Below are 72,089 nucleotides of genomic sequence, written 5' to 3'. Positions count from 1 at the left end.
ATTGCTTATGAGTATATGTTACCATCCCCTTCATGAATTGTGAGACCCCTTTATATATTAGGGAAACCTACTTTTAAGGTATTATTATATTATTTCATAAAAGGTCTAAAGGTCGTTGATTTGTTGACCGTTGGTCCCTTTTTTGGTATGTTCTATGATTTTCGCCGTAATGCTCGGTTAGTTACGGGAATTTCGGACCCCTGTCGGATAAGCTGATAATATATTCCTTGAAACCGTTATGACCGGGACCGGTTATGACCTCGATAAGCTCGAGGGCAAGTCTGGTGGTTCCGATGGCTAATTCGGTCAGGCAGGAACCGATCTTCGAAATTTTATCACCATCTTTCGATCCCAAATTGTCGTGTTGGATGCTCGGTCAAATCCTGAGTTCGATTTTACCCGTATACAAAAGCTCAAATAAATTTGTTAAGCGCCATCTAGGAAAAATAACTCTTTAGATTGGAAGTGCTTCTTATAAATGACAAGTTTGTAAAATAATAGATTATAAAATAAACATGATCACATGATTTTTAAGAGCAGATAAGTATGGTAGCTTTGTGTGTGAATGCGGGATGTGTGTATCGGACTGCTTTTTCTTAGTAAGTATGGTAGCATAGAGGTGAGCGAGGTTGATTGACAGACGATAGGTGTAGACTACAATTTCAAGGACCTACGCCATAACAGTAGCTGCAACTGGATAAGAACTCTTTGAATAGACGAAATCTAGAGATTGAAACTAATAATGTACTATAGAGGAATCAGAAGACATAATCTAAGTTAGGCGACAAATGATAACAAGGGAGGAGCAACCAACTATTCTTATAGAAGAGATAATCATCATCATCATCATCATAATAATAATAATTAAAAGAAATGCATTGCTGAATTGGGGGACGTCACAAAGGATAAAAAGAAACGTTTAAAAAAAATTCATAATTGTGTTTTCATTTAAACTTAGATTTGTTTATATAGCTATTCAGTTTTTCTTTTTATGATTTTCTCTTATCTATATCTATATCTATATCTATATATCTATCTATATATATATATATATATATATATATATATATATATATATATATATATATATATATATATATATAATAAAGAAATAAAGTTACCATATATAATTGGCATTGTGGTTAAGTCAAGTGGCAAGCTAATAAATGTCAATAGTATATGGTAACTTTATTCTATATTTGACTATGTTTGTGTGTGTGTGTGTTATATATATATATATATATATATATATATATATATATATATATATATATATATATATATATATATATATATATATATATATATTAAAAATAATTTATTTTGCAATAAAAGTATGAGTTTTAATAGAAATTGTCCACATAAAAACTTTATTTATATTAAAGTAAATTTTAAATTAAGGATAATATCTTCACCTGCATCATTATAAAGATAATCATTATTGAAATATATATAATGTTTTAGAAATTAAAATTTCAAAATATAAATTTTTTTTTAAACATAATAGCATACCAAATAAGAATTCAAGTCGTGGTAACAGAGTCACGTCGTAACCAAAGAATCGTCATATTGTGCCAACCTCTGTGCTTTGCCATAGCTCATAAATAGAGTTATTATTTCGCTTTGTGACTATTTTTAGGTTTCAATGACACAAATAAGAATGGTGCAAAAATATAATTATCACTACGAGATTTGAGAAAATGTTAGTCTTTTTTCATGTAATGTTTCTTTATTAATATATAATGATTATCTATAATTATCTAGAAGGTTTAAATTTTAAGGTTATTTACATATAATTCAAATAACTCAGATATTTAACATGGTTAATGTCAAATATCAAAATGGAGTCATACTAGAAAAAAATCATTGGCTAGAAGAGTCCTTCATAGTCTCAACCTTTGATTGTTTTGCCATAAATATGAGTTATTATTTTGCTCCATGACTATTTTTTGGATCCAATGACACCGACGAGAATGGTATCAAAAAAGAAAAATAGAATTATAACTAGAAGATTTGAGAAATGTTTAATCATTTTTATGTAGTATTTCTTAATTAATATCCAATGATTATCTATATTTATCGAGAATATTTAAACTTTAAAATTATTTACATATAATCCAAATAACTCAAATATTTAACATGGTTAGTGTCCGTGCGTCCGCGCAGGTACTAATACTAGTTTAGATAATAGGCATTTTGTTAGTATTTTGTTTGTCTCTAAAATGAAACAACGTAGCAAAGAAAGTTTTAGTTTTATTTCTTTCCTTTAAACCAATAGAATTTTGCCAACTCACTCTAATAGCTTGTTTGACCAAGTTTCTTTTGAGACAAAAGCATTTTTTTTGCCAAAAGTATTTTTTCCTGAAATTAAGGTTTTTGGCCAAGTTTTTGAAAGGAAAAAAAGTACTTTTGAAGAGAAGGAGAAACAGTTTTGGAGAATTAGAAAAAAACAGTTTCTCTCCAAAAGTATTTTTAAAGAAAAATACATTTAGAAAAAGTTTTTTAAAGCTTGGCCAAATACTAATTGTTGCTCAGAAGTACTTTTCAAATTAATTAGTCAAACACACACTAAAAAGTACTTTTGAGAAGGAAAAAAATTCAGAATTTTTTTCCTCAAAATAAGATGATTTTTTGAAGTTTGGCCAAACGGGCTATAAATAGACGAGAATAGTAGTAACATGTTCTTTTGTTCATTCTGGCATTTTGGCACAATTACATAATTTTATCAAATTAACTCACACAGGGAACACTTTCCATAAAATTTCCTTAGGCATAGGTCCCACAATTTTTCTCTCTCCAAGATATCATCTTGATATATTGAGAACATTAGACTTATAGTAACAAAAAACAGAGAAGGGAGGGATAGAGTAGAAGGGGAGATAGGCACAGTGAGGAGACAGACGGATACAAAACAAAAATCAGAGGAAACCTCTGCTCCTAAACCCCAAAAATCAGCCGAAAACACAGCTCTAAACAGCCATCTCTTTTAAGTTTTAATCATCTGCTTCATCTTTTTTTTAAACCACTGTTTTCAGCCATCTCTTGGTGTTAGTTGTAGAGTTTATAGTGTGTTTGTTAATGTTGAGTTACTGAAGTAATTTCTTTTGTTTAGTTGTTAATGCTTGGAATTTAATTGTAATTTAGATTGTTAAGCAAATATTAGGCCAAGAAATACAAGGCGTTGTTTCTGATGAATTGATTTTGAAAATTAAGTCAACGGGAGTAGATTAAAAGAAGCAAACAATGGTCTGGGATTAGTTCAATGAAAGAGAAATTAGGCTTACATGTTTATTGCCTTATTTATTTTGTTTTGACCGTTAGGATCATGCTTAGGCCGACGACACAGGTAGGCAAACATTAGTTCTTGTTTCTTTTATTTTCTTTGAGGTGAGAGGTTGTTCCCGTTGGTTGATTATTCTATAGGGGGAATGCCCCGAAGAGCTTTTTGTAAATATTATTTTATTTAGGGGAATGCCCTGCAGTATATGTAAATAGAAGCAAAGGAGGACATCATCGAGGAAGCTTTGGTATAGGCTAGTACAGAATTATAGTATAATTTTTTTTATATTTTCTTCTTTTATTTAGGTGGGGACAACCTTGAACCTTTTGTGTTTGTTTACTTCTTATTTGTTTTACCTCAATTCGAGTATTCTCTAAAGTCAACTAGATCAGGTATGCAACTGTACCAGTTACGAGACTCGAGGAATGCCTAACACCTTCTTCCCGAGTCAAATGAATTCCTTACTTGGAATTTCTGGTGCAGACTATGTTTTAGATTCAAGCGTATTTCAAAAGTAAAAAATATTTTCAAACGGTGACTTGATACACCTAAACCAAATGTCAAGTGGTGATTCTGAAAAATCCTTTGAAACACAATCTCTTGTCACTTTTAATTGAAAACCCTTTGAGCTTAAAAATCACTTTTCTCTCTTAAAAGGGGTTAGGGTAAAAAACAATGGGTGTGACATCGGCTAGATCTATTCAGATTTCCGGCGACTGTGCTTCAGATTTCCTTCTTCTCCGACGATTCTGCTTCATATTTCCAAAAGCTCATTCCGTAGCCATGGCCGGATCTGTTATCCTACTCCCTCTTCGCTTCCACCATCGCGAGTCTGCCATCTCCATCACGCCTACGACTCTTACCTCGATGGAGAGAATAGATCTGAAACTTTTAGACATGGATGAATTTTCATCTTCCTAGTAGGCTATCGGCTCAACGGAAGGTGTTGGTGTACTCCACTTGCTCTGGAATTGCCTATTTGGTCAGTATGATTTGGGCATGTATTGATTGGTATGACGGGGCCCTGTCCCGACCTTTATGACGTTTATGTACTCTTAGAGACTTGTAGACAGATGTCATGTATATTGTTGATACCCAATTTTGCCCTCATATTTTTGCAAATAAGTGTATATGCTTTCAAAATATTAACTTGCATCATTATTTAATTTACAAGATTTATGCAAGCATCTTCTATAATTTTCCATAATTTTTATAGCTTTTAAATTGATTTTTTATATTTAAATTGCTTGAATAATTATTAATTATTCCTTCAAATTATTTTGTGATGACTCAATTACCTAAATCTTTATTTTGTATCTATAATATTTGCTTTAGGTATTTTACTCTATTTTTTATAATTACATTAGTATTTTCAGGCTATTTGCACAATCTCACAATAATAGCCTATATTTAACAATTCTATTGTATTTGTCATTTTATTCAGGGTCAAAATAATATCTTACATTTTTATAATCTTATACTATTATTTTAAGGTATTAATATACATAAACAACATTTTTATAATTTATTTAATTATTTTATTAAAATATGTTTTCCCTTAATTTATTATTTAAAGGCTGGCCCAAATTTTGAGCCAATTTTTCGACCAAACAAGCCCTAAATCTCTGGCCCAACCCCCCAAAGCCCAATCCAATCGACCCCTGAAATTAACTCGGTTGCGACCCGCTTAATAACCTGCCCCGTTCAATCTTGATCGTTGATCTTAAATGATCAACGACCCATAATTAACCTACCATTTTCTTATATCCACAATACCCCAAACCCTAGAGACAAATACCCACCCCACCGCCTATGTATCCTCACACGCTCTAATCTCTCAAACCTAAACCCTAGCCGTCCTCACTCAAATCTCAGTCCCAATCCGACATTACATGAAAACCATCCATGATTCCTTTTCGTTTTTGCATACGCGGAGTTACTTACCATATTTTGAATGCTACAAGTACTGGTTACTTGATTATATATGGAAGCTCAGTTGTTGTGTTCATTTGTTTCTGATTCTATATCATATTCATATTTCTGACCTGATATATTAACTATCAGACTCCTTGACTTCGATTCAGCGAGATTTTGGCCATTTTTTGTTCCTCATCTAAATGAGGGTTTACCCATTTTCTCTCCTAAATTGATCTGAATCGATTTTGCATGTTTTCTTTCCTTCTATTAGGTTTTATTTACTTTATTTCCTTGTTTATTCGTCTAATTTTGCTACTATATAAACCCATTTCTATTCCCCTTTGAAAAAATAATTGATATAATCTAACTAAAAATTTGAAGCTTTGCTCTGTTAATTCCTTCATTATCTTGTTCTGTGTTTTGTGTTGGCCGGCTGAAAGCCAAGGCCACTGAGAGTCTGATGCTCGAACTTTCTCTTGGTGCGAGCATTGCCCGGGGTTCTTTCGAAACTCTTGGGAAATTTGACGCATCGAGGTTTCTGGGTTTTTATGGATCTTTTGTTCTTTATTGTTGTCCGTTTAACTGGTAAGCCTCTTGACTTTTGCAATTTCATCCCTATGTGTCTTTGATTTACATGTGTTCTCACCTCTGGAATCCATGGCTTAAAATATTTTCTGGATTCCTTTTGTGCACGATTCTGTTAATTCTACTTTGTTCTAAGTCTCTTTAGCATTTGACTTCCTTCTAATGCTGCTAGTCCTGAGATTGCCTAAGTCTAACTTGGATAATCTGACCCTCTTAAGTTTCATTTAGCCAGTATATTAGTGCCTGAATGTTCCCTAAAACATGCTTATTTGCTTTGTCCGTAATCTATATAATGAATGCTTCACACTTGTGCTAGAACTTCCTATGTTAATTGTGACATGTTCCCCTGCTATTGTGTCACTCAGCATGATCCTCATACCCCATTAGTGATTGATTGAGATCTTAACAGCTACCTCAACTTGTTTTCTCTGCCCTGTTTGAACCATTTTATTTTATGGCATAACTTAGATATTCTTTAGTTAATTAGTCTATTGTGTCAATCCCAGAATCCCTACATGTGTTATTTGGTATGAACTTTATACCTCACACTGCTCTGAATCTCTGCAATATTTGTCTTGCATGTACAATGTGTTTCAATTTGTATTAAGACCATTCTCTATGATCTTGCTTCTGTGCCAATATGTTCCCCAGCATGTCTATGGTTCATCTGATATCTTGTTCTTTCAGTGATTATTTGGCTTGTCACAATGTGCATCCCCCATCGTGTCTAAATACTGATTAGCATGACACTAGGATGCATGTTTAGCATAATCTCTTAGGTTTTAACTTGTCTGTATTGTGCATTTGTGACTGCAAACTTGTTTCTCCCCTAACCCTTCCCACATATGATTTTTCCATAATGTGTACTCCCTATCATGTCTCAATGCACTCCTATTTCCTGATGAGAATTAATACGTATATCTTATTGATGCTAAGATGTATACTTAACCTAAATTGGACTTCTTAGGTCTAAACCTGTTTGTGTTAACTTTTTTCAAACTTTACAAACATGTTCCTCCTGCTAATTTCTCCAATATGTGTTTGTTATGTGCTACTTTGCTAAATGTTGAAGTTCTACTGAACAAAGTCTTGTGATCTGCTTGATTAGTTGTTTTGTATGCTCAACTTGGCTATGTCTATTTTAAGTATAAGTGTATTACCTAACTTCTGTCCCTCCATCACTATCCACCTTCCTTACTTGCTACTTATGCTATTCTGAATCCTTCATTCTTATTAGGCTAAAAGCCAAGGCTATCTAGGTTCTATTGTTGTCCTCCCTAGTGTGAGCACTATTCGGGGTCTAATTTTGGCCCTTGTGAACTCTGACACACTAGGGCTTGGTCCTTAGACATTCCCTTAATCTCAAAACTGTTCCTATTCACTCCATTTCCCCTGTTATGTGTTGTGTACCTGAATTGATTGCTTCAAGTAATGCAACACTTGGTGCTATGGTTAAGTAAACTGATTTTGGACTCCTCTATGGATCCCTGAGTCGTATAATGAATGTGGCTCTTTGTTAAAGGCCTGGATACGTCGTGTAAGAGTTATTAAAGGTCTAGGCAATGCTGGATATTTATTGTTTGGGCTTGCTATGGGTCTATTATCACTGTTATGTAACATTTATTACTTTTACTCATTATTAGGCATGTAATAACCTTTGTACAAACAATTGGGGTATTAGTAAAAAGGGAATAGGTAGAGTTTAATATCTGCATACAACAGGTAGATAACATGCCTATAAGACTTAATAATGTGTTTGCTATATGCGTTGTTCGATTACATGAGCACTATAGAAATCATGATATTAGGAGAAGCACACACACACTACTTGTTTACCATTAATCATGAGTTCAAATATTATGTCTACTGCTACGCATTTATAAACAACATGCCTATAGGAAGTAAACACTCCTTCAATCTGCATGACTACTTTCAAATACATTAGAAACCTACCTATAGAAACAAATGTCAATTAATTTTCCTTCAATTCGCTTCAGTTATTCACTAGAAGTTATGCCTATAGGATTAAGGTATGACGATAAAATCAGCTCTAAGTGCTGAATGTTAGAGATCCTGCCTATAGGATATAATTACTTGCCATAATTTGTTAATGTTAAATCGCTCAAACATTGTTTCGTGTATGCTATTGTTAGAAAGCATGAATAATTCTGGGCTTTCCTCCAATAGGTTTCATTGTCACTTAGTGATTCACACCTAGACACAATATTTATAAGTTAAATAACTGGAAACCTTCAAATCTCAAATCAGCATGCCACAATCGTATAATTTGGAGATAAGCAACGCTTGGCCTCTGAAAACTACTTGCATTCCTTGATGCCTTGTCACATAGAAATCATGTCTATAGGGATTTAAGTTTCTTAATTCTGAATTGCTTAACCTGAAATTTGTCTTGCGTGCATTTGTTGCTTAAGTACGGAGGCAAACTTGAGCCCTTAACTGCCATATTTGAAGTCCAATATGTGTTTTGTATGTCGCCTAGTTTTATTATTTTGAGCAGCCTAAGTAAAGTCTAGAACCACCCTAAATAGAGGTCCAATGCCTCTCGGACCATAGGTATGGGACGGGTAATGCACGCACAGGGTACGACTTAGAATTGAATTAGAATGCTTTTATGTAAAAACTTTAACATAGTAATCGGGTAGCAGGAGATGATAGTCTGTGCCTGCTGAATAATATGAGTAACTACCTATTCTAAGGGAGTTACAGAGTATTATTTATATTGCACGGGATGATTCTTTAGGCTAAAAAACTTAGGACCCCCTATTAGAACGGAAAAATAGTTGCACCTCCCTATTCAAGATTTCTTTGTAATAAAATTCTTAGATTTTGTACTCTCTTTGCTTACTTGATCATATAGACTAATCCATATAATTTAAGTTCGGCCAGGACCCATAGTTATGGACCTCGAGGAGTGCCTAACACCTTCTCTTTGAGGTAACTTGAGCCCTTACCCGATCTTTGGTGGCGTTGACTAGTTAAAATAGAGTTATTTGCATAATAGGTGCCCTAACGCACCTTAAAAATCGTTAGGTGGCGACTCTCCTCTTTTAATACCTCCTTAAAAGAGTTGTCACGTGTCGAAACCCGATTTCGCGAAGAAAAAGGTGGCGCGACAGCATGGCTACTCTGCTAGGGGATTTACGCTTAGGCTCTTACCATAGCGAATTTGGCTTATATGGATTAGTCTTCTTTGATAAAATGTGCTTCCCTCTTCCTTTTTATTTTGCTGCTACATGCACATCTGTTCCCTATTCTCCCTTTATTTGAATTCGTTGTAATATGCAAATCCCTTCCATTCTCCACCCTTCCTTGCTTAAATTGGTTATAACATGCGTATCCCTTTTCCTATTCATATTTATTTTCTCTAAAAATTCTTTTCATTGGTTTAAAAATTGCTACGTCATGTCTCTCCCACCCCTGTTCCCTTGCTTACTTTATTATATTCCCTATATTCCACGACCTAACTTCTTCTTTTGTCTTTCTTTTTATGTCCTTTATGTTTTACCTTAATACTGCGTTTATTGCTTTCACATATTTATCATGCAAATACTTGGCAATGTGTTATTATCTTTGCATAAAGCATGCTCTACATCATATTCCACCAGTGTCCAACTAATACCATAGCGGCACTTGATGAGTATCCGTGCTCTTCCAAAATTACCCTTTGAATTGGAAAGGCTTATTTGCCGTAAACTAGTCGATTAGCGGTGCAGTCGACTATTCCATGCCTTTCCCTCTCAAGTTGTCCACTTGAGAGTACCAGTCTAGACCCTTCTAGAAACCTAGCTCCAATATCAACTGTGCATGCATCATGTCGAACCTAGTATGGGTTAGAACGTTGTCCGCGTGATAATCCACTAAGATAAGCCTTGTCCAAAGTCCGACGGAATTTTCATAATCCCAATGGACACCATCACGTTATTTGCATTACTTAGAGAAAACATGCTGGTATGTTGATCATTAATATGTAAATAGTCAGACCCAGAGGGGAAAAGGGCTAACTCTATTTGTTTTGCAGAAAATAAGGCACGAAGTCCCCAGGTTCGGCATGGTTCAAAACATCCCACCTTTGCTGCTTGATTGGTGGAAAAACCTCTCACCTAATGAAAAGAATCATGTGAAAAGGGTCCTCGGAAATTTACCTTCCTTATTGGACATTTGGCCAAATAACGCATTGATTGAGGCCACCACTATGTTTTGGGATGAGAAAAGAGCTGTCTTTCGCTTTGGTGATGTAGAAATGACTCCTCTCTTAGAGGAAATAGGAGGCTTCGCTAGGCTGCCATGGGATAGTTCGGGTTTATTAGTACCAGAAAATCGCACTCCCTGCAGTTTTTTGAAAATGACGGGTTTCAAGAAAAATGCTGAGTTATTCTGTCTGAAGAAGTCATACATACCATTTGAATTCCTTTATGAACGTTATGGGCATAACAAGTCATATCGCCTTCACCATGATGAACTTGCCATTACTTCTTTGGGTTGGACACACCACCGAGTGTTTGTGTTCATTGTGTGTTTCTTGGGGTTACTGATATTTCCGATGAAAGGGGGGAGGATCCCCACCCGCTTAGCCATGGTCGCTAGGACTGTAATGGAAGGAATTGATGGACAAACTTACACTATCATCCCCATGATCTTGGCCGAAATGTACCGAGCTCTAGATCGATGCAAGCAGGGGTATGGACACTTCGAGGGCTGTAATCTGTTGTTGCAGGTTTGGTTATTAGAACATTTCCAGAGACGTGAATATCGCCAGGAGCTTCTGCGATGACCATTGAATGACTACATAACCTACCATCATCCAAAAAGAATGACATTTTTTCCAAATAGGTTCGTGCAACCTGGAAGTGCTGTGCTGGGTGCGCTTCTTCAGTAATTTGACTGACGAAAAGGTACATTGGATGTTCGAATGGTTCCCTAGCAGCAAATTCATCATCAGGTCAAGAGAAACCACTCATTTAGTGTTGATCGGGTTAAGAGAAATCTATCCTTATACTCCAATAAGGGTAATGAGGCAAGCGGGAAGAAAGCAGGTTATACCTCGAGTTTCCAACATGGTCCAATACAGAGCAGACTTTAAAGGGAACATCATTCCGTTCAAGTTCGAGGCACAACATATGTGGAATCAAAAGGTTATTGTAGAGAAAGACACTATCGAGCCAGACAGGTACCATGCCGGCCATGTATACTTCTACCCATCATGGTTGGTAGATGATATAGCGGAAAATGTCAAGCCAGGGATTAATCTGAAAAATAGGGTTATAGATAACGCTGCTGAAGCACAAGTCAAGTATAGGATGCTACGCAAGAGGGTTTTTGAGTATGAAGCTAGGCATTTGGAACAACACAAAGTGGATATGGAAGCAATCAATTAATGGAAAGAAATTGCTACTAAATCAACATAAAGATTGGAATATTTGGAGCAAGGGTTAATGGAACTTGAGGGGAAGATGAGGAAGAGGCTCTCGGATTGTCAGAATACGGAAGGCAATGAAGGAGGGCATCTAGCAAGGGCTTACCTACTATTGGACATGCGCGACCTGGGGAACTTGATTGATGGATCCAAGAAGGCCAAGCATGGAGAAGGTCCCTCTGGGCTAAGTAGATTAGGAAACGATGTCTTTACTGCTTTCTAGATACGATTTAGATTTTGATTGTAATAAGGCACATGCCATTAGTGACTTTTCTCATTATTGTCATTTTAGTAAAGATTTGACTCGTTTTCACACTAATGAAATGATGCAATTATTGGTATAAACTTTCTCCAAGTTTATGTGTCGCCTAGGCCTACCTCGGGCACAATGAGGTCCCTCAAATTACGACGCGAATTTATTACTTGATTTTGCAACACATATTAAATATCGCAAACACTCTTTTAATACTCCTTACTGACTTTGTTACCTTTTTGTTTTTTTTCTTTTGTTTATTCTCATTCCCCAAAGGTTGGTTCGTGCATACTGGCATCGTCAGCATAACACACTAGATCCAGAGGTCCTCCACCTCCTCCTCCACCAAGTGATCCTAAAGAAAAAAAGCAAAGGGAAAGGAAAAATGGACAATTTAAGCGGTATCAGAAAGGACAATGCAGAGAACGTTAAAACTTCGGACAATCGAAATACTCCAGCACAGAGTGAATTTGTCCTACGTCTGGAACAGAAAATATTGGAGCTACAAGGGGAACTTGAGCAGGTCCAGAACTTGGCAAACCTTTCTCTCACCCTAAATGTCCCCGACATTAACCAACAAAACACAAATGCCAAAAAATCGGTACCTCCCCAAAACACACAAAATCAAAATCCGCAAAATTCTCCTGCACCACATCAATACGTCACACCTCCTCAGAACCACAACCTTCCACCGGTACCTACTCCTCAACAACACTATCATCACCCAACTCAATACCCACAAACAACCACATACCATACCCCTCAGAATGCACCACAGCCTACTTCTGACCCGCAAAACTCAACCATAGACCACCATTATGCCCAGATTCCCAGAGTCCACCAAAGCAATCCCATATATGTGGAACCTTTACTCCACATCCCACAACAGACCCTATACATACCCGAATCCGCCGAGAAGGACCTGCTCATCAAGAATATGGCGGAAGAACTCAAGAAACATACTAGCAGAATTCAAAGTGCCCAAGGGGACAAATGCATTGAGGATTTGAATTATGAAGATTTGTGTATTCAGCCAGATATAGAACTGCCAGAAGGTTACAAACCTCCTAAGTTAGAAATGTTCGACGGGACTGGTGATCCGAAGGTGCACTTGAGAACGTATTGTGCCAAGCTTGTAGGAATTGGCAAGGATGAAAGAATCCACATGAAGCTGTTCATGAGGAGCCTCACCGGAGACGCCCTGTCTTGGTACATCAGTCAGAACCCAAAGAAATGGGTTAATTGGGTGAGCATGGCATCAGATTTCATGGATCGGTTCAGGTTTAACACAGAAAATGCACCAGACGTTTTCTACATTCAGAATCCCAAGAATAAGCCAACGAAAACTTTTCGCGAGTATGCTATTCGGCGGAGGTCTGAAGCTGCAAAAGTAAGGCCAACACTGGAAGAAGAACATATGAATAAGTTCTTCGATAGAGCTCAGGATCCGCAATACTACGAAAGACTGATGGTTATTGAAAACCATAAATTTTCTGACATCATCAAATTGGGAGAAAGTATAGAAGAAGGGATAAAAAGCGGAATGTTGACAAATTTTGAAGCACTCCAAGCCACAAATAAAGCCTTACAGTCAGGAGGTATCTCCAAGAAGAAAGAAGTAGGTGCGGTGATGGTAGCCCAAGGTCCAAAGTCTCCTCTTACATACCAAACACCCCCACCCATATATCAGACTTCACCTCCCAGATATCAACAACCTACCGACACTTACCATACTTATAACACCCAACCAGCATACTACCACTCACCACTAGCCAGCCAAAACTACCAAAAACCTAGACCAAATTTCGACCGTAGACCACCCTGACAATACACCCCAATTGCTGAACCCATAGACCAATTGTACGAGAGACTGAAGGTTGCCGGTTATGTCACTCCCATTCCTGCTGTTGATATGGAAACTCCTCCCAGTAGATTAATCCAAATAAAATATGTGCCTATCACTCGGGAATGAAGGGTCATACTATTGATGAGTGTCATACTTTGATAGATAAGATTCAGACATTAATTGACACCAAAGTCATACAAGCAAAGGAGGCTGCACCCAATGTCCGTAACAATCCTCTCCTGGATCCCAGGGGTAAAGGGGTAAACGTGACAGAGACCGATGAAGAATGGGACTCAGAGGGGTCAATTGGACTCATTCAAGAAGGGGATAATCCTGAAACATCTCCAGTCACTCTCACACCTATCGTGCTATAAACTCAGGCACCGATTGAAGTTGAGGTTGCCGCATCAACTCCGTTTGAGGTTGAGGTAACAACACCCTTCACCGTGATGGTGGCACCTACACCATCTTTTAAGTCTAATGCTATACCTTAGGATTATGTTGCGGAGGCAAGAAGAAAAGGAAAGGCAAAAATGGAAGAAACAGGTGCAGCGCAAGGCATGACCAGAACTGGTAGGGTTTATACACCTGAGCATTTGGGAGGAACAAGCAAAGAAGCCGCCTCTAAGCCTTCTATCATTGAGACTGGCCCAGATGATCTTTGGAGATAGGTGCAGGCGAGAGAGTATTCTATGGTTAATCATCTGAACAAAACCCCTGCTCAAATATCCATTTTATCACTGCTGCAAAACTCTGAGGTGCATAGGAATGCCTTGATGAAGGTATTGAATGAAGTTTATGAACCCAATAACATCACCAGTGGAGAGATGGCCAACATGGTAGGGCAAGTGTTGGAAAGCCACAAGATCACTTTTCATGAAAGATGAGCTATCACCAGAAGGACTAAGTCACAACAGGGGACTACATATCACAGTGCAGTTTGAGGACAAATTCATTGCCAGGGTCCTAATAGATGGGGGTTCGAGTCTCAACATTTTTCCACTAAATACTTTGAAAAGTTTGGGTAAAGGTCTGCACGAGATATGAGCGGGGAGTATGAATGTGAAAGCATTTGATGGGTCTCAATGAGCCATAATTGGGGAGACCAACCTCAGCCTACAGATAGGCCCGTCCTGGTTCGATGTTGAGTTTCACGTATTGGATATATCTGCTACATTCAATCTGTTATTGGGGAGACTGTGGATACATGCCGCTGGGGCCATGGCTTCTACTCTATATCAGGCCGTGAAGTTTGAGTGGAACCACCAGGAAGTGATCATCCATGGGGATGAAAGTAATACCATTTACGCCAATCAAACCATTCCGGTCATCGAGAATAGAAGGAAGTTGGGTAGAGAAACATACCATCGCGTCGAGCGCGGCAACGTAATTGAAAAATATAAATGGTAGAGCAGTAAGATAGAAGGCATATTGGCATGGACAGTGTGTGAACCTGGCAAGGGTCTCGGTAAGAATCTCCAGGGGATCACCAAACCGATACAACTAAAGCGTCACGGCAAAACTTTTGGGCTTGGGTATGAATATACCTGGCACGAGTATCAGAATTGGTCGCCACCATGGCGTGGTCCTTATTACCCTCTAGAGTAGCCAATACCACTTTTGAGCCAGGTGTTTCATCAACATGACATGATGTGGGGGTCCGAAGAAGATGAAGTTCTAGCTAGCATAAGGAATTTGTTTCTGGATGACAAAGACATGGACTGCAGTGCTATAGTTAAGGAGGATGAGGGGGAAGACCTTATTATTCAGACAATGGAGAAGGGAGCTGTTCTCAAGAATTGGACTGCTGCATCATCAAGGGCCCGTCGAGTTCCTGGGTAGCCTGGGAATTAGCATCATTTATTTTTAAAAGCAATTTTATGGGCATTTAAGACATTTTCAGTATTTTGTTTTTTTAACGTTTTTGTTTTGAAATAATTGCTCGAATCATTGAACTGCATTTGTTTGACGTTTTTAAATATTTATCAATGGATTGCTATTTTAGTATTTATTATTATCCTTCACATTTTCTCTCTACAGCGTTATTATTATTTATCCTGATGAACCTACGACTGTGACATGTAACGAGACAGCGCAACATAAGGATAGTGATTTAGAGGATTTAGAAGAGGATATAATACCCGAGGAAATTGTCAGAGAAATGGAAAATTTTGAAAACAAGCCTAAGTCCAATTTGGATGAGACTGAAACCGTTAATTTGGGAGACTCTGAAACAGTCAAGGAAACTTGTGTAAGCATTCACCTATCGCCGTCAGAGAAAAAAGAATACATCTGGTTCTTGAAGGAGTATGAGGATATTTTTGCATGGTCCTATAATGATATGAACTTTTTGAGCATGTCCATAGTGGCTCACAAACTACCTACCACCCCTATGTGTCCGCCTGTAAAGCAGAAGCTCAGAAAGTTCAAACCAGATATGAGTCTGAAAATAAAGGAGGAAGTCACAAAGCAGATCAAAGCCAAGGTTCTTAGAGTGGTTGAATATCCGACCTGGTTGGCTAACATTGTACCGGTTCCAAAGAAAGATGGGAAGGTCATAGTGTTTGTCGACTATCGGGATTTAAACAGAGCAAGTCCCAAAGACTATTTCCCTTTGCCCAATATATACATACTAATTGACATCTGTGCCAAGCATGAACTTCAATCTTTTGTGGATTGCTTCGCGGGATATCATTAGATCTGGATGGATGAAGAGGATTCCGAAAAGACAGCCGTTATTACACCATGGGGAGTATATTGTTACAAAATGATGTCATCTGGCCTAAAGAATGCTGGAGCCACTTATATGAGGGCCATGACAACCATTTTCCAAGGAGATAGAGGTGTACGTGGATGACGTCATCATCAAATCCAATAGAAGCACAGATCATATAGCAGATTTGAGGAAATTCTTTGATCGACTTCGAAGGTACAACCTGAAACTGAATCCCGCAAAATGTGCCTTCGAAGTCCCTACTGGAAAGCTGTTAGGGTTCATCGTTAGCTGCCGAGGAATTGAGCTAGACCCGTCAAAGGTCAAGGCTATCCAAGATTTTCCACCTCTGAAGAACAAGAAAGATGTGATGAGTTTCTTAGGGCGTCTCAATTACATCAGCCATTTCATAGAACAATTAACTATGATCCATGAAATGATTTTCAAAATGTTGAAGAAAGACGTTGCAACAAGTTGGACTGAAGAGTGCCAGAAAGCCTTTGACAAGATCAAGGAATATTTATCCAAACCACCTATTCTGGTCCCACCGGAACCTGGGAGACCTCTGCTACTCTATTTATCTGTACTAGATGGGGCTTTCGGCTGTGTCTTGGGACAACACGACGAGACGGGAAGAAAGGAACAAGCCATATACTATCTGAGTAAGAAGTTCAAACCCTACGAAGCACGGTATTCTTTGTCGGAATGCACCTGCTATGCTTTGACATGGATAGCTCAAAAGTTGAGGCACTACTTTTGTGCCTACACCACATATCTCATATCAAGGATGGATCCGTTAAAATACATCTTCCAGAAACCCATGCCCAAGGGGAAGTTAGCAAAATGGAAGATATTACTAAATGATTTCAAAATCATCTATGTAACTCAGAAGGCTATCAAGGGGCAAGCGTTGGCAGATCATCTGGCAGAAAATCCTATAGACGGAGAGTACGAACCACTGAAAATGTATTTTCCTAACGAAGAGGTATCATTCGTAGGAGAAGATATCATCGAAACTTATGATGGTTGGAGAATGTTCTTCGATGGATCTGCAAATTTCAAAGGAGTGAATATTGGAGCAGTTTTAGTATCAGAGATAGGTCAACACTATCCAGTATCCGCAAAGCTCAGTTTTCCATATACCAACAATATGGCAGAATATGAGGCTTGCATCTTGGGACTCAAGTTGGCCATTGACATGAACGTTCAGGAATTGCTGGTAATTAGTGACTCAGGCCTTTTGGTATATCAGGTTCTAGGAGAATGAGCTATAAAGAATACCAAAATACTGCCGTATTTGTACTATGTACAAGAATTAAAGAAGAGATTCACAAAGATAGAGTTCAAACATGTTCCGAGAATCCAAAATGAGTTCGCAGATGCATTGGCCACTCTATCTTTCATGATACAACACCCAAACAAGAATTTCATCGACCCTATCCTGGTAGGGATTTATAATCAGCCAGCTTATTGTGCTCACGTTGAAGAAGAAATTGATGGAAATCCATGGTTCCATGACATCAAAGAATATTTGGCAAAAGAAGAATACCCGGAGCATGCAAATCATACTCAGAAATGTACATCCGAATGTTATCTAACCACTTCTTCCAAAGCGGAGGTATTCAGTACAGAAGGACTCCATACACGTCGGAACTTGTGGACCACACATGAATGGCTTTGTCTTAGCTAAGAAGATATTAAGAGCAGGGTATTTTTGGATGACTGTGGAAACAGACTGCATTAGGTATGTCCAAAAGTGTCATCAATGCCAAGTACATGCTGATATGATACGAGTGCCACCCAATGAACTCAATGCAACAAGTGCACCTTGGCCTTTCTCCGCTTGGCTGATGGATGTCATCGGTCCAATCGAATCCGCCGCTTCAAATGGGCACATGTTTATTCTAGTGGCCATAGACTATATTCACAAAATGGGTTGAAGCCACATCTTACAAGGCTGTAACTAAGAAGGTCGTAGCAGATTTCGTTAGGGATCGTATTGTCTATCGATTCGGGGTACCGGAGTCAATCATTACCGACAATACCGCCAACCTTAACAGTGATTTGATGAGATCCATGTGTGAAACCTTCAAGATCAGTGTCGCGTCCCCTTTTTCTCGTGAAATCGGGTTTCGACATATGACAACTCTTTTAAGGAGGTATTAAAAGAGGAGAGTCGACACCTAACGGTTTAAGGTGCATTAGGGCACCTATTATAGAAATGACTCTGTTTGACTAGTCAACGCCACCAAAGATTGGGTAAGGGCTCAAGTTACCTCAAAGAGAAGCTGTTAGGCACTCCTCGAGGTCCACAATTGTGGGTCTCGGCTGAACTTAAGGTTATGTGGATTATGATTAAGCTAGGTGATCAAATAAGTATAGGAGTTCAGAAGTCACAGAACTTTATTACAACATGATTAATACAGATCTTAGTGCAAATATAGGGATACAACTATTTAGATCTAATAACAGCATATAAAGAGGGGGGGGGGGGTCCTATGTTTTTTATCCTAAAGGATCCCCCCGTGCAACATAAATAATACTTCGTAACTTCCTCAAGATGGGGTGTTACTCATATTATTTAGCGGGCACAGACTATCATCTCCTACTACCCGATTACTATGTTAAAGGTGTTACCTAAAGCGCACTAATTCAATTATAGTTCGTACCTTATGCGTGCACTACCCGTTCCATACCTATGATCCAGGAGGTATTGGACATTTACTTTGGATGGTTCTAGACCTCACTTAGGCTGCACAGAAATGTCAAAACTAGGTGCCATACAAGACACATTGGACATCACATATAGGCAGTCAAGGCTCAAGTTTGCTTCCACACTTAAGCAACAAATGTACACAAACACATATGCCGATCAGGAATATGCAGAATCCTATAGACATGCTTTCTAGGCGATCAAAGTATGCAAGTGATTTCAGATGCAGGATATAGCTTATAGACATAATCGTACAGGTATTATAAGCTAATTGTTGAGAGGTTTAGGTTTCCAATCCTATATGTGTGATGCCTAAGTGATTTATGCAGTTGGGTACAACAGAATCTGCTAGGGAAAGAGTCCCAGAATTATTCATACGACGTGCATAAAGCCGTGTTTCAATGGTCTAGCATTAACCAATTAACGAGCAATTATTTCCTATAGGCAGGATCTCTACGATTGATGATTAGAACTCATTTCATTTATACTTAGTCCTATAAACAAGATTTCTAGTGATCAGTGCAATACCATAACGAATGAAGTGATCAAAAATCCTATAGGCATAATTTCTAGTGAATAACTGAAGCGAATTGAAGAAAAACTTTGTCTATTCCTATAGGCTGTTTTCTAGTATATTTGAAAGTAATCATGCAAGTTGAAGGTGTGCTTACTCCTTATAAGCATGCTGTCTATAAACACGTAGCAGTAGGCATAGCATTTGAACTTATGATTAATAGTAAACAAGTAATGTGTGTGTGTGCTCCCCTAATGTCATGATCTCTACAATGCTCATGTAATCGAACAACACATATAGCAAACATATTACCAAGTCCTATAAGCATGTTATCTACTTATCGCATGTAAATATTAAAATCTACCCCATTCCCTTTTACTAACAACCCCAATTGTTTATGAAAAGATTATTACAGGCCCAACAATGAGTAAAAGTAACAGCGTTACATACCAGTAACAATAGGCCCACAGCAGCCCCAAATAAAATAACTAAATACCCAGCTTTACTAGGCCTTCAATATCTCTTATATAGCATACTCAGGCCTTCAGGAAAGAGCCATATCCAATACACAACTTAGGGATCAATAGAGAAGTCCATACCAATTCAATGAGCTACAGCACAAGTGTTGCACCACTTGGGACAACCAATATCGATATACAGTACATGACAGGAAGTAGAGTATTAAGGGCAGTTTTGGAGGTTGAGAGAATGACTAGGACCAAGCCCTAGTGTGTCAGAGTTCACAAGGGCCTCAATTGGACCCCGAGCAGTGCTCACACTAGGAAGGCCAATAGTAAGAGCCTTGGTAGCCTTGGCTTTCACCCGGCTACGAATGAGAGGTTAAAGATAGCATAGATAACAAATGAGGGAGAGTGGATAATGGTTGAGGGACATGAATTAAGGGATACACTTATAACTTAAAATAGACATAGCAAGGATGAGAACACAAAGAAACTAATCAAACAGGTCAGAAAAATTAAACGTAGGTTCAGTAGGGACTTAGAAGCAGGTTCAACACTTAGTAAAATAACTCATAGACGGCCACATATTAAAAGTGTTAGGGGAAAAACAAGTTTGCAATATTGACAAAGATTATCATGCACAAGTGCATAATAATAACAAGTTGAAACCTAAAAGGTCCAAATTATGCTATGTATACATCCTAGTGTCATAAGACAGACATGTTTACTCTCATCAGGGAACAAGACAACATTCAGACATGATAGGGGAACACACATTATGACAAGTCAAGTAATCACTGAAGGAACAAGGAATTAAGTGAGCCAAAGACATGCTGGGGGACAAATTAGCAGGGAAGCAAGGTCATAGCTGATAGAAAAAAAAATCTTAACACATATTAGAACACATTACATATGCAAGATAATCATTGTAGAGGTTCAGAACTGAGTGAAAATAAACTCATGTCAAATGGCAAATGTAGGCATTCAAGTATTGATCAGTAGACTAATTAACTAGGGAAGGTCTAAGTTATGCCAGGCATTCATCTTAAAACAGTTCAAACATGGTAGGGAAAGCAAGTTGAGATAACTGTTCTATAATTTAAAGCTATCATTAAAGGGGTATGAGATCAAGTGAGCATGCTGAGTGACACAATAGCAGAGAAACAAGTCATATTTAACAGTGAAGGTCTTAACACAGGTTATTACAGATATGAGGCATTCATTACAAAGATTCAGGACAAAGCAGGTAAGCATATTGAACATTCAGACACCAATACACTAGCTAAATGAGCTTAGGAGGGTTCAGATTATCCAAGTTAGACATAGACAAACTCAGAACTAGCAGCATTAGGAGGAGTTAAATGCTAGAGAGATTTAAAACGAGTGTAAAGCTAACAGAGTTGTGCATAAAAGTAGCGCAGAAACACATTAAGCCATAGATTTCATAAACGAGAGCACATGCAAATCAGAGACACATAAAAAATGAAATTGCAAAAGATCAAGCGACTTACCAGTTAAACAGACAATAACAAAGAACAAAAATTCCACAAGAACCCAGAATCTCAATGCGTCAAAGTTCCCAAGAGCTTCAAAAGAACTCCGAGCAATGCTCGCACCAAGGAAAAGTTCGAATAACAGAATCTTAGTGGCCTTGGCTTTCAGCCGGCCAAAATGAAGTACAAAACAAGAGAATGAGGGAATCACATAACAAAGCTCCAATTTTTAGTGAAAGGATATCGATTCCCCCCTGCTTTAAAGGGGATGGGTTTATATAGAGATAGAAATCGAACCAGCAAACAAGAAAAACTATAAAAACAAACATAAATAAGGAAATATTAACATGCAGAATCAATAAAAATCGGATTAGGGAAAAAATAGGTAAACCCTAATTGACAGAAATCAAAGATTGACCGAATATCTTGGCTAATCGGACCCATATAGCCATGGTCATGATGTATATGGACTAAATACTGTCCAGATTCAAGTGATTGAAGTTGAATGGCCAGATTTTGAGAGAGAGTATTTTTCATGTTTAGGCAAGTACTAGGTGATACCATATTTTTGTAGAAAGTAATGAGATAACACACAAAAGGTAAGGAAATCATGGAGAGAATCCATGGTTGAGATGGATTTGGAGAGATTTGAGGGGGCAACTAGGGTTTCTGTGGAGAGAGGAGAACGTTCAAGAGGATTTGGGGGCGGCGGACGGGCGAAATAAAGGTTAGGGTTTGGGTGAGGTTGATTTAAAAGGAGAGGATGAATGAGGGACATTGATCTTGAAATATCAACGGCCAGGATTAAAAAAATTTCAACGGGACGGGTCGATTAACGGGTACCAACTGGGTTTTGGATTAAGGGGTTGTTTGGCTTTGGGCTGGGATAGACTTGGCTAAGGTTTGGGTAGTTTTGGGCCACTAATATGGTCCAAAATTGGTTAGAATGGGCTATTATTTAAATACCCTAAATTTTATCAAAATGATTTATATAAAATGCTTAATAAATAAATAAAAATATTATTTATGCACTGAAATGCTTAAAATAATAACTTAGTATTATAAAAAAATATAAATATGCTATTTTGACATAAATAATATAAAGTAAAGAGCAATTGTGTATGAATATAGGTCATTATTGCAAAATTAGATAAATTGCTTAAAAATGCTAATATAATTATATGGAATGAAATAAAATATTTAAAACATATATTATAGGTTCAAAAATAATAATTTTAGGTAACTAAGTTATCACAAAATAATTTAAAGGGATAATTACTAGATATTTATATAATTTAAATGCAAGAAAATTAATTTAAAGCTCTTAAAAATTATGAAAAATTATAGAAAATGCTTGTATAGGTTTGTAAACTAAATAATGATGCAAAAAGTACTATTTTGAAAGTATATATATTTTTTGGAAAATATGAGGGCAAAATTGGATATCAACAGCTGTCCCTCTTTACCCGGGATTGATGAAAGAGTTGTCGGGTAATGAAAATGATCACCGATTTTGACCAAATGAGGTGATTTAAAAAAATGGAGGCTGAACCCTGATTTCTGAGTTGCCTACATATCCCAGGTGTTACGAGAATCAGGTCGTGTGTAGTTCTGGATCCAACAGTGAATGAGACCGACAAAGTTGTTATAGGAATGATCGTATGTTTCGGAAAGGGTTCCTTTGGGTAGGACAATATCGGATGAGTTTATACGAAATCGTGAATGCGAATCTGAAACGTTACGGATGTGTCTCAAAACGAGTATCTGAACGGTTATCAAGTAAGAGTGGGTAACTGATGGTGATTGGTTGCGTTTGAAGTAATTGCAGGATATGAACGTTGAACAAAAACCAAGGTGAAGATTGCTCCTGTTAGGAGAACGGTTACTTCCTGGATTACCTGCAAAACTTAAAACACGATGCATGCAAATATATGGGTTACTGAGAAAATTCAAACTTGATGCAAATTCCCTTTGGACCATGAAGATTGTCTTCGGAAGGTGAGGATGATATCCTTAGACCATGGCGTCCTGGGCTATGAAGTGTATGATAAGTGATTCGCAGGCTATGAAATGATGTCCTCGGGCCATGAGGATGGTGCCTTTGGACTATGACGCCTTTGAATAATGATGTACAATTTTGAGAGATCTTCAGACCATGGAATAGTGTCTCCCGGCTATGAGGAATGATGCCTTCGGACAAAATGGCGATATTTCAGCCTATGAAGTGCAAAGATGTGACGCTTGGTCACATGCAAAGATGAGACAAGACAAGGCTTAGTCTTGTGTAAGATGAGGGCAGTGCTTAGCCCTAGGTGAACAGAGGATAGTGCTAGGTCTTAGATGGCATAGTGGAAATAGTATTTAATCTTGAGGCAAAGGCAATGCTTAGCCGTATGCAAGAGGGGAAGGCAGGGCTTAGCCTCATGTAAAATAGGAGACAGTGCTTAGTCTCATGCAAAGAAGGGGAAGCGGTGCTTAGCTTCATGCAAAATAGGAGACAATGCTTAGTCTCATGCAAAGAAGGCAATGCTTAGCCTTGTGTAGTTAAGGAGGCAATGTTTAGCCTTATGCAGTTAAGGAGGCGATGCTTAGCATCGTGCAAATAGGAGATAATGCTTAGTCTCATGCAAAGAAAGGAGACAATGCTTAGTCTCATACAAGGAAAGGCAGTGCTTATCCTTACGCAATTAGGGAGGCAGGGCTTAGCCTTATGCAAAATAAGAGACAATGCTTAGTCTCGAAGTAAGGAAAGGCAGTGCTTAGCCTTATGCAGTTAAGGAGGCAGGGCTTAGCCTCATGCAAAATAGGAGACAATGCTTAGTCTCATGCAAAGAAAGGCAGTGCTTAGATTTATGCAGTTAAGGAGGCAATGCTTAGCCTCGTGCAAATAGGAGACAATGCTTAGTCTCATGCAAAGAAAGGAGACAATGCTTAGTCTCATGCAAAGAAAGGCAATGCTTAGCCTTATGCAATTAGGGAGGCAGAGCTTAGCCTTATGCAAAGAAAACGATGAGTGATAGTAGAGTGTTTCTTAACTGGAGATGCTTAGGATAGATAATCTGCTATCTTGAAGGTAGTGACCTGATGTTTCTGCAGATATTATTGTCTTACTGTGCCTGCATCCAAAGAAAAATTGTGAGTTTTGTAGGGGAAGGTTGGTTCGCACTTTTGTCTTTTACTTTGCCTGTGCTCCTGTCTTGAGATCCTGTTTGAGTCACCCTAGGTAACATCTGGTTGTTTATAGAAATGAAGTTTTTCGGAAAAAAATGCGGGCATTTGATGAATGTAGTTATTTAAAATATAGTAGTATGCAATATCGACTAAGTTAGATAAACCAATGACTGTGACATATTTTAGAGACATTGCGGCTTCCTTTCTCTAGAATTTTGAGGTTCCTCCTCAAAATTCTACCCCAGTTTAAAAGCAATTCTTGGACTGTTCTATGTATGACGAAGTTGGCTGGACTTGCTTTAGAATTTTGAGGGTCCTCCTCAAAATTCTGCCCCAGTTTCTGACCATGGCAAAAATGAAGATTTTATTGAGATGTGACCGAACCCACAGGTCTGCCTACGTATCCCCTCTTAAATGGGAATCAGGTCAAGCGTAGTTCAGTTACATCAAATGAAGAAATGTAAACAATCTAAACATAGTATCTCTTGATAGCGTCTGAGTTGATAGGTTTTGGCCAAACTTCTCCGTCCATCTCTGCGAGTATGAGCGCTCCTCTTGTTAGTACTCTGTGAACCATGTAGGGTCCTTGCCAATTGGGTGAAAATTTTCCTTTGGCTTCATCTTGATGCGGGAAGATCCGCTTCAGCACCAACTACCCCGGTGTGAATTGTCTAGGCCTGATCCTTTTGTTGAAATCTTTGGACATTCTCTATTCATTTGTGGCATGTATGATGTGGAATTCCTATGCTTGATCTTGAAGGTTTCACACATGGATTTCATCAAATCACTGTTAAGGTTGGCGGCGTTGTCGGTGATGATTGATTTCGGTGCCCCGAATCGACAGACAATACGATCCCTAACGAAATCTGTGGCGACCTTTTTAGTTACAGCCTTGTAAGATGTGGCTTCAACCCATTTTGTGAAATAGTCTATGGACACTAGAATGAACCTATGCCTATTTGAAGCGGCGGGTTCGATTGGACCGATGACATCCATCCCCCAGGCGGAGAAAGGCCAAGGTGCACTTATTGCATTGACTTCATTGGGTGGCACTCATAGCATATCCGCATGTACTTGGCATTGATGACACTTTTGGACATACCTGATGCAGTCTGTTTCTATAGTAATCCAGAAATATCCTGCTCTAAATATCTTTTTGGCTAAAACAAAACCATTCATGTGTGGTCCGCAAGTTCCGGCATATTTCTCTTCGAGAAATTTGGATGCTTCCTTGGCGTTGACACACCGTAATAATCCTAGATCTGGAGTGCTTCTGTACAGAATTCCTCCACTTTGGAAGAAATGGTTGGACAATCTTTGGAGTGTGCATTTCTGAGTATGATTTGCGTGCTTCGGGTACTCTCATTTTGCCAAGTATTCTTTGATATCATGGAACTATGGATTCCCATCAGTTTCTTCATCAACATGAGCACAATAATCTGAATGATTATGAATCCCTACTGGAATAGGATCGATGAAATTCTTGTCTGGGTGTTGTATCATGGAAGCTAGAGTGGCCAACGCATCTGCGAACTAATTCTAGATTCTCGAAACATGTTTGAACTCTATTTTTGTGAACCTCTTCATCAACTCTTGTACGTAGTACAAATATGGCAATATTTTGGTATTCTTTGTAGCCCATTCTCCTTGAACCTGATATACCAAAAGGCCTGAATCTCCAATTACCAGCAATTCCTGAACGTTCATGTCAATGGCCAACTTGAGTCCCAAGGTGCAAGCCTCATATTCTGCCATATTGTTGGTACATGGAAACCTGAGCTTTACGAATGCTGGATAGTGTTGACCTGTTTCTGACATTAAAACTGCTCCAATTCCTACTCCTTTGAAGTTTGCAGCTCCATCGAAGAACATTCTCCAACCGTCATAGGTTTCGGTGATATCTTCTCCTACGAATGATACCTCTTCATCGGGAAAATATGTTTTCAATGGTTCGTATTCTCCACCCACAAGATTTTATGCCAGATGATCTGCCAACGCTTGCCCCTTGACCGCCTTTTGAGTTATATAAATGATGTCGAACTCACTCAATAGTATCTACCATTTTGCCAACTTTCCCGTAGGCATGGATTTCTGGAAGATGTATATTAACGGATCCATTCTTGATATGAGATATGTGGTGTAGGCACAGAAGTAGTGCCTTAACTTCTGAGCTATCCGCGTCAAAGCGCATCAGGTGCGCTCTAACAAAGAATACCGTCTTCGTAGGGTGTGAACTTCTCACTTAGATAGATGGCATGTTCCTTTCTTCATGTCTCATTGTGTTGTCCCAAGACACAACCGAAAGCCGCATCCAGGAAAGATAAATAGAGTAGCAGTGGTCTCCCAAGTTCTGGTGGGACCAGAACAGGTGGTTTGGATAAATATTCCTTGATCTTGTCAAATGTTTTCTGGCATTCTTCAGTCCAACTTGTCGCAGCATCTTTCTTTAAAATTTTGAAAATCGGTTCACCAATCACAGTTGATTGTGCTATGAAACGGCTGATGTAATTGAGACGCCCCAAGATACTCATCATATCTTTCTTGTTCTTCGGAGGTGGAAAATCTTGGATAGCCTTGACCTTTGACGGGTCTAGCTCAATTCCTCGGCGGCTGACGATGAACCCTATCAACTTTCTAGCAGGGACTCCGAAGGTACATTTTGCGGGATTTAGTTTCAGGTTGTAACTTCGAAGTCGATCAAAGAATTTCCTCAAATTTGCTATATGATCTGTGCTTCTCTTGGATTTGATGATGACATCATCCACGTACACCTCTATCTCCTTGTGTATCATGTCGTGATAAATGGTTGCCATGGCCCTCATATAGGTGGCTCCAGCATTCTTTAGGCCAAACGATATCATTTTGTAACAATATACACCCCATGGTGTAATAAAGGCTGTCTTTTCGGCATCCTCTTTCATCCATCCAGATATGATGATATCCCGCGAAGCAATCCACAAAGGATTGGAGTTCATGCTTGGAATAGTTGTCAATCACTATGTGTATATTGGGCAAAGGGAAATCATCTTTGGGACTTGCTCTGTTTAAATCCCGATAGTCGACACACATTCTGACCTTCCCATCTTTCTTTGGAACCGGCACAATGTTAGCCAACCAGGTCGGATATTCAACCACTTTGAGAACCTTGGATTTGATCTACTTGGTGACTTCCTCCTTTATTTTCAGACTCATATCTGGTTTGAACTTTCTGAGCTTTTGCTTTACAGGCAGACACATAGTGTTGGTAGGTAGTTTATGATCCACTATGTACGTGCTCAAACTGGTCATATCATCATAGGACCATGCAAAAATATCCTCATACTCCTTCAAGAATCGGGCGTACTCTTCCTTCTCTGACGGTGATATGTGGATGCTTACACGCATTTCCTTGACTATTTCGGAGTCTCCCAAATTAACTGTTTCGGTCTCATCTAAATTGGACTTAGGCTTGTTTTCAAAGTTTTCCATTTCTCTGACAATTTCCTCGGGTATTATATCCTCTTCCAGATCCTTTGAATCATTATCCTTATGTTGCGTTGTCTCATTAAATGTCACAGTCGTAGGTTCATCGGGATAGGTAATAATAATGTTGTAGAGAAAAATTGTAAAGAATAATAATAAATACTAAAAATAACAATACATTAAATAAATCTTGGAAACGTCAAACAAGTGCAGCTCGATAACTCGAGCAATTATTTCAAAACAAAATATGCTTAAAACAAAATACTGAAACTGTCTTAGATGCTCATAAAATTACTTTCAAAATAAATGATGCTAATTGCCAGGCTACCCAGGAACTTGACGGGCCCTTGATGGTGCAACAGTCCAGTTCTTTAGAATAGTTCCCTTCTCCGCGGTATGAATAATAAGGCCTTCCTCCTCCTCCTCCTCAACTATCGCGCCGCAATCCATGTCTTCATCATCCAGAAACAGATTCCTTATGCCAGCTAGAACTTCATCTTCTTCGGACTTCCACATCATGTCAGCTTGATGGAATGACTGGCTCAAATGCGGTACTGGTTTCTCTAGAGGGTAATAGGGACCATGCCACGGTGGCGACCAATTCTGATATTTGTGCCAGGTGTATTCGTACCCAAGCCCAAAAGTTATGCCGTGATGCTTTAGCTGTATCAGTTTGGTGATCCCCTGGAGATTCTTACCAAGACCCTTGCCAGGTTCATACCCTGTCCATGCCAATATGCCTTCTATCTTACTTCTCCACCATTTGTCTTTTTCAATTGCGTTGACGCGCTCAATGCGATGATATGTTTCTCCACCCAACTTCCTTCTATTCTCGATGACCGGAACAGTTTGACTGGTGTAAATGGGATTACTTCCGTCCCCATGGATGATCACTTCCTGATGGTTCCACTCAAACTTCACGACCTGATGTAGAGTAGAAGCTACGGCCCCAATGGCATGTATCCAAGGTCGTCCCAACAATAGGTTGTAGCTAGCACATATGTCCAACACTTGAAACTCAACATCAAACTAGGTTGGGCCCATCTATAGGCTGAGGTTCGTCTCCCCAATTGTGGCCCTTTAAGACCCATCAAATGCTTTCACATTCATACTTCCTGCTAGTATCTTGTACAGGTCTTTACCCAATCTTTTCAGAGTAGTTAGTGGACATATGTTGAGACTCAAACCCCCACCTATCAGGACTTTAGCAATAAACCTTTCCTCAAACTGCACTGTGATATGCAGTGCCCTGTTGTGACTTAGTCCTTCTGGTGGCAGCTCGTCTTTATGAAAAATGATCTTGTGGCTTTCCAACACTTGCCCTACCATGTTGGCCATCTCTCCACTGGTGATGTTGTTGGGTACATAGGCTTCATTCAATACCTTCATCAGGGCATTCCTATGTGCCTCGGAGTTTTGCAGCAGTGATAAAATGGATATTTGAGCAGGGGTTTTGTTCAGATAATCAACCACAGAAGACTCTCTTGCCTGCACCTTTCTCCAAAGATCATCTGGGCCAGTCTCAATGACAGGCGGTTTAGAGGCGGTTTCTTTGCTTGTTCCTCCCAAATACTCGGGTGTATAAATCCTACCAGTTTTGGTCATGCCTTGCGCTGCACCTGTTTCTTCCATTTTTGCATTTCCTTTCCTTCTTGCTTCCTCAACAAAATCACATGGTATAATATTAGACTTATAAGATGGTGTAGGTGCTAACATCACGGTGAAAGGCGTTGTTACTTCAACCTCAAAAGGAGTTGGTGCAGCTACCTTAACTTTAATTGGTGCCTGAGTCTGTACCATGATAGGTGTGAGAGTGATTGGAGATGTTTCAGAATTATCCCCTTCTCGAATGAGTCCAATTGACCCCTCTGAGTCCCATTCTTCATCGGTCTCTATCACGTTTGCCCCTCTACTCATGTGATCTGGGAGAGGATTATTAAGGACATTGGGTGCAGCCTCCTTGGCCTGTATGACTTTGGTGTCAATTAATGTATGAATCTTATCCTTCAAAGTACGACACTCATTAATAGTATGACCTTTCATGCCTGAGTGATAGGCACATGTCTTATTTGGGTTAACCCACTGGGAAGAGTTTTCCATAGCAAAAACGGGAATGGGAGTGATATAATCGGCAACCTTCAATCTCTCGTACAGATGGTCTATAGGTTTAACAATTGGGGTGTATTGTCTGGGTGGTCTGCGGTCGAAACTTAGTCTAGGTTTTTGGTAGTTTTAGCTGGTTGGTAGTGAGTAGTAGTATGCTGGTTGGGTGTTATAGGTATGGTAAGTGGCAGTAGGTTGTTGGTATCTAGGAGGTGAAGGCTGATATGTGGGTGGAGGTGTTTGGTATGTAATAGGAGACTTTGGACCTTGGGCTACCATCACCACACCTACTTCTTTCTTCTTGGAGATACCTCCTGACTGTAAGGCTTTATGTGTGGCTTGGAGTGCTTCAAAATTTGTCACCATTCCGCTTTTGATCCCTTTTTCTATTCTTTCTCCCAATTTGATGATGTCAGAAAATTTATGGTTTTAAATAACCATCATTCTTTCATAGTATTGCGGGTCTTGAACTCTGACGAATAACTTATTCATCTATTTTTCTTCCAGTGCTGGCCTTACTTTTGCAGCTTCAAACCTCCACCGAGTAGCATACTCGTAGAAAGTTTTTGTTGGCTTCTTCTTGATATTTTGAATGTAGAAAATGTCTGGTGCGTTTTCTGTGTGAACCTGAATCGATCCATGAAATCTGACGCCATGCTCACCCAATTAACCCACTTCTTTGGGTTCTGATTGATGTACCAATACAAGGCGTCTCCGGTGAGGCTCCTCATGAATAACTTCATACGGATTCGTTCATCTTTGCCAACCCCTACAAGTTTGTCACAATATGTTCTCAAATGCACCTTCGGATCACCAGTTCCGTTAAACATTTCAAACTTAGGAGGTTTGTAACCCTCTGACAGTTCTACATCTAGCTGAATACACAAATCCTCACAATTCAAACTCTCAATGCCTTTGCCACCTTCGACACTTTGAACTCTGCCAGTAAGCTTCTTGAGTTCTTCTGCCATGTTTTTGATGAGCAGGTCTTTCTCGGCGGATTCGAGTATATATAGGGTCTGTTGTGGGGTATGGGGTAAAGTTTCCACATATATGGGATTTCTTTGGTGAACTCCGGGAATTTGGGCGTAATAGTGGTCATTGGTTGAGTTTTGCAGGTCAGAAGTAGGCTGCGGTACATTCTGAGGGGTGTGGTATGTGGTTATTTGTTGGTATTGAGTTGGGTAGTGATGGTGTTGTTGAGGAGTAGGTACCAGTGGAGGGTTATGGTTCTGAGAAGGTGTGGAGTATTGATGTGGTGCGGGAGGATCTTGCGGATTTTGTGTGTTTTGGGGAGGTACCGATTTTTGAGCGTTTGTGTTTTGTTGGTTAAGGTCAGGGATGTTTAGGGTAAGGGAAAGGTTTGCCAAGTTTCGGACCTACTCAAGTTTCCCTTGTAACTCCAATATTTTTTGTTCCAGGCGTAGGACCAATTCGTTCTGTGCTGGAGTATTCCAACCGTCCGAGGTTTCAACGTTCTCTGCATTGTCCTTTCTGATACCGCTTAAATCGTCCATTTTTTCTTTCCCTTTGCTTCTGTCTTTAGGATCACTTGGTGGAGGAGGAGGTGGAGGACCTCTGGATCTAGTGTGATATGCGGATGATGCCAGTATGCACGAACCAACCTTTGGGAAATGGGAATAAACAAAAGAAAAGAAAAACAAAAAATGTAACCAAGTCAGTAAGGGATATTGAAAGAATTCTTGCAATATTGAACATGCTCTACAATATCATGTAACAGAATCGCGTTCTAATTTGGGGGACCTCGTTGTGCCTGAGGTAGTCCTAAGAGACACATAGACTTGGAGAAAATTGATGCCAATAATCGTGTCATTTCATTAATGCGAAAATGAATTAGATCCATACTAAAACGACAATAATAAGAAAATTATTAATGGCATTTGCCTTATTACAATCGAAATCTAAAAACTAAGCTAAAAAGTAGTAAAGAACATCATTTCCTAATCTACTTGGCCCCAGATGGACCTTCTCCATGCTTGGCCTTCTTGGATCCATCAATCAAGTTCCCCAAGTCGCGCATGTCCAATAGTAGGTAAGCCCTTGCTAGGTGCCCTCCCTCATTGCCTTCCGTATTCTAACAATCTGAGAGCCTCTTCCTCATCTTCCCCTCAAGTTCCATTAACCCTTGCTCCAAATATTCTATTCTTTAAGTTGATTTAGTAGCAATTTCTTTGCATTCGCCGATGGCTTCCATATCCACTTTGTGTTGTTCCAAATGTCTAGCTTCAGACTCGAAAACCCTCTTGCGTAGCATCCTATACTTGACTTGTGCTTTAGCAGCGTCGTCTATAACCCTATTTTTCAGATTTATCCCTGGCTTGACATCTCCCTCTATATCATCTATCAACCATGATGGGTAGAAGTACACATGGCCGGCATGATACCTGTCTGGCTCGATAGTATCTTTCTCCACAATGACCTTTTGATTCCACATATGTTGCGCCTCAAATTTTAATGGAATGACGTTCCCTTTAAAGTCTGCTTTGTACTGGACCAAGTTGGAAACCCGAGGTATGACCTGCTTTCTTCCCGCTTGCCTCATTACTCTTATAGGAGCATAAAGATAGATTCATCTTAACCCGATCAGCACTAAATGAGTGGTTTCTCTTGACCCGATGATGAAGTCGCTGCTAGGGAACCATTCGAACATCCAATGTACCATTTCGTCAGTCAAATTGCTGAAGAAACGCACCCACCTCATAGCATTTCCAGGTTGCACGAACCTATCTGGGATAAATGTCATTCTAATTGGATGATGGTAGGCTATGTAGTCATTTAATGATTGTTGCAGAAGTTCCTGACGATATTCACCTCTCTGGAAATGTTCTAATAACCAAACCTGTAGCAACAGATTACAGTCCTCGAAGAGCCCATACCCTTGTTTGCATCGATCTAGAGCGCGATACATTTCGGCCAAGATCATGGGGACGATAGTGTAAGTTTGTCATTCAATTCCTTCCATTAGAGTCCTAGCGACCATGGATAAGCGAGTGTGGATCCTCCCCTCTTTCATCAGATATATCAGCAACCCCAAGAAATAAAGAGTGAACAAAAAGACTTGGCGGTGTGTCCAACCCAAAGAAGTAATGGCAAGTTCATCACGGTGAAGGCAATATGACTTGCTATGCCCAATAACGTTCATAAAGGAATTCAAATGGTATGTATGACTCCTTCAGACAGAGTAATTCATCATTTTTCTTGAAACCCATCATTTTCAAAAAAGTGCGGGGAGTGCGATTTTCTGGTACTAATAAACCCAGACTATCCCATGGAAGCCTAGTGAAGCCTCCTATTTCCTTTAAGAGAGGAGTCATCTCTATATTACCAAAGCGAAAGACAGCTCTTTTCTCATCCCAAAACATAGTAGCGGCCTCAATCAATGTGTTTTTTGGCCGAATGTCCAATAAGGAAGGTAAATTTCTGAGGACCCTTTTCACATGATTCTGGTCACTAGGTGAGAGGTTCTTCCACCAATCAAGCAGCAAAGGTGGGATGTTTTGAACCATGCCGAACCTGGGGACTTCGTGCCTCATTTTCTGTAAAACAAATAGAGCTAGCCTTTTCCCCCTCCGGGTCTGACTATTTACACATTAATGATCAACATATCAGCTTGTTTTCTCCAAGTAATGCACATAACGTGATGGTGTCCATTGAGATTACTGAAATTCCGTCGGACTTTGGACAAGGCTTATCTTAGTGGATTATCACGTGGACAACGTTCTAACCCATATTAGGTTTGACATGATGCATGTACAGTTGATATTGGAGTGAGGTTTCTAGAAGGGTCTAGACTGGTACCCTCAAGTGGACAACTTGAGAGGGAAAGGCATGGAACGTCGACTGCACCGTTGATCGACTAGTTTACCGCAAATAAGCATTTCCAATTTAAAGGGTAATTTTGGAAGAGCGCGACCACTCATCAAGTACCGCTATGGTATTAGTTGGGCACGAGTGGAATATGATGTGGATCATGCTTTATGCAGAGATAATAGCACATTGCCAAGTATTTGCATGATAGATATGTGAAAGCAATAAATGCGGTATTAAGATAAAACATAAAGGACGTAAAAAGAAAGACAAAAGAAGAAGTTAGTTCGTGGAACATAGGGAATATAATAAAGTAAGCAGGGGAGTAGGGGTGGAAAAGACATGATATAGCTAATAAATAGCAGTTAGAGCAACTGAGGGCGAACAGGGAAAGAGATGTGCATGTTATAGCAAATTTAAGCAAATAAAGGTGGAGAAAGGAAGGGATGTGCATGTTATAATGGTTTTAGATAAGTAAAGGTGAACGGGAAAGGGATGTGCGTGTTATAGCAAATCTAAAAAATAAAGATGGAAAAGGAATGTGCGTTTATAACAAAGAAAACTAATCCACATAAGCCAAGTTCATTATGGTAAGAGCCTAAGTGTAAATCCCCAGCAGAGTCGCCATGCTGTCGCACCCCCTTTTTCTCGCGAAATCGGGTTTAGACATGTGACAACTCTTTTAAGGAGGTATTAAAATAGGAGAGTCGCCACCTAACGGTTTAAGGTGCGTTAGGGCACCTATTATACAAATGACTTTGTTTGACTAGTCAACGCCACCAAAAATCGGGTAAGGGATCAAGTTACCTCAAAGAGAAGGTGTTAGGCACTCCTCGAGGTCAGCAATTGTGGGTCCCGGCTGAACTTAAGATTATGTGGATTATGATTAAGCTAGGTGATCAAATAAATAAAGGAGTTCAAAAGTCACAGAACTTTATTACAACATGATTAATACAGATCTTAGTGCGAATATAGGGATCAAATAACAACATATAAAGAGGAGGGGGTCCTAAGTGTTTTAGCCTAAAGGATCACCCCGTGCAACATAAATAACTCTTTGTAACTCCCTCAAGATGGGGTGTTACTCTTATTATTCAGCGGGCAAAGACTATCATCTCCTGCTATCCGATTACTATGTAAAGTTGTTGCCTAAAGCGCATTAATTCAATTATAAGTCGTACCTTATGCGTGCACTACCCGTTCCATACCTATGGTCCAGGAGGTATTGGACCTTTACTTTGGATGGTTCTAGACCTCACCAGAAATGTCAAAACTAGGCGACATACAAAACACATTGGACTTCACATATAAGCAGTCAAGGCTCAAGTTTTCCTCCATACTTAAGCAACAAATGCACGCAAACACATATGCCGATCAGGAATCTGCATAATCTTATAGACATGCTTTCTAGGAGATAAAAGTATGCAAGTGATTTCATATGCAGGATATAGCTTATAGACAGAATCATGCGGGTATCATAAGCTAATTGTTGAGAGTTTTAAGTTTCCAATCATATATGTACGATGCTACAGTGATTTACGCAGTTGGGTACAACAGAATCTACTAGGGAATGAGTCCTAGAATTATTCATACGATGTGCATAAAGCCGTGTTTGAATGGTCTAGCATTAACCAATTAACGGACAATTATTTTTTATAGGCAGGATCTTTACGGTTGATGATTATAACACGTTTCATTTATACTTAGTCCTATAAACAGGATTTCTAGTGATCAGTGCAATACCATAACGAATGAAGTGATCAAAAATCTTATATGCATAATTTCTAGTGAATAACTTAAGCGAATTGAAGAAAAAGTTCATCTATTCCTATAGGCAGGTTTCTAGTATATTTGATAGTAATCATGCAAGTTGAAGGGGTGCTTACTCCCTATAAGCATGCTGTCTATAAACACGTAGCAGTAGACATGGCATTTGAACTCATGATTAATAGTAAACAAGTAGTGTGTGTGTGTGCTCCCCTAATGTCATGATCTCTACAATGCTCATATGATCGAACAACACATAGCAAACATATTACCAAGTCCTATAGGCATGTTATCTACCCATCACATGTAAATATTAAAATCTACCTCATTCCCTTTTACTAACAACCCCAATCATTTATAGAAAGATTATTACAGGCCCAACAATGAGTAAAAGTAACAGCGTTACATAACAGTAACAATAGACCCACAACAGCCCCAAATAAAATAACTAAATACCCAACTTTACCGGGCCTTCAATATCTCTTACATAGCATACTCAGGCCTTCAGCAAAGAGCCACATTCAATACACGACTCAGGGATCCATAGAGGAGTCCATACCAATTTAATGAGCCACAGCACAAGTGTTGCACCACTTGGGACAACCAATATAGATATACAGTACATAACAGGAAGTAGATTATTAGGGGCTGTTTTGGAGGTTGAGACAATGACTAGGACCAAGCCCTAGTGTGTCAGAGTTCACAAGGGCCTCAATTGGACCCCGAGAAATGCTCATACTAGGGAGGCCAATAGTAAGAGCCTTGGTAGCCTTGGCTTTCGGCCGACTAAGAATGAGAGGTTAAAGATAGCCTAGATAACAAATGAGGGAGAGTGGACAATGGTTGAAGGACAGGAATTGAGGGATACACTTATAACTTAAAATAGACATAGCAAGAATGAGAACACAAAGCAACTAATCAAACAGGTCACAAAAATTAAACGTAGGTTCAGCAGGGACATAGAAGTAGGTTCAGCACTTAGTAAAATAACACATAGACGGCCATATATTGAAAGAGTTAGGGGAAAAACAAGTTTGCAAGATTGACAAAGATTATCATGCTCAAGTGCATAATACTAACAAGTTGAAACCTAAAAGGTCCAAATTATGCTAAGTATATATCCTAGTGTCATAAGATAGACATGTTAACTCTCATCAGGGAATAAGACAACATTTAGACATGAGAGGGGAACATACATTATGACAAGTCAAGTAATCACTGAAGGAACAAGGAATTAAGTGAGAAAAAGACATGTTGGGGGACATATTAGCAGGGAAGCAAGGTCATAGTTTATAAAAAAAAATCTTAACACAGATTAGAACACATTATATATTCAAGATAATCATTGCAGAGGTTAAGAACAGAGTGAAAATAAACTCATGTCAAATGGAAAACGTAGGCATTCAAGTATTGACCAGTAGACTAATTAACTAGGGAAGGTCTAAGTTATGCCAGGGATTCATCTTAAAACAGTTCAAACATGGTAGGGAAAACAAGTTGAGATAACTATTATATAATTTAAATCCATCATTAAAGGGGTATGAGATCAAGTGAGCATGCTGAGTGACACAATAGCAGAGAAACAAGTCATATTTAACAGTGAAGGTCTTAACACAGGTTATTACAGATGTGAGACATTCATTACAGAGATTCAGGACAAAGCAGGTTAGCATATTCATGAACATTTAGACACCAATAAACTAGCTAAATGAGCTTAGGTGGGTTCAGATTATCCAAGTTAGACATAGTCAATCTCAGAACTAGCAGCATTAGGAGGATTTAAATGCTAGAGAGATTTAAAACGAGTTTAAAGATAATAGAGTTGTGCATAAAAGTAGCCCAGAAACACATTAAGCCATAGATTTCAGAAGCAAGAGCACATGCAAATAAGAGACACATAAAAAATGAAATTGCAAAAAGATCAAGCGACTTACCAGTTATACGGACAGCAACAAAGAACAAAAATTCCACAAGAACCCAGAATACCAATGTGTCAAAGTTCCCAAGAGCTTCAAAAAAACTCCGGGTAATGCTCGCACCAAGGGAAATTCCGAATAACAGAATCTCAGTGGCCTTGGCTTTCAGCCGGCCAAAATGAAGTACAGAACAAGAGAATGAGGGAATCACAGAACAAAGCTCCAATTTTTAGTGAAAGGATATCGATTTTCTTTCTTTGCATGAGACTAAGCATTGTCTCCTATTTGCGTGAGGCTAAGTATTGCCTCCTTAACTGCATAAGGCTAAGCACTGCCTCTCTTTGCATGAGACTAAGCATTGTCTCCTATTTGAATGAGGCTAAGCATTGCCTCCTTAACTGCATAAGGCTAAGCACTTCCTTTCTTTGCATGAGACTAAGCATTGTCTCCTATTTGCATGAGGCTAAGCATTTCCTCCTTAACTGCACAAGGCTAAGCACTGCCTTCTTTGCATGAGACTAAGCATTGTCTACTATTTTGCATGAAGCTAAGCATTGTTTCCCTTACTTGCATGAGACTAAACATTGTCTCCTCATCTTGCATGAGGCTAAGCACTGCCTCGCTAATTCCACAAGGCTAAGCATTGCCTTTTCCTCGTGATTAAATGCTATCTCCATTACGCCATCTAAGACCTAGAATTATCCTCTACTCACCCAGGGCTAAGCATTGACCTCATCTTGCCCAAGACTAAGCTTTGTCTTGTCTCATCTTCGCATACGACCAAACATCATATTTTGCATTTCATGGGCTGAAATATCTCCATTCTGTCCAAAGGCGTCATGATCTGAAGGCATCATCCTCATAGCCGGAAGACACCATTCCATGGCCCGAGGATCTCTTAAAAGCGCACATCATTATTCAAAGGCGTCATAGTTTGGAGGAACCATTCTCATGGCCCGAGGACATCATTTCATGGCCTGCGAATCCCTTATCACATGATTCATGGCCTAGGACGTCACGGTCTAAGGGCACCATCCTCATCATTCAAAGACAACCCTCATGGTCCGAAGGAAATTTGCATCATGTTTAAATTATTGCCATAATCTATATACTTGCATGCATCGTGTTTTAAGTTTCACAGGTAACCCGGGAATTAACCGTTCTATTAACAGGAGCAATCTTCGCTCCGATTTCCGTTCACAACATTCACACCCTGCAATTATTTTAAGTATAACCAACCACCATCAGTTACCCACTTTTACTTAATAACCGTTCAAATACTCGCTTTGAGATACACCCATAACGTTTTAGATTCCGTATAAAATTATCTGATATTGTCCTACCTAAAAAGGAACCCTTTCCGAGGCATACAGTCATTCCTATAACAACTCCGTCGGTTTCGTTCACCGTTGGATCCAGAACTACACACGGCCTGATTCCCGTAACACCAGGGATATGTAGGCGATTCAGGAACTAGGGTTCGGCCTCCATTTTTTATATCACCTCATTCGGTCAAAATCGGTTATTATTTTCTTTACCCGACAACTCTTTTATCATTTTCGGGTAAAGATGGGCAGTTGTTGATACCCAATTTTGCCCTCATATATTTGCAAATAAGCGTATATGCTTTCAAAATATTTGCTTGCATCATTATTTAATTTACAAGATTTATGCAAGCATCTTCTATAATTTTCCATAATTTTTAGAGCTTTTAAATTGATTTTTCGTATTTAAATTGCTTGAATAATTATTAATTATTCCTTCAAATTATTTTGTGATGATTCAATTACCTAAATCGTTATTTTACATCTATAATATTTGCATTAGCTATTTTACTCTATATTTTGTAATTACATTAGCATTTTCAGGCTATTTGCACAATCTCGCAATAATAGCCTATATTTTACAATTGTATTGCATTTGTCATTTTATTCAGGGTCAAAATAATATCTTATATTTTTATAATCTTATACTATTGTTTAAAGGTATTAATTTGCATAAACATCATTTTTATAATTTATTTAATTATTTTATTAAAATAATTTTCCCTTAATTTTTTATTTAAAGGCTGGCCGAAATTTTGAGCCAATTTGCGGACCAAACAAGCCCCAAATCTCTGGCCCAACCCCCCAAAGCCCAATCCAAACGACCCCTGAAATTTACCCGGTCGCGACCCGCTTAATAACCCGCCACGCTGCCCCGTTCAATCTTGGCCGTTGATCTTAAATGATCAACGACCCATAATTAACCTACCCTTTCCTTATATCCCCAAAACCCCAACCTCTAGAGACAAATCCCCACCACACCGCCTCTCTATCCTCACACGCTCTCATCTCTCAAACCTAAATCCTAGCCGTCCTCACTCAAATCTTAGTCCCAACCCGACATTACATGGAAACCATCCATGATTCCTTTCCTTTCTTGCATACGCAGAGTTACTTGCCATCTTTTGAACGCTACAAGTACTGGTTACTTTATTATTTATGGAATTTGAGTACTTGTGTTCGTTTAATCGGACCTATATAGCCATGGTCATGATGTATATGGACTAAATACAGTCCAGATTCAAGCAATTGAAGTTGAATGGCCGGATTCTGAGAGAGAGTACTTGCCATGTTTAGGCAAGTACTAGGTGATACCATAGTTTTGTAGAAAATAATGAGATAATACACAAAAGGTAAGGAAATCATGGAGAGAATCCATGGTTGAGACGGATTTGGAGAGATTTGAGGGGGCTACTAGAGATTTTGTGGAGAGATGAGAAGGTTCGAGAGGATTTGGGGGCGGTGGACGGGCGAAATAAGGGTTAGGGTTTGGGTGAGGTTGATTTAAAAGGAGAGGATGAATGAGGTCCGTTGATCTTGAAAGATCAATGGGCAGGATCAAAAATTTTGAGGGGGGAGGGGGGGTCTATTAATGGGTACCGACCGAGTTTTGGGTTAAGGGGTTGTTTGGCTTTGGGCTGGGATAGACTGGGCTAAGGTTTGGGTAGTTTTGGGCCACTAATGTGGTCCAAAATTTGTTAGAATGAGATATTATTTAAATACCCAAAATTTTATCAAAATAATTTATAAAAAATACTTAATAAATAAATAAAAATATTATTTATGCACTGAAATGCTTAAAATAATAACTGAAATGCTTAAAATAATAACTTAGTATTATAAAAAATATATAAATATGCTATTTTGACACAACTAATATAAAATAAAGGGCAATTGTGTATGAATATAGGTCATTATTGCAAAATTAGATAAATAGCTTAAAAATACTAATATAATTATATGGAATGAAATAAAATATTTGAAACATATATTATAGGTGCAAAAATAATAATTTTAGGTAACTAAGTCATCACAAAATAATTTAAAGGGATAATTACTAGATATTTATATAATTTAAATGCAAGAAAATTAATTTAAAGCTCTTAAATATTATGGAAAATTATAGAAAATGCTTGTATAGGTTTGTAAACTAAATAATGATGCAAAAAATGCTATTTTGAAAGTATATATATATTTTGGAAAATATGAGGGCAAAATTGGGTATCAACAATTAAGCATAAGAATTCCACGGCATATAAGCCACAAATGAATGGAGTTGTGGAAGCCGCCAATAAGAACATCAAGAAGATACTAAGGAAGATGGTAGATAATAACAAACAATGGCACGAGAAGTTACTATTTGCCCTACTTGGATATCGCACCACGGTTCGCACATCAACTGGGGCAACTCCTTATTTGCTAGTCTATGGTACTGAAGTCGTCATTCCCGCCGAAGTAGAAATTTCTTCTTTGAGAATCATACAAGAGGCTGAACTCAGTGATGCAGAATGGATACGAAGTCGTTATGAGCAACTGGCTCTCATTGACGGGAAAAGAATGAACGAAGTATGTCACGGTCAACTTTACCAGAACAGAATGTCCAGAGCTTTTAATAAAAGGGTCAGGCCTAGACAATTCACACCAGGGCAGTTACTGCTAAAGCGGATCTTCCTGCATCAAGATGAAGCCAAAAGAAAATTTTCACCCAATTGGCAAGGGCCCTACATGGTTCAGAGTACTAACAGGAGGAGCGCTCATACTTGCAGAAATGGACGGAAATATTTGGCCAAAACCTATCAACTCAGACGCAATCAAGAAATACTATGTTTAGATTGTTTACATTTCTTCATTTGATATAACTGAACTACGCTTGACCTGATTCCCGTTTAAGAGGGGATACGTAGGCAGCCCTGTGGGTTCGGTCACATCTCAATAAAATCTTCATTTTGCCATGGTGAGAAACTGAGGCAGAATTTTGAGGAGGGCCCTCAAAATTCTGAAGCAAGTCCAGCCAACTTCGGCATACACAGAACAGTCAAAGAATTGCTTTTAAACTGGGGCATCCTCCTCAAAATTCTAAAGCAAGGAAGTTGCAATGTCTCTAAAATATGTCACAATCATTGGTTCATCTAAATTACTTGATATTACATACTATTATATTTAAATAACTATATTCGTCAAATGCACGCATATATTTTGAAAAACTTTAGTTTTATAAACCGCCAGATGCTGCCCAGGGTAACTCAAACGGGATCTCAAGACAGGAGCAAAACCAAAGTGAGAAGGCTAAAGCACGGACCAACCTTCCCCGCAAACTCACGATTTTTCTTTGTATGCAGGTATAATGAACATAACAGGAATATGCGCAAATACATACACACATTAGAATCACTACCTTTATAACGACAAAGTTGCCAAATGCAAACACATCTTCAGCTAAGAAACTCTCTGCTTTATCACTATCACTCATTGTTTTCCCGCATGAGGCTAAGCCCTGTCTCCTTAAAGCGCATAAGGCTAAGCACTGCCTTTCTTTGTATGAGACTAAGCATTGTCCCCTATTTGCATGAGGCTAAGCATTGCCTCCTTAACTGCATTAGGCTAAGTATTGCCTTTCTTTGCATGAGACTTAGCATTGTCTCCTATTTGCGTGAGGCTAAGCATTGCCTCCTTAACTGCATAAGGCTAAGCACTGCCTTTCTTTGCATGAGACTAAGCATTGTCTCCTATTTGCATGAGGTTAAGCATTGCCTCCTTAACTGCATAAGTCTAAGCACTGCCTTTCTTTGCATGAGACTAAGCATTGTCTCCTATTTGCCTGAGGCTAAGCATCGCCTCCTTAACTGCACAAGGCTAAGCACTGACTTCTTTGCATGAGACTAAGTATTGTCTCCTATTTTGCATGAAACTAAGCACCACTTCCCTTACTTGCATGAGACTAAGCATTGTCTCGTCATCCTGCATGAGGCTAAGTACTGCCTTTCTAATTCCACAAGGCTAAGCACTGCCTTTTCCTTATTTTTAAATGCTATCTCCAATACGCCATCTAAGACCTAGCATTATCCTCTACTCACCCAAGGCTAAGCATTGACCTCATCTTACCCAAGACTAAGCTTATTCTTGTCTCATCTTCGCATACGGCCAACCATCATATTTTGCATTTCATGGGCTGAAATATCGCCATTCTGTCCAAAGGCATCATAATGTGAAGGCATCATCCTCATAGCTGGAAGACACCATTCCATGGTCCGAGGATCTCTTAAAAGCGCACATCATTATTCAAAGGCGTCATGGTTTAGAGGCACCATTCTCATGGCCCGAGGACATCATTTCATGGCCTGCGAATCCCTTATCACATGACTCATGGCCCAGGACATCACGGTCTAAGGACACCATCCTCATCATCTAAAGACAAGCATCATGGTCCGAAGGGAATCTGCATCATGTTTAAATTCTCGCCATAATCTAGATATTTGCATGCATCGTGTTTTAAGTTTCATAGGTAACCCGGGAATTAACCGTTCTCTTAACAGGAGCAATCTTTGCTCCGGTTTCTGTTCACAACATTCATACCCTGCAATTATTTTAAGCGTAACCAACCAAAATCAGTTACCCACGTTTACTTAATAACCGTTCAGATACTCGCTTTGAGATACACCCGTAACGTTTCAGATTCCATATAAACTTATCTGATATTGTCCTACCTAAAAAGGAACCCTTTCCGAGGCATACAGTCATTCCTATAACAACTCCGTCGGTTTCGTTCACCGTTGGATCCAGAACTACACACGGCCTGATTCCCGTAACACCAGGGATATGTAGGCAACTCAGGAATTAGGGTTCGGCCTCCATTTTTTAAATCACCTCATTCGGTCAAAATCGGTCATTATTTTCTTTACCGTGCAACTCTTTCATCATTTTCGGGTATAGAGGGGCAGTTGTTGATACCCAATTTTGCCCTCATATTTTTGAAAATAAGCGTATATGCTTTCAAAATATTAGCTTGCATCATTATTTAATTTACAAGACTTATGCAAGCATCTTCTATAATTTTTCATAATTGTTAGAGTATTTAAATTGATTTTTTGTATTTAAATTGCTTGAATAATTATTAATTATTCCTTCAAATTATTTTGTGATGACTCAATTACCTAAATCCTTATTTTACCTTTATAATATTTGCTTTAGGTATTTTACTCTAGTGTTATAATTACATTAGTATTTTCAGGCTATTTGCACAATCTCGCAATAATAGTCTATATTTTACAATTGTATTGCATTTGTCATTTTAATCAGGGTCAAAATAATATCTTACATTTTTATAATCTTATACTATTGTTTTAAGGTATTAATTTGCATAAACATCATTTTTATAATTTATTTAATTATTTTATTAAAATACTTTTTCCCTTAGTTTCTCATTTAAAGGCTGGCCAAACCTTTGAGCCAATTTTCGGACCAAACAAGCCCCAAATCTCTGGCCTACCCCCCCCCCAAAGCCCAATCCAAACGACCCCTAAAATTAACCCGGTCGTAACCCGCTTAATAACCTGTCACCCTGCCCCGTTCAATCTTGGTCGTTGATCTTAAATGATCAACGACCCATAATTAACCTGCCCTTTCCTTATATCCCCAATACCCCAAACCCTATAGACAAATCCCCACCACATCGCCTCTCTATCCTTACATGCTCTCATCTCTCAAACCTAAACCCTAGCCGTCCTCACTCAAATCTCAGTCCCAATCCGATATTACATGGAAACCATCCATGATTCATTTCCTTTCTTGCATACACGGAGTTACTTGCCATCTTTTGAACGCTACAAGTACTGGTTACTTGATTATTTAAGGAAGTTGAGTCGTTGTGTTCGTTTGATTCCGATTTTGTATCATCTTCATGTTTCTGACATGATACATTAACTATCAGACTTCTTGGCTTCGATTCAGCGAGAGTTTGACCCTTTTTGTTCCTCATCTAAACTAAGGTTTACCTGTTTTCTCTACTAAATTATTCAGACTTCTTGGTTTTATTTTCTTTGTTTCCTTCATTATCTTGTTATGCGTTTTGTGTTTGTTGGCTGAAAGCCAAGGCCACTGAGAGTCTGTTGTTCGAACTTTCTCTTGGTGCAAGCATTGACCGGGGTTCTTTCGAAGCTCTTGGAAACTTTGACGCATCGAGGTTTCTGGATTTTTATGGATCTTTTGTTCTTTATTGTTGTCCGTTTAACTGGTAAGTCGCTTTACTTTTGCAATTTCATCCCTATGTGTCTTTGATTCACATGTGTTCTCACCTCTGGAATCCATGGCTTAATATGTTTTCTGGATTCCTTTTGTGTACGATTCTGTTAATTCTACTTTGTTCTAAGTCTCTTTAGCATTTGACTTCCTCCTAATGCTGCTAGTCTTGAGATTGCCTAAGTCTAACTTGGATAATCTAACCCTCTTAAGTTTCGTTTAGCCAGTATATTAGTGCCTGAATGTTCCCTAAAACGTGCTTATTTACTTTATCCGTAATCTCTATAATGAATGCTTCACACTTGTGCTAGAACTTCCTGCGTTAATTATGACTTGTTCCCCTGCTATTGTGTCACTCAACATGATCCCCATACCCCATGTTTGAACCATTTTGTTTTATGTCATAACTTAGATCTTCTTTAGTTAATTAGTCTATTGTGTCAATCCCAGAATCCCTACATGTGCTATTTGGTATGAACTTGCTACCTCACACTGCTCTGAATCTCTGCAATATTTGTCTTGCATGTATAATGTGTTTCAATTTGTATTAAGATCATTCTCTATGATCTTGCTTATGTGCCAATATGTTCCCCAGCATGTCTATGGTTCATCTGATATCCTGTTCTTTTAGTGATTATTTGGCTTGTCACAATGTGCATCCCTCATCATGTCTAAATACTGATTAGCATGACACTAAGATGCATGTTTAGCATAATCTCTTAGGTTTTAACTTGTTTGTATTGTGCATCTGTGACTGCAAAATTGTTTCTCCCCTGACCCTTCCCACATGTGGTTTTGCCATAATGTGTGCTCCATATCATGTCTCAATGCAGTCTTGTTTTCTGATGAGAATTAATATGTCTATCATCATACTTAACCTAAATTGGATTTCTTAGGTCTCAGCCTATTTGTGTTAACTTTTGTCAAACTTTACAAACCTGTTCCTCCCTCTAATTTCCTCAATATGGGTTTGTTATGTGCTACTTTGCTAAATGTTGAAGTTTTACTGAACAAAGTCTTGTGATCTGCTTGATTAGTTGTTTTGTATGCTCAACTTGGCTATGTATATTTTAAGTATAAGTGTATCACCTAACTTCTGTCCCTCCATCACTATCCACCTTCCTTACTTGCTACTTATGCTATTCTGAATCCTTTATTCTTAGTTGGCTGAAAGTCAAGGCTATCTAGGTTCTATTGTTAGCCTCTCTAGTGTGAGCACTGCTCGAGGTCCACTTGAGGCCCTTGTGAACTCTGACACACTAGGGCTTGGTCCTTAGACACTCCCTTAATCTCAAACTTGTTCCTATCCACTCCATTTCCCCTGTTATGTGTTGTGTACCTAAATTGATTGCTTCAAGTGATGCAACACTTGGTGTTGTGGTTAAGTAAACTGGTTTTGAACTCTTCTATGGATCCCTGAGTCGTATATTGAATGTTGCTCTTTGTTGAAGGCCTGGATACGCCGTGTAAGAGTTATTGAAGGTCCAGGCAATGCTGGATATTTGTTTGTTTGGGCTTGCTATTCGTCTATTATAACTGTTATGTAACATTTATTACTTTTACACATTATTGGGCCTATAATAACCTTTGTACAAACAATTGTGGTGTTAGTAAAAAGGGAATGAGTAGAGTTTAATATCTACATGCAACAGGTAGATAACATGCCTATAGGACTTAAACATGTGTTTGCTATATGCGTTGTTCGATTACATGAGCACTATAGAAATCATGATATTAGGAGAATCACACACACACACACTACTTGTTTACCATTAATCATGAGTTCAAATACTATGTCTATTGCTACGTATTTATAGACAACATGCCTATAGGAAGTAAACACTCCTTCAATCTGCATGACTACTTTCAAATACATTAGAAACCTACCTATAGAAACAAATGTCAATGGATTTTCCTTCAATTCGCTTTAGTTATTCACTAGAAGTTATGCCTATAGGATTAAGGTATGACGATAAAATCAGCTCTAAGTGCTGAATGTTAGAGATCCTGCCTATATGATATAATTACTCGCCATAATTTGTTAATGTTAAATCGCTCAAACATTGTTTCACGTATGCTATTGTTAGAAAGCATGAATAATTCTGGGCTTTCCTCCAATAGGTTTCATTGTCACTTAGTGATTCACACCTAGACACAGTATATATAGGTTAAATAACTGGAAACCTTCAAATCTCAAATCAGCATGCAACAACCGCATAATTTGGAGATAAGCAACGCTTGGCCTCTGAAAACTGCTTGCATTCCTTGATGCCTTGTCACATAGAAATCATGTCTATAGGGATTTAAGTTTCTTAATTCTGAATTGCTTAATCTGAAATTTGTCTTGTAGGCATTTGCTTAATCTGAATTAACATAGTAATCGGGTAGCAGGAGATAATAGTCTGTGCCCGCTGAATAATATGAGTAACTCCCTATTCTAAGGGAGTTGCAAAGTATTATTTATGTTGCACGGGGTGATCCTTTAGGCTAAAAAACTTAGGACCCCCCTATTAGAACGGAAAAATAGTTGCACCTCCCTATTCAATATCTCTTTGTAATAAAATTCTTAGATTTTGTACTCTCTTTGCTTATTTGATCATATATATTAATCCATATAATTTATGTCCGGCTGGGACCTACAGTTGTGGACCTCGAGGAGTGCCTAACACCTTATTTTTGAGGTAACTTGAGCCTTTACCCGTTCTTTGGTGGCGTTGACTAGTTAAAACAGAGTTATTTGCATAATAGGTGCCCTAAAGCACCTTAAAAATCGTTAGGTGGCGACTCTCCTCTTTTAATACCTCCTGAAAAGAGTTGTCACATGTCGAAGCCCGATTTCGCGAAGAAAAAAGGGGCATGACATATATGGATACTTGTATGGCCTTATCGGCATATGTTTTGGGTATACAAATGATCATGTCGGCCTTAGAGGCCCGTATGTCACATGTATAAGTTTCTATATCATGTTGGGTCATCATATGTGTAGTATTCTCTTATGTTTTATTCTCGTTATCTCATGACAGCCGTTCTGGCCCACTTACCCATGATGGTATGATAAGAAAGATATATTACGTTGGTACTCGATTGTGTAAGGCACCGGGTGCCCATCGCGGCCCTGCGGTTTGGGTCGTGACAAAAGTGGTATCAGAGCTATTCTGTCCTAGGGAGTCTACAAGCTGGTCTAGTAGAGTCTTATTTATGGGTGTGTTGTGAACCACACTTATAAGCAGGAGGCTACAAGGCATTTAGGATTGCCACTCTTTCTTATTACTCTAGATCGTGTGGTAGAGCTTAGTTGTAAGAATTCAAACTTCTAAATTCTATTTTATTCGTTATACAAGGATACCTACATCCAAAAATACAGTTGGTAAGAGATTAAATGTGGCTGTGGAAGAGTTGAGTAAGAGGAACTCAATTTTGCTTCATGCTTATGATGAGTAAATGTAAGGTCTTCAGTAGATTATGTTTGTACTACAACGGGTAAGCTTCTTGATAAGGAGTCCTAAGGCATAAATATCTATCTACCCCTATGGTAGCTATGGTAGCTCGGTGAAGAGAATTGTCATGACCCATTTTCTGAACAAGACGTGACCGGCACCCGGTCGCTATATTTAACCGAGCTAACCATCTGCGCTTATTACAACTATTAAAATCTCAAACTTTATATGCAACAAGGTAATACTTTAACCAAATACTTTTAATTAATTTGAATATCAAAAATAACCAACTCCCAAACTTTGATTGTAGTAACTACTGAAATACTGCTAAGTTATTATAAAAACATTTGAATCGTAACCCACCGACTGTGTCTATGAAGCCTCTACTGAGAAACTGATGTATTGCTCAGGACATGAGATTGTCTGGCTAGTGCTCTAAGTAAACAAAGAAATAATTAAATAAAGATAACTCTAAGGAATACTCCATGAACAAAAGCGGAGCTCACCAATAGCACTGGAAGAGAGGGAAGTCCTAACTTATAGCATGCTCGCCTGCAAAAATGGTTCCTACGTTGTACCGCAGACCAACGTGGGTTCCCAAAAAAGAACGTTAGTACCATCCATTGTGCTCAGTGAGTCTCAACGACAAGGACGAAACTTTAATAAAATGTACATTACGAGCAACGATTCTAAATGCATGGAAAACATAAAGCTTCTAAGAACAATTCTAAAATCATTGCATAATAGCAGTTTATAAATATTCTAAAAGAAATTCTTTTCATTTTCTTTCTTATAAAAAAAATACTTCACTTTATACTTCGGGAGTTCCAACTATCCTGACTTATTTCTGTCTTAATCACCCTGTGATCGGCACGGGTTCGATCCCAACCTGATCGAATTGGCCCAATCCACGAGGTGCCACTCGTTTCATGGTTCTCAGCGCTCATGTATCATACCATAGCCTGGCTAAGTAAATTCTCAGCAATGAGACCCTCGGCTCGTGTGCTCCCTACTTTGGCACAAATAGTTTCAGGAAGTCAACGCCTTGGTCAGGACCCTCGGCCTGGACGATGACCCCTTCTTAGAATAGAGGATACTCCCAAAAAATATTTCTTTCTAAAACTTCTTCTTGTGACTTTTCAAGTCTTAATATTTTCTGGAACATCCTATACATACTCATACTGGTATCCTTAAATGTAAAGCATGGCATAATAATGAAATAAACATTCCAAATCATTTCTAATGATTCCCTCTTGTTCATGAATTTTCAACATGAAAATGGCATATAAGAATAACACAAAAATCTGAAAATTTTTGCACATATTTCGTAATAAATCATCTAAACTTTAGGTAGAACAATTCTAAGTTGATAGGTACTCACTCGCTAAAATTAAGTACATATTAACTATTTTAAGTAATTCATCAAACATCTTGTATGCGTGCTTTTGTGAGTTAAACCACTTTAGAAAAGGGATATATCAACTCACCTCAAAACTCCTCGAGCCAATACGTAGGCCGCAGTCTAATATATACCCGTCAAACAATCGATTCTACAATAATCAGTGCATTTTAATTAATTTTAAAGTTTCACATCTAAACAATGAACTTACTGTTGATACAGAGAAAGAGGGCAATTAACTATCCAATTCTTATAATGTAGGATAATTACAATAACAATAACAACAACCCAGTAATATCCCACTAATGGGATCTGAGAAAGGTAGTGTGTACGCAGATCTTACCCCTACCCCGAAGGAGTAGAGAGGCTGTTTCCGAAAGACCCTCGGCTCAAAATGTAGGATAATTGAGAATAAAAAATTTTATATACCTGCGTTCAAGAACAAGTTATTTGTAAAGAAGCCTAGAATTTTCCGTTGCCTGCATGAGTACCTAGCTAGGACGTGCTTTTGTTTCTTGTCCGTAGAAGTCCTTTTCTCTGTTGCTTTGAATTCTTTGAAAATTTCCCTAACCCCTCTTTCGTTCAAGGCTTAAGGCTTTAAGCCTTTTTCTTTTCCTTACAATAGGACAGACTACTCAATGGGCTTTAAGCCCAATTCTTAAGTCTTTTTTTTAAGACTTAACAAGTATTTAATGGTACCCACTTTTAATAATTAATAAATATTAAAATTACTAATATTCCCCAATTGTATATCCAATTATTTATAAATAGATAAGTAACTAATAAATCAATCATAAGGCAAGAAAAAAAATTAAATTCTATATTGAGCGTGTCTTGAAACTTTTATAGATTTGACGAATATTACAGTCTTCTCTCCTTAAAAACATTCGTCCTCGAATGTTGCTAGGACCTTATTCTTAAGCCAACAATCATTCCTTATGTCCTTGAACTTCTTAAGTTTTTTTAGCACTACTCACTTTCCCAAAGGACTCAAAATTTTGGCTAACTCCCTAAATTTTCAGAAATTTTGGCAGAGTCTCCCCTGTAAATTGGACTATCCAAAAAAATATCCCTGTCACCAATACCATAACTACACCAACAAAATATCCCTGTCATCATTCATAGGCACCACACACAGCTCATAAACTAATTACTCACACTCCGGCAAGGAGGTACCACAATAACCAAACAAAATCTAAAGCACAACACTTCAGCAAAAAGTAGGTAAATTTAATAAATAAAATGCACTCTGGCATGGTACTAAATTATTAAATAACTAAATATACTCTGATAGAAACTAAATTACTTCAATAACTAAGTATAATCTAACAAGGACATAAATACATGCTAACTTATATTTAATAAATAAAATATAAATGCTAAGCCAAACCTAGGTTCACATACCTTGTTCCTCAAATAAATAAGGATACTTCTTCCTCATATCTTCCTCGACCTCCCACGTAGCCTCTTTTGAATCATGATTACTCCACAAAACTTTCACCGATGCTATATCTTTTATTCTCCACTTTCTTACTTGCCTATCGAGAATTTCTATAGGTACCTCTTCATAAGTCAAGCCTTCTTTAATTTCTATGGTGTCAGCAGGTATTATATGCGACTCATCATAAATGTACTTTCTAAGCATAGACACATGAACGACAGGATGAACAGAAGACAACTCAACGGGCAACGCTAGTTCATAAGCCACTTTCCCCTTCTTTTCTATAATCTCATAAGGTCCGATAAATCTAGGACTAAGTTTCCCTTTCTTACCAAACCTCATAAGTCCTTTCATTGGTGAAACTTTCAAAAACACCTTGTCACCAATCATGAACTCTAAGTCATGATGCCTCTTGTCAGAATAGGACTTCTGACGACTCTGAGTCATTCTCAGCCTTTCTCTAATTAGCTGAACTTTCTCTAAGGCCTCACAAACAAACTCTGGACCGATTAACGGCACCTCTACTGGTTCAAACTAATCCACTGGAGACCTACATCTTCGCCCATACAACACTTCATAAAGAGCCATACCAATACTAGCATGACAGCTGTTATTGTAAGCAAATTCTATAAGTGGCAAGTGATCATCCCAATTACCTCCAAAATCTATAACACATTCTCGCAACATATCTTTGAGAGTCTGAATGGTCCTTTCTACCTGACCATCGGTCTGTGGATGGAAAGTGGTGCTCAAGTTGACCTTGGTACCTAATCTTTTCTGAACTGCCTGCCAAAAATGTGTCATGAACTGAGGGCCTCTGTCAGATATGATTGAAAATGGAGTACCATGTAATCGGACTATTTCTTTGATGTACAACTGTGCATACTGCTCTGCGGAATCTGTCATCTTTACTAGTAGGAAATGGGCGGACTTTGTGAGTCGATCTACTATAACCCAAATTAAATCATGCTTACGGTATGTGCGAGGCAGATTTAATAGAAAATCCATATTAATCATCTCCCATTTCCACTGTGGTATCTCTATATCCTGAGCTAGGCCATCAAGCCTCTGATGCTTTTTTGACTTGTTGGCAATTCAAACATCTGGCCACATGATCTACTACTTGCTTCTTCATGCCTTTCCACCAATACAACTCTTTCATGTCCAAATACATTTTGGTAGAACTTGGGTGGATAGAGTACCCCGAGATGTGAGCTTCTTCCATTATGGTCTTCCTAAGACCATCTACATCAGGCACACATAACCGATCATTCAACTTCAAAAATCCATCACTTCCTAGAGTGAAAGCAATGATTTCTTTATTTCTGACTCCTTCTTTTAACTTCGCTAAGTATAGATCTTCATCTTGATTAGCTTTAACATGCGCAACAAGAGAGGATTGCCCTAAGGCATAAGCAGTTATACCTCTTTCTTCGGTCTCATACAATCTATTTACATCATTCGCTAGTTTTTGAATTTCTTGACCGAAAGATCGCCTTTGTACTACAAATAGGGCCAAGACACCCATTGACTTCCTACTAAGTGCATCTGCTATCACATTAGCTTTTCCCGGGTGATAAAGGATATAGATGTCATAATCCTTCGATAGCTCAAGCCACCTTCTCTGTCTCAAATTTAATTCTTTCTGCTTGAAAATGTCATAACACTTCAGAATGCTTGCCATAAAGGTAGTGTCGCCATATCTTTAATGCAAACACCACTGCTGCAAGCTCCAAGTCATGTATGAGGTAGTTCTTCTCATGATTCTTTAACTGCCTGGAAGCATAAGCAATAACTTTTCCATCTTGCATAAGAACATAATCGAGACCAACTCTGGAAGCATTATAATAAACTGTGAACCCACCCGAACCTGTCGGCAAGGCTAACACAGGTGCAGTGGTCAACCTCTTCTTTAACTCTTGAAAACTCTGCTCACAAGCGTCTGAACACTGAAACTTAACTGCTTTCTGGGTCAACTTAGTTAAGGGAGCTGCAAGTGAGGAAAATTCCTCTACAAACCTTCTATAGTAGCCTACTAATCCCAAGAAACTTATGATTTCAGTTGGCGTTGTCAGCCTTGGACAGTTTTTGACTGCTTCTGTCTTCTGAGGGTCTACTTTGATGCCTTCACTAGATACCACGTGGCCTAAGAATTCCACTGACTGCAACCAGAATTCACATTTTTAAAACTTGGCATAAAGCTCATTCTCCTTCAAGGTCTGTAAGGCTATCTTGAGGTGCTCTACATGCTCTTCCCCGCCTTTAGAGTATACCAGAATATCGTCTATAAACACAATAATAAAGGTATCAAGGAATGTATTGAAAACTCTATTCATGAGGTCCATGAATGCAGCTAGAGCATTTGTCAACCCTAAGGACATTACTAAAAATTCATAGTGGCCGTAGCGAGTTATAAAGGATGTTTTAGATATATCTTCCTCTCTGATTCTCAATTGGTGATACCCCGACCTCAAGTCTATCTTTGAAAAGTACATTGCACCCTAAAGTTGATCAAATAAATCATCAATTCTTGGCAGTGGATACTTGTTCTTAATGGTAACTTTATTCAACTGTCGATAGTCGACGCACATTCTGAGAGACCCATCTTTCTTCTTGACAAACAAGACAGGGGCACCCCACGGTGAAACACTCGGCCTGATGGAGCCCTTGTCAAGATGGTCTTTCAACTGTTCTCTCAACACATTAAGTTTTGCTGGAGCCATCCTATAAGGAGGTATAGATACGGGTTGAGTTCTTGGCATGATATCAATACCAAAGTCTATGATTCTTTTAGGAGGAAGTCCGAGAAGGTCATATGGGAAAACTTCTAGAAATTCTCTAACAACTGGCACAGACTGAAGAGCTGGTGGTTCTGATTCTGGATTAATGATGTGAGCCAAATAGGCAAGACACCCCTTACTGATCATTCGTTGTGCCTTAAGGTAAGAAATAAACTTACCGACAAGCGATGCTGAACTACCCTTCCAATCTAAGACTTCTTCATTTGGAAATTGGAACTTGACTATCTTGGCACGGCAATCTAACATGACATAGCAGGAAGACAAACAATCCATACCCATGATCACATCGAAATCCACCATTTCTAACTCTATGAGATCGGCCTCAGTGCTGCGACCTTGGACTGAAACTATACAACCTCTATAGACACGTGTTGCTTTCACTGACTCGCCAATTGGAGTAGATACTAGGAATGGCTCACTAAGTTGTTCAGGTTCTAGCCCGAGGTTAATTGCAAAGTATGGAGTCACGTACGAAAACGTTGAACCTGGATCAATTATGGCACAAGCATTATGTGAGCATACTAGAAGTATACCTGCAATAACTTATGCATATGCCTCTGCACTGTGATAATCAAGTGCAGCAAACAAACGGGGCTGCCCCCTCCCTGAGTAACTCGATCTGCACATCTGGCTTTTCCATGCCCGAACTGATTATGAGAACCACGAGCCTGAGGTGGTGCAACTATAGTAGCTGAGGAACTAGAAGGACGAGTTAATCCCCCACTGGAATTTCGTCGCAACTTTGGGCAGTTTGCCTTTATATGACCATTGTCTCTGCAATGATAGCAACCGTGAAACCCGAGCTTGCACTTACCTGAATATTGCCGCTTACATGTACCACAAAGACCTTGTTGTTGTAAATGTTGCTCAACATGACTCTGGCTATATGAGGATGGTGTCCTAAAATTCTGATTCTGGCAAGACTGGTTTCCATAACTCTGAGTACGTCTGAAGGAAGACCCACCACCTGATTGATGATTGGACTGAGCTAGTGCTAATGACTCCTTATTGGAGGAACCCCTTCCACCTCCACTGGATGTACCATTAAACCCGCCCGCTATCCAGGCTTTCTTGTTATGCTCTTTTTCTTCTCTCCTTTGTTGTCTGTCCTTTTCTAAGTGCTTGGCTAATCCCACAACAGAGGAGAAATCTGTCATTCCTACCGCTGCAGCTGATGTCGAATCCTTAATGTGGTAAGCCAAACCGCCAACAAACCTGTGGATCTTTGTTTTTTTTTGTCTTAACCATGTGAGGAGCATGCTTAGCCAAAATTATGAATTCCATATAGTACTCTTGCACACTTTTATTCCCTTGCTTGAGATGCTCGAACTCTATTGCCTTAGCTTCCCTGTCCTCTTATGGTATAAAATTAGCCATGAATGCCTCTTCAAATTCTTCCCAAGTAGGCGGACCATCATCTTCATCTCTTTCCATTTCCCACATCTTAAACCAAGCGCTAGCCACATCTCTAAGTTGGTAGGCAGCCAGTTCCACAGCTTCATCATCAAATGCCTTCATCGCTCGGAGGGCTTTCTTGACACCCTCCAACCACAAAATTGGGTCTTCATCAACTATAGTACCACAGAACAATGGAGGACTCATCTTCAAATATTCATTCACTATTAAGAACTCAGAATTGTTCTGTCTATTTGATTGACGTGGAATCTCAGCTCTTCTCTTGTTCTGGTTGGCCATGAAGGCTTTAAACATCTCCATAGCACTGTTGACAGCATTAAACATCTGACCCACCTCTGGAGATATAGTTGTCTGAGCCGGAACTACTGTTGGGGATGGCACTGGATCCTGGGGTACTTCCTTATCATGATCCACCCTTTCTTCATATTCAATACGGGATACTTGAACCTCCTTTGTAGAATTACCCTTCCTTTTCTGGGTTGAAGTCTTCTTAGTTCTACCTTGAGCCATAATAGTAGCAATATTTTCTTGAGCAGCATCTTGCGTGTCGCTGTCAGAATTGCGAGTACGAGCCATTTATATGAGTTTTGGAGAAACGAATACATTAGATAATTTCTTAGAAGTAGGCTCTACTGCACGATCTAAAGTATGAAACAAAAATGAGAATTTTCCTAAATGTTTGTAGCCTCCTATTTATAAGTATGGCGTGCATTATACCCATAAACAAGACTCTACTGACATGGCTTCATAGACCCTTAGGACTCCATAAACCTGAGGCTCTTATGTGAAGAGAATTGTCACAACCCATTTTCTGAACAAGACGTGACCGGCACCCAGTCGCTAAATTTAACCGAGCGAACCATCTGCGCTTATTACAACTATTATAACCACAAACTTTATATGCAACAAGGCAATACTTTAATCAAATAATTTTAATTATTTTGAATATCTAACATAACCAACTCCCAAACTTTGTTCGTAGTAACTACTGAAATACTGCTAAGTTATTATCAAAAATATTTGAATCGTAACCCACCGACTGTGTCTATAAAGCCGCTACTGATAAACTGACACACTGCTCGGGACATGAGATTGCCTTGCTAGTTTTCCAAGTAAATAAAGAAATAACTAAATAAAGATGACTCCAAGGAATACTCCACGAATAAAAGCGGAGATCACCAATAGCACTGGAAGAGAGGGAAGTCCTAACATGTAGCCTACTCGCCTGCAAAACCGGTTCCTACGTTGTACCGCATACCAACGTAGGTTCCCAAAAATGAATGCCAGTACCATCCATTGTACTCAGTGAGTCTCAACAATAGGGTACGGAACTTTCATAAAATATACATTACGAGCAACGATTCTAAATGCATGGAAAACATAAAGATTCTAAGAACAATTCTAAAATAATTGCATAATAACAGTTTATGAATATTCTAAAAGAAATTCTTTTCTTTTTCTTTCTTATAAAACATATACTTTACTTTATACTTCGGGAGTCCAACTATCCTAACTTATTTCTGTCTTAGTCACCATGTGATCGGTATGGGTTTGATCCTAACCTGATCGAATATGCCGAATCCACGAGGTGTCACTCACTTCATGGTTCTCAGCGCTCATGTATCATACCTTAGCCTGGCTAAGTAAATTCTCAGCAACGAGACCCTTGGCTCGTGTGCTCCCTACTTTAGCACAAATTATTTCAGGAAGTCAACGCCTTGGTCAGGACCCTCGGCCTGGACGATGACCCCTTCTTAGAATAAAGGATACTTCAAAAAATAATTTCTTTCTAAAACTTCTTTTTGTGACTTTTCAAGTCTAAATCTTTTCTGGAACATCCTATACATACTCATACTTGTATCCTTAAATGTAAAGCATGGCATAAGAATGGAATAAACATTCAAAAGTATTTCTAATGATTCTTTCTTCTTCATGAATTTTCAACATAAAAATGGCATATAAGAATAATACAAAAATCTTAGTATTTATTTCATATTAAATCATCTAAACTTTAGCTAGAACAATTCTAAGTTGATAGGTACTCACTCGCTCCAATTAAGTACATATTAACTCTTTTAAGCAATTCATCAAACACCTTGTATGTGTGCTTTTGTGAGTTAAACCACTTTAGAAAAGGGTTATATCAACTCAACTCAAAACTCCTCGAGCCAATACGTAGGCCGCAATCTAATTTATACCCGTCAAACAATCGAGTCTACAATAACCAGTGTATTTTAATTAATTTCACAATTTCACATCTAAACAATGAACTTACTATTGATATAGAGAAAAATGGCAATTAACTATCCAATTCTTATACTGTAGGATAATTGAGAATAGAAAATTTTATATACATGTGTTCCAAGAACTAGTTATTTGTAAAGAAGCCTAGAATTTTTCATTGCCTGCGTGAGTACCTCGCTACGACGTGCTTCTGTTTCTTGTCCGTAGAAGTCCTTTTCTCTGTTGCTTTGAATTTTTTGAAAATTTCCCTAACCCCTCTTTCGTTCGAGGCTTAAGGCTTAAGTCTTTAAGCCTTTTTCTTTTCATTTACATTAGGACAAGCCACTCAATGGGCTTTATGCCCAATTCTCAAGTCTTTTTTTTAAAGACTTAACAAGTATTTAATGGTACCCACTAATAATATTAAAATTATTAATATTTCCTTAATTATATGCCCAATTATTTATAAATAGAGAAGTAACTAAAAAAATAAATCACAAGGCAAGAAAAAAAAATTAAATTCTATATTGAGCATGTCTTGAAACTTTTATAGATTTGACGAATGTTACAAAAATAGATCTGAAACTTTTCGATATGGATCCATGGCATTGAGTATACAGATACAAGTACAATGATACAAATACTCTTCTTTGTTATTGAGTCACATACAATGATACATATATATTGTATTCTGTACAAATATATTGTATTTTTGCCTTTATTTATATATTCCGAAGGTTATTTTTTGTGACAGATCCCTGTAATTTGTTGAATTTATGTTGTTTGAATACAGCCGAATTAAATACAGTAAATTTGATACAATGTAAAGCAGTTACGAGTGGATATAGTGAATTGAATACATCCAAATATCACTATTTTTTGTGATTTTTTGTTGTTTGAATACAGTCAAATTGAATACAATGTAAAATAGCTAAGAATGAATATAGGTGAATTGAATTCAGTGTATATAGCCTATTTGAATAGAGCACTATACGTCCTATTTCTTAATTTTTTGTTGTTTGAATTCAATATAATGAAATTGAATATAATGTAAAATATATAAGAACGAATACATCCGAATTAAATACAATGTATACAATCGAACTGATACACGCTGACTTATTGCGCTTTCCGTTATTAAACATCTGTAATCACTATTTCTTAGACAGATTACCTCACTGTATCTATAAATACAGTCACGCGAATATATGAAATACAAAAGTAAACAGCTATAATCCCTATTTTTTAGGCGAACTACCTCAATGTTATAAATACAATTGCGCGAATACGTGGAATACTGAATTAAACAGCTGTAATCCCTATTTTTTAGGTGGATAACCTCATTGTATTTATAAATACAGTCGCGCGAATTCATGCAATAAAGCACAGTAGCAACAAAATTGTAGTTAAGGCTAGTAAATATGGATATTGTAGCTATAGCATGTTAATAACCACTTAACTATAGTGATTTCTGAAAATTTCTCTTTATTTTATATTAGTATGATACGCTTATTTAAGCTATTAGTTTTATATATATATATATATATATATTAGCAGTGCAAATATTTTTATACTTAAGTTTAATATGTGAATAAGGATAATAGATTCGTTATCATTTTCACTTGATTACCAATATCATAAGATTTACTAGTAATTACCTAATAAAGACAAGACGTCCAAGATTGAAGTTACTTGTTTGTGACATAATTATTGTTCGTGGCGACCAACAAAGCGTTCGAGATGAATTTCAGATTAAAGACCAAGCTCTTAAGCCCTTGATTCAAATACAAATCCACCAATTCAAGAATTAGCTATCAAGCCCTCGAGCCAACAATTGAAGAGAAGAATAAGAGGATATTTCTCAAGATTTAAAGAACTTTAGAGACCGTAGTAGTCAACAACAACAAAACAATCCACTAGAATCTCACCAATGGGGTATGGGGAGGGTAGATTGTACGCAGACCTTATCCCTACTCCGGAGGGGTAGAGAGGCTATTTTTCGGAGACCCTCGGCTCAAAGACAATAAATCCGTGACAACAACATAAATCAGAGAAATAATATCAGCAACTTGAGAGACAACAAATAAATGGAAAAGCAAAAACACAAATACTATGCAAAAGTATGAAACATAACATAAATCGCTAGCAATCCTAGACAAAACACTAACAGACTAGCCGGTACAAAAAGAAAGTACGCTCGACTACCACTTAACCTACAACTCTGTAGAGACTACAGTAGTCATATTATTTAAAATAAAATATTACATTTATTACCTTATTTCTTGTTTTTTATTATTTTCAAAGTAATTGTCTACAGTCTACAACAATAACATGGGAAATTGAAGCAATAGCTGGTCACGAACGCGTTTGTATTATCATGAGTTTAATGACAATGATCATCACAATTGCTGTCGATAAAACACCATCCATATTCCTTATCAATATTATCAGCATCATTTGCACAGGGAACATCATCAACACCATCCACTCCTTTCATCTCTGCATCCAAAAACAAAGAAAACTAACAAACTTTAAAAATAAAATAAAAAATCTTTTTTTACTTCAGAATTTTAAATATATTTTGCAAGATGAATTCAATAATTTATAAATACAAGTTATTGGACAAAGAATTTTAATGAAGGAAAATAACTGCACATGTTTATTTAAAAATGGAAACTATATATCTATATATGAATCATGAGGAAACATAAATTAATTAATTTTTTTTGAAAAATGACATTGTATAGCCGCTTTTAAAATAATTGTCAAAATATATATACTTTTTGTATAAATATATACATTTTGTATATTATATACAAAAAATAATATGAATTTTATACATTTTTGTGGCTACCAGATATAAATAATTTTGGCCGCGGGCTAAAAGTGATCTTTGTCCTTTTTCTTTTTTCGTGCCATTTAATTTCTGTTGGTCTACCATTAATGTACCTTTTAAAAGTGAGTTTTTTATACAAATCAAAATCATAGTTTTAAACAAAAAAATCACCTAGTGATGCAAAGGCAAGATCAAACAGCACAGAAGGAAAAAAAGTCGTGATGTAATCATGATTTATTCTTTTGGTCCTATGTGCACTTTCTTGAGAGGGTTGAAGGAAGTGTTTCTAAATGTATTCATATATAAGATGTTTAACTTGCAAAATTAAATTCTACAATTCATCTAATCTTCAGTTTTATGTTATTAATGCGACTACACCTTTCATTGGTTTTCGAGCATTTAAGGCATGATATACTTAAGCTTGCTAGTCGTATACGTAAGAATGTAAAAGCAGCACTCCCGCAGTCTCAAATTATCTCGTAATCTCAAATTATTTGTTATTGTAGAGGTTCAATACACAATTAATTATTTTTTTCTATTGTTAACTAGGTGGTTAGAGTGAGTTAGTTAGATAGTCAGTTGTCTAATCATATAGTGACAGCTGTAAGTTAAGGAAGTGTAGTCGGTTAGATGTGTATATAACAGAGTATGTACTCCTCTTGTTAATTCATTCCAAAATCAATGGAACAGTAGAATTTCATTTTTCTTCTTCCTTCTTCATCGAGCTTCTCTGCAACTATGGTGGTCTCAATCTCTTAACATGGTATCAGAGCCGATGCAATCGGTTCAAGCTGCGTCGTTCTCATAGTTATCAAGCTCAGTCGAACCACTTCTTAGTTGATACAACTCAATTTTTCTTTCATTTCTGCACATTATCAATTCATTCGAGTTAGGGTTTGATTTGTCTTAGAACAGCAGAATCTCTGTTTCTAGTGAATTAATTCACCAAGTTTGGTTCGATCATCAATGGCGATTGAGGAAAACAGCTCTCCTAGGGGTTCAAACACATCTGATTTGAATACTGGACTTCTAGAGGGATTCACAGCTTTTGTAGTCATCGATCAACATCATCCATTGTTTCTTCAACCATGTGATACTCTAGGTAGATCTCTTATCTCAATTAAGCTAATTAGACATGAGAATTATGCCCTATGGAGCAGTTCTATGTGAGTCAGTCTTCTTGGCAAGAGCAAGTTAGAGTTTGTTGATGGTAGATACACTAAGGATAAATTTCCCCCTTCTTTACATGAATTGTGGGAAAAATGCAATGTTATAGTCTTGTCATGGATCATGAACACAGTTAGTAATGAGTTGCTAAGTGGCATGGTATATGCATCTAGTGCACAAAAGGTATGGGCTGATCTTAGAGAAAGTTTTGACAAAATAAATAGATCCAGAATTCTATTTCTGTACAGACAAATTGCTACTCTATCTCAGGTCATTTCATCCGTGTCAGTGTATTTCTCAAAGCTGGAGGAGCTTTGGGCAGAGTTTGATGCACCCATGCCTTGTCCTGGTTGTGGCTGTGAGGAGTCGAAGAGATATGCAAAATATTTTGGCAATCACAGGTTGTTGTAATTTTTGATGGGCCTGAATGAGACTTAATCTCAATCTAGCAACCAGATTATGATGATGAGTCCTACTCCAACTATAAACAAAGCCTATTCTATGATAATAGCAGAAGAAAGTAGAAGATATGTAGCCAACTTTGCTCAATCTTCTGCAGTAAATGAGGGAATGGCTATGTTCAGTGAAAAAGGAATTCCTCAAGTTTCAACTAGCTATAAGCCTAAGAAAAATAATTTGTTCTATGACTATTGCAATAACAAGGGTCACACAAGAGTTACTTGCTACAAGCTTCATGGGTACCCTGCAGAATTCAAGCAAAAAAGGAAGGCTGGACCTAACAATGCTTCTCAATACATAAGGGTTCAGACTAGTATTGGCTCTAGTAAGGGAGTCTTTGAGGCTACAGCTAATTGTGCAGGACATTCTCAGCAGAGTAGCCTTACTTCAACTAGTCAGGGTGGTCAAGGAGTAATTGCAGGAGTACCTCAGTTTACAGTTGAAAAGTACAATCAGATTTTGTTTCTGTTAGGAAAGTCTAGTATCACCTCTATAAGTCAAGGTGATCAAACAAGTAATGATATGTCTGTAGGCATGATCTCACCCTCTATAGTTACTAAAACTATGGTTAGGTGGAGATTTGATACATGAGCTTCTAATCACATGGCCAAGGGTCTTAATGTTCTAGAAGAATCTAAGATTGTTGATGAATCCAGTATTGGAAAAGTACACTTGTCTACAGGAAGAATAGCAAGTGTAAGGCATACAGGATCTACAAGTGTGCTACAAGGCCAAAAAATTACCAATGTGTTACACATACCAGACTTCAAATAGCAAGTCTACGGCATACCTTTTGTCTTTTTCAAAATTAACAAAGGAGCTTGGTGCTTGACTTTGTTCTATCCTGACTTATGCCTTTTCCAGGATCTCTTCAATGGGAGAGTGAGGGGGATTAGTAAAGAGGATGAAGGTATTTACATCTACATATCAGGCAACAAAGATCAAGCAAGTGGAGGAGAAAATAACAAGTTAGATGTTGGAAGATCCTTTGTAAATACAATAAAGGATGATAGATCAAATGTATCTCTGTGGCATAGGAGGTTAGATCATGTGCCAATTGATGTTCTGAGAAAGCTAAGCTGTTTTCAACATTTAAAGTGTAATAGTGAGACATTGCTAAGCAAACAATACTTCCATTTCCTCTTAGTACTTTTGTTGCTGCTGCATGCTTTCATTTGCTTCATGCTGATATTTGGGGTCCCTATAGGGTACTTACTCATGATGGGAAGAATTACTTTCTTACACTAGTGGATGATCATTCCAGGTTTACCTGAATTTTCTTGTTGCCCTCTAAAGCTGAAGTGATTGTTGTTATTAGACAGTTCTTCATTATGATTAAGAATGTCTATTCTTGTACTGTGAAGTTTCTGAGAACAGATAATGGTTGTGAGTTTTTCAACTCACAGATGACAGAATTGTTGCAGTGTCTAGAAATTATTCATAAGAGTTCTTGTGTCTATACTCCACAGCAAAATGGAGTAGCTGAGAGGAGACATAAACACATACTCAATATTGCCAAGGCACTGAGGTTTCAAGCAGGTGTTCCACTGAGGTTCTAGGGGAATGTGTATCAACTGCAGTCTATATCATTAACAGACTACCAACACAAGTGTTGCAAGGAAAAACTCCCTTTGAACTATTATTTGGTCATTCTCCTTCCTTGGACCATATGAGGACTTTTAGTTGCCTAGGTTATGTGATTGATGTAAAAAGGGATGACAAATTTTTTGTAATGACCCGAACAATCGTTTTGATTATTACAACCTCGTTCCCCCATTAACTGCTCAACTTATGATTTACAGTTATTATGTGATTCGCCGGGGTAATTGATTCGGGTTCGGGTTCGGGTTCGGTGAGATTTTGGAATGAATCGGAACACTTAGTTCCAAGGTTTAAAACTTAAGTTAAAATAGTAACCGAGATATCTACTTATGTGTAAACGATCTTGGAATAGAGTTTTGATGATTCCAATAGATCCGTATAGTGATATTCGACTCAGGAGCGTGTCCGAAAAACTATTTGAAAGCCCGTAGTTAAATTAGGCTAGAAATGGCTAAAATAAAAATTTAAGTTTGCAAGTTTGACCGGGGAGTTGACTTTTTGATATCTGGTTAGGAATCTGATTATTGAAAATGGAATAGGTATGTTATGTTATTTATGACTTGTGTGCAAAATTTGAGGTCAATCGGACTTAAATTGATAGGTTTTGGCATTGAATGTAGAAGTGGGAATTTCTTAGTTTCATTAAGCTTGAATTGGGGTATGATTCGTATTTTTAGCTTTGTTTGATATGATTTTAGGCTTTGACTAAGTTCGTATAATATTTTAGGACTTGTTAGTGTATTTGGTTGAAGTCCCCGGGACCTCGGGTGAGTCGGATGGTTAACGGATTGAAATTTAGACTTAAACAGCTGCTGGAAATTTTGGCCTTCTGGTGTAACCGCACCTGTGGAATTTAGCTCGCAGGTGCGAGCTTGCAGAAGCGAGCTTGGTTGCGCAGAAGCGGAGACAAGGGGAGCTGGGCAAGAATGAAGAAGCGGACAGCTCCATCGTAGAAGCGAGTCCGCAGAAGCACACTCTTGTCCGCAAAAGCGGGACCGCAAATGCGGTTAGTTTTTCCGCAAAAGCGGAACCCCTAGACAGATTACAAAATAGAGGGTTTCTGATATTTTTGTCATTTTGGACATCTTCAACGCGGTTTTGGGCGATTATAAGAGATAATTCATGGAAAAACCTGAGGTAAGTCACTTGTGAATATTGTTATTCAATAATATTGGATTATCATTGAGTATTTCGACTAGATTACATGTTTTTGAGGTGAAATTAGAGGATTTGGGCTTAGAGATTTCAAAATAAGAATTTAAGATTTGGAGGTCGAATTGATGTCAGAATATGATAAAACTGGTATGGTTGGACTCGTGGTTAAAAGGGCATTCATATTTAGTAACTTTTGTCAGGTTCCGAGACGTGGGCCCCACGAGCGATTTTTGGGTACAATTTCGAATTTTGTTGGAAAATTAATATTTTCATATGGAATCAATTTATATAATTTGTATTGACTGAATCGAATTATTTGTGACAAGATTCGAGGGGTTTGGAGACCGATTCGCGAGGCAAAGGCATAGGAGAATAAAGAATTTCGCGGTTTGAGGCAAGTAACCGTTCTAAATCTGGTTCTGAGGGTATGAAACCCCGGATTTTGTGTTATGTGATCGATTTTGAGGTGACGCACATGCTAGGTGACGGGCGTGTGGGCTTGCACCGTAGGAATTGTGACTTGGTCAAATTTCATGAAACTGTGTAGTTGAATAATCTATGGTTATATGTACATTCTCCATGTAGTAGAGAAATTGAATCACAAATCATGTTTAGATTATGTGTTGGCACTGTAGGGACCCACAAAGATCGTGTACTTGTTGAATTATCTGCTAAATTGTTGTTTTGTACTCAGTCACAGTTTACTTGTTTATTTTATCTCAATCTCTATTGTTCATTATTGATGCATCATATCATTGTTGTTTGTGTCTATTATCATAACTATTGAGAGCCCCGGGAGACTGGAGAGATTTATGACTGAGTGAGGTCGAGGGACTGATTGTGAGATATTATACTATAACACGTGAGTTGTCTGTGCAGATCCAGATATTATACTATAGCACATGAGTTGTCCGTGCGGATCCAGATATTAAGACTATAACACGTGAGTTGTCCGTGTAACACATGAGTTGTCCGTGCGGATCCATATATTATACTATAGCACGTGATTTATTCGTGCAACACGTGAGTTGTCCATGCGGATTATTGCGCTTGGGCTGAAGGAGCCCATCCGAAGTTTGTACATATCCCCCAGTGAGCGCAGGTCCTATTGAGTGTGAGTGCTGAGTGAATGTAATGGTTGAGTGACTGTGGTCCTGAGAGAATGCAATTGATTTCATTATTGTTGCACTTCAGCTGTCATATATCACTGTTTTGGAAATTTCTGAGAGATATTATCTTATGTTTCAGTTGAACTTGAGATGAAATTACTGTTTTGGCCTTAAATGTTGAACTTGAAAACATGCCTACCTTATTATGTTGGAAATTACTATAATTGGACTCAGCTGTGAAGCTCGTCACTACTTTCAGTTCTTTATTTAGTATTGTTACTTGCTGAGTTGGTTGTACTCATACTACACCCTACACTTCGTGTGCAGATCCAGGTGTTCCCGGACACAGCAGGTGTTGATTTCTTCGCACAGTTGTTTATCTGGAGATTTCGAGGTAGCTGTCGGTGTTTCACAGTCCTTGTCTCTCCTTCTTTATCTTCTTGATTAATGTATTTGGTCTCAGACTATTATAGACCGTGTTTTCCAGACTTGTGAGGTATAGATGCTCATGTACTCATTGACACCCCAATAGTTGGGAATTCCGCATTATGTTTTGGGTTTTCTATCTCGGTTATGAGAACTTTTACTATTAAAATACTTTAAATTCATTTTTGTTAAAAGTGTTGGAAATATTTGTGAGAAACCGGCTTTCCTAGTACCACGTTAGGCGCCATCACGACATGTTAGGATTTTTGGTCGTGACAAGTTGGTATCCGATCCTAGGTTACATAGGTCTCACGAGTCATAAGAAGGTTTAGTAGAGTCTTGCGGATCGGTACGGAGACGTCTGTACTTATCTTCGAGAGGCTGCCGAACCCTTAGGAAAATTTTACTTTCTTGTATTCTGTCGCGTGAATTTATTGATTTCGGAAACTAAAATTCTGTTATTCTATTCTCTCACAGATGGTGAAGACACGTACTACCAGATCGGACGGTCAACCACCAGTGCCACCAGTTAGGGCCGTGAGAGGTCGTGGCTGAGGTAGAGGTCGAGGTGTAGCTCGTACAACAGTTGGAGCAGCACCTATGCACCACCAGTTGCTCCAGCTCAGGAGCCGATTCCAGATATAGTTGAGTCGGCGGGACCACCTCAGGCACCAGCTGTGCCCATTGTGGTTCCAGGCCTTCAAGAGGCTCTAGCACAGATATTTACAGTTTTCACTGGCCTTGCTCAGGTGGTTTTGGCTATGCCGGGGGAGGTATTCAAACTCCTATTGCCCGTATTCCAGAGCAGATAGTGCATGGCCTTCAGATACCGGGGGCACTACCAGCCCAACCAGTTGCAGCTGCTCAAGCCCCGCTAGTCCCCATTATGGCTGATAATGAGCAGAGGAGACTTGAGAGATTTGGGGGGCTTCGACCTCCATCATTTAGCGGTGCTGAGTCAGAGGATGCTCAAGATTTTCTGGATAAGTGCCAGCGGATTCTTCGGACAGCGGGTATTCTAGAGACCAGTAAGGTCTCGTTCACTACTTTTTAGTTTTCTGGGGCTGCCTTCAGGTGGTGATAGGCTTATGAGAGGCGCAAGCCGGTTGGTGCAGTACCACTTACATTGTAGGAGTTCTTTGTTCTCTTTTTGGAGAAGTTCATGCTGCAGTCTGGTAGGGAGGAGCTGCGCAGACAGTTTGAGCAACTTCGACAGGATGGCATGTCTGTGACCTAGTACGAGATGAAGTTTTTTGAGTTGGCTCATCACGTAGTTTGGTTGGTTCCTCTAACGACCCAAACCGATGGTCCGCGACGGGCACCTAATACCTTACTCAACCGAGTACCAACGTAACATATCTTTCGTATCATACTATCATAGATAAATAAGCCGGAGAGGCTGTCATGAGATAAGTAGAATAAAACATGAGGAAACACTCAACATTGGACGATCCAACATGTAATACAAACTTATACATGTGACATAGGGCCTATGAGACCAAAATGATCACTCGTACACTGAACATAGGCCGACAAGGCCATACAATCTTTCACGTACATGACATATTTCTACAAGCCTCTAAGAGTAGATAAATACCATAAAGGTCGGGACAGGGCCCCGCCATCCTAATCAATACATGTCCAAATAAGCAACTCCGGAGCAAATGGAGCGCACCAACATCTTCCACTGAGCTGATAGCCTACTTGGAGTACTCTCAACCTATCTAGCGGGACCTCCAGGCATGAAACGCAGCGTCCCCAAGCAAAAAAGACGTCAGTATAAATAATGTACCGAGCATGTAAGGAATGAAAATCAGTAAATAAAAGACATGAGAGAAACATGGAGTAAAAGACTCAACATGTAAGTCTGAATAGCTCTGTGAATCATTCCATATTTATAATGTCATGCATATGCATATAAATGTCATACCATACATAGGTATATATGTACATAACACCATCAAGCATTTGAGGGCATCCCATCATATCATCTCGGCCACTATGGGCAAATCATCAACGTATACCAGCTAATTAGGTAGTGGTGCGTATATAACGTCGTAACCTTTTCCCATATCCCATATCCCATATACATATAATATACATGTATATAACGCCATCTGGTCATGGGTCAATGTACATGTATAAATGCATGAAATGCATAAGAAGTGCGATAATAAGATTTCTCGGAATATCATAAAATCAATATGCCTTTTGGATAAACTTTATCAACTACGTATTTTTCTGAGACCCATGAACAGAAGATATAATAATAATTCATATGGGAAATCAAGAACATAGGCACCCCTAGTACTTCTATGAATAGAGTCGTTTATGAAAGCTGTGCATTTGCTCGTTTCATTTGTATCGTATGAATCATGCCAAAAAGAAAGAAGGGTTAGCCTTAACATACCTTTGTTGGATTTCTTTAGTAACCACAATGATAGCCCTTCCAACACACGTTAATCTACGAGAGACGACAATAACACAACAACAATGGATTAACGGTAAGCTTGTAAAAGGTCGTTGACGATGGAGTGTACTTTTGTTTCCCTCTTTTAAACTTCCTTCCACTTTACATTACTACGAAATAACTTCGATCCGCTAACAACCATAGGGAATCGATATTAGAATCGTAAAATTGACGGGAGAATGAAGTAGAGAAAGCTTAATCTTTTCTTACCTTAAATAGCAAAACGTTTCTGCCCTTAATGACATGTTGTTCATCTTGCCAATGTTACATTTCATTGCTGCTCCTTTAGCAAACAATGCTACAGTAACTTAGTAATAGAGACATTGTTCAACTTTCCCCCAAAATGAACTAATATATCCCACTTTTTCATTTACGTTGCTATTACATAATCTTGTTATGAATTTTGTCAAGCAAATCACGCTGCCATTCAAATCCATATCACATCTCTCTTTGAATTTAAGAAGTCTTTCACCTTAATGAGGTAAAGACATCTCTTTAAAATTTTTGGTTGGTGGGCCCCACTTTGTGGCTTAGTTGGCCAAAGAATTCCCTCTAAATATGCCACCTTGCATACAAACTAAAGAGTCATTATTTTCAAGCTTTTTGCTGCCACGTTTGAGGCCCATTAGGCTTATCCAAAAATGCTAATTAATTACTTAATCTCTCACTAAAAATTAATAATTACCCAATTTTCCACATAATTAAGAATTATCTCAAATTACTTAAAATACTACTCACTTTTAACACACTTTATGTATCCTACTATCATGGTCATGTGGTACCTTGTATGGCACTAGTCCATAAATATCGGGTATTATAGCTTAGATCATATTTTATACCAAAATGATAAATTTCGACGAAACTCATTTTTTTCGATTCGCTCACCCTCTCACCTTCACAAATTTATTTATCACTTGTTTGAAATAGCATAATACTTAAAATCTCAAAATAATTTCATTCCCAAACTTACGTCGACTAACTTACGATGAAACTTTAACGTACGAAAATGCGGGACATAACATCTTATTCTGAGATTTCATCAATTTACTAATGGCGTACTTTCACGTACAAAAATATGGGGTGTAACAGTTCCCACTTATAGAGAGAGGATTAGGAGGTTCATTGATGGCTTCATGTATCAGCTGATATTGCTTATGACTAGGGAAAGGGTATTTGTTGCCACTTTTGACGAGGTGGTTAACATTGCTCGGCAGATAGAGGTGGTCCATATCCAGGAGGGTGGTGAGAGAGAGGCCAAGAGGCCTCGAGGTTCAGGCGATTTTGGTGGGGTACCTTTTGGGGGGCAGTCTTACCACAGCAGGGGTTGCCCTTATAGGCCCGCTCAGACGACTAGTCCAGCTCATCGTGGTGCATTAGCTAGCCACAGTTCTTACAGTGCTCAAGCCAGTCTTCATTTAGTGCACTACCAGCACAGAGTTCTCATCATGCCTCGTCCGCTCAGGCTTCTACAAGTAATTTCTCGGGTTATCAGGAGCAGCAGTTCCGTCAGATGAGGGGTTGTTTCAAGTGCAGAAAATTTGGTTATTTCAAGAGAGATTGTTCTAGGATGTTGAGTGGGGCTCCACAGCAGAGTTCTCGGCCGATGGCACCAGCACCAGCAGTTACACCACCCGCCCAACCAGCTCTGGGTGGGGTTCAGTCAACTAGGGGTAGCCCAAGAGGAGGAGGTCGTTCAGGTGGCGGTCAGGCCCGATTCTATGCTTTTTCCACCAGGCCAAAGGTCGTTGCCACAGATGCAGTGATCACAGTTATTGTCTCAGTGTGCCACAGGGAAGCTTCTATATTATTTGACCCTGGTTCTACTTATTCGTATGTATCATCATACTTTATTCATTATCTGGATATGCCCCGTGAATCCTTAGTTTCACCTGTTCGTGTATCTACGTCGGTGGGCGATACTATTATTGTGGACCGTGTGTGTCGGTCATGTGTGGTAACTATTGGGGGACTAGAGACTAGAGTTGATCTCTTATTGCTTAGTATGGTTGATTTCGATATAATATTGGGTATGGATTGGTTATCTCCATATCATGCCGAAGGTCGAATGGAGAGGTTCTCTAGATTATGTTTCCAGCAGGGTAATTTCTTATTTAAAGGCCCAACTTATGGTTGGGAAAGGGTGTTTGTAATATTTGGCCTTTGTAAGAGATGTTGATGCAGATACTACTACTATTGACTTAGTACCGGTAGTGCAAGACTTTCTGGATGTATTTTCTATAGACCTGTCGGGTATGCCGCCCGACAAGGATGCTGATTTTGGTATTGACTTGGTGCCGAGCACTCAGCCCATTTCTATTCCTCTGTATCGTATGGCACCAGCTGAATTTAAAGAACAACTTCAGGAACTTCTTGATAAGGGGTTTATTAGGCCTATTGTGTCACCTTGTGGTGTACCGGTTCTGTTTGTGAAAGAGAAAGATGGTACTATGTGGATGTGCATCGATTACAGGTGGTGGAACAAAGTAACAATCAAGAACAAGTATCCTTTGCCGCGTATTAATAATTTATTTGACCAGCTTCAGGGAGCGAGGGTATTCTCCAAAATTTATTTGAGATCCGAGTATCACCAGTTAAAAATTCGGGATTCGGATATTCTAAAGACGGCATTCAGGACTCGTTATGGTCAATATAAATTTCTCGTGATGTCTTTTGGGCTGACCAACTCCCCAGCAACATTTATGCACTTAATGAATAGCGTATTCCAGTCGTATCTTGATTCATTTGTCGTGATATTTATTGATGATATCCTAGTGTACTCATGTAGCCAGAAAGAGCATGCACAACACTTGGGTATTGTATTATAGAGGCTGAGAGAGGGGAGACTTTATGCTAAATTCTCTAAGTGTGAGTTCCGGCTTAGTTCGGTGGCATTCTTAGGACACATAGTGTCCAGTGAAGGGATTAAGGTGGATCCGAAGAAAATAGAGGCAGTTCAGAGTTGGCCGCCATCTTCAGCTACTGAGATTCGGAGTTTTCTCGGCTTGGACGGTTATTATCGTCGCTTTGTGGAGGGTTTCTCGTCTATTGCATCGTCTTTAACTAAATTGACCTAGAAAAGTGCCCCGTTCAGGTGGTCGGATGAGTGTGAAGAGAGCTTTGAGAAGCTCAAGAC

General features: G+C 38.6%; 4 protein-coding genes across 4 annotated transcripts; all 4 read right to left on the bottom strand.

The window, feature by feature from the left end:
- Positions 1–25,919: 25,919 nt before the first annotated feature.
- Positions 25,920–26,252, bottom strand: LOC138891973 (uncharacterized). The gene has a single exon (XM_070175663.1). It carries the CDS (start codon positions 26,250–26,252, stop codon positions 25,920–25,922), a length of 333 nt encoding a protein of 110 aa, XP_070031764.1.
- A 1,284-nt stretch (positions 26,253–27,536) lies between these two features.
- On the bottom strand, positions 27,537–27,848 carry LOC138891972 (uncharacterized). The gene has a single exon (XM_070175662.1). The coding sequence runs from the start codon at positions 27,846–27,848 to the stop codon at positions 27,537–27,539; it is 312 nt and encodes a 103-aa protein (XP_070031763.1).
- A 23,399-nt stretch (positions 27,849–51,247) lies between these two features.
- LOC117274536 (uncharacterized) lies at positions 51,248–51,739 on the bottom strand. The gene has a single exon (XM_033653872.1). It carries the CDS (start codon positions 51,737–51,739, stop codon positions 51,248–51,250), a length of 492 nt encoding a protein of 163 aa, XP_033509763.1.
- A 2,054-nt stretch (positions 51,740–53,793) lies between these two features.
- On the bottom strand, positions 53,794–55,250 carry LOC117274535 (uncharacterized). The gene is made up of 2 exons (XM_033653871.2): positions 54,680–55,250; positions 53,794–54,578 (listed from the first exon to the last, which is right to left on the bottom strand). The coding sequence occupies exons 1-2, from the start codon at positions 55,248–55,250 to the stop codon at positions 53,794–53,796; spliced, it is 1,356 nt and encodes a 451-aa protein (XP_033509762.2).
- Between the last annotated feature and the right edge of the window lie 16,839 nt (positions 55,251–72,089).

This window comes from Nicotiana tomentosiformis, chromosome 5, assembly GCF_000390325.3.
Source record: "Nicotiana tomentosiformis chromosome 5, ASM39032v3, whole genome shotgun sequence".
Lineage (NCBI taxonomy): Eukaryota > Viridiplantae > Streptophyta > Magnoliopsida > Solanales > Solanaceae > Nicotiana > Nicotiana tomentosiformis.
Note: the sequence above shows the minus strand (reverse complement) of the source record. Positions and strands in the feature narration are given on the sequence as shown.

Coding starts and splice junctions, on each gene's coding strand:
- LOC138891973 (XM_070175663.1), bottom strand. CDS start 26,252: ATGTTCTTCGATGGAGCTGCAAACTTCAAAGGAGTAGGAATTGGAGCA.
- LOC138891972 (XM_070175662.1), bottom strand. CDS start 27,848: ATGGAAAACTTTGAAAACAAGCCTAAGTCCAATTTAGATGAGACCGAA.
- LOC117274536 (XM_033653872.1), bottom strand. CDS start 51,739: ATGACTCAGAGTCGTCAGAAGTCCTATTCTGACAAGAGGCATCATGAC.
- LOC117274535 (XM_033653871.2), bottom strand. CDS start 55,250: ATGACAGATTTCTCCTCTGTTGTGGGATTAGCCAAGCACTTAGAAAAG. Junction 54,579..54,679: donor GGGAGGGGGCAGCCCCGTTT/GTTTGCTGCACT, acceptor TAATTGATCCAG/GTTCAACGTTTTCGTACGTG.